We start from the raw sequence: 72089 nt of genomic DNA on the forward strand, positions 1-72089 counted from the left end.
GTTACTTATTATTCACTTACTTGCCTACATTCTAATGCACAATAAATAAATGATTAATGATCAACAGACATAGGGCTTGATCAGGTGTCTAGATCCATTGTCCTCCATGGACCTAGTGATGTGAGGGAGGGTTTCTGCATGGGGACCAATGTGTGTACAACGACAGGGAAAGAACCAGGATGAACAGATCTTTTTCTTTTGCAAATCAGAAACCGGTGGAAAATACCAGGAAAGCAAAAGCAAGAAAACGAGCAGTGAAAAACAACATGCAAATACTGTGGGACCCCTTGAAAAAATAATGCTCTTGGGTGCTTTGTGGTTTGGAGCATGGGTTTCCTCTGAAGGGCTTCATTTCAATGAAGTGTGCACTATTTATATTGTGTGTGTGTATATACATTACATCCCCAAAATAGTGAGTCCAATATGGCTTCGCTTGTTGTGATCTCATCTCAGTGGTAAAAGGCTGTGAACTCTAATTTTACATAAGAATTAAGGTAAACATTTCAAAAGCACCCAAGTGACTTAGGGGCCTAAGTTCTATTTTCAATAGCAGTAGGTACTTACGTTCAAATATCTCATGAAAAGGAATCTCAGGAATCAGACACCTACATGGAAAAACTCACTTTTGAAAATCAGATTTAAGTGCTTTAGAAAACATTGACTTTTCTTCTGAAAGGCTAGGCTGTCCCTGATTGCAGTCCAAAGGAACATTTGTGTTGTCAGTTATTTTATTCCTTCCATGAGCCACTAAGACAGGTTTGGTCTCTCAAAAGCTGTGAAATGTTCATAGCTTTTTTCCTGGTGGGTTAAATGCATGGCTTTTCTGATGACTGGGGAGCGATAGCTGCTTTATCAGGGCCTACTATAATCTGACTCGGGGTTAATGACATTTTAATGCCTAAGGTTGTGTTTGAGCTATTGCTCAGCCTTATACTGATTTGTCTAAAGAGTTAAGGCCTCATTGAAAGCTAACTGAAATGATCAAAACCCTCACTGCACTACCAGGTCCAGAGCCTGAGTTGGTGTAAAAGTAGCCATGGCTTATATCAGCCAAAGATTGCTCCCTAATATCTAACAACTTGCTGATTAAAGTGTGTTAGTATAAATATGAAAAATCTTAAGTAAAACCATATTTTATAAACTACTCAGGCACTGAGATTAGCAAAACTATCACAGAACAAGAACTAGGAGATGTGTTTCCCATATCATCTCCGTCATGTACCTGCTTACACTAAATCAAATAGGGAGGAACTAACTCATATTGTTTGAAAATATAAAGTCTGTCAATCATTACCTTTGTTTTCCTTCACCTGAGAAAAGATGGCAGAATTATTTAATGTGTACTTTCTGACATGTTGACAAGGGAGAAACATGTAAATAATTCCCTTGGAGCTGCTGCAGAGACAAATTAGCATGCCTGTCTTGTGTGATCCAAAGCCCCAAGGGAACCTCCAGATATGTCAACATCTGGCCAGAAAATGGAATTTTCAAGATCCAAATATAGGGCATATACATTGGAAATACTTAATAGAGAGGTGTATAATTCTGCAGTAAAACTGCATTATAGTAGAGAAAGCCAGCAAAGAAAGATCTCCCAGAAAATAGCACCCTTTAGCTGCTTGTCATGTTCAGCTCATTGTTATCTTGTGTTCCTCCCCTTTCCCCCCTCAGCTTTCTCTTGTATTTGCTTGTTGTCTCTGTGATAAGGTGCAGTCACAGAAGTCCCCTTGGGTTTGTTCCCTAGTGTGCTGATCATGTCGCTGACGCTTCCCTTTTTGCTCTCTGGGGCTCCTGGCCACCCTGTCCTGTTGGGCCAGATCCTCTGGTCTCTCCCAGACAAGGCACAGAGTTGGGGTTACCGCCCCCTGCAGAACAATGCAGACACTGAAGCACTTCAGTCCTGGGTGATTAGAGTTCTGTACCCAGGAAACCAATCCCAAAATGGGACCAAACCCCACAAATAAATCTATCTTTCTCTGAGCAAAAATTTTACACAGGTAAAACTTACCTGGTAAGCTTTCTTTATCAATGAAAGGGAGAGATGCACAATTGTTGTCCTCCCTCTCCCAAAGAATAATTATTTACAGTAAAGTCTCAGTTATCCGACTTTCACTATCTGACTTTCCGTTTTATCCGATGGTGCCGCCTGTCATGTGACGGCACAGGGTTCCAGGGACACTTCATACCACAATGGCATGCAGTGCGGGCTCAGCAACCCTACCTCCCCACCTCATGCCTGGGGCAGCTCATGCCCGTGCTGCGGACTCACTTGGCGCTCAGGTATGCTGACCCCGTGTCCCGCTTGGGGCCCAATCCTGGCCATCCTGCTGTGTTAGCGGCTCCGCTTTTAGGAGTGGTCCTGGACCCGGCTGGAGAAAGGGAAGGAAGGGAAGGGGGAGTGGTGAGGGGAGGCAGGAGCGCCGGGGTCTTGGGCTCATCTGGGCAGCCTGGGGGAGGAAGAGGAACGGGGAGGCTGGGGAGGAGGAGGGAGGGAGTTGCCCCCCTGTGGAGCGAGCCCGCCTCCTGGCTGGAGCAAACAGGGAGTCCGTGCGGAGGCAGGAAGAGAAGGGGAGAGGGGGTGTGGTGAGGGGAGGCAGGAGCGTCGGGGCCTTGAGCATGTCCACATGGCCTGGAGTCTGGGCCAAGGCAGGAAGGGAAGAGGTGGTGGTGGTGAGGGGAGGGGCCGCCACTGGACTGAGGAGAGGCAGGAGCGCTGGGGCCTTGGGTATGTCCGGGCGGCCTGGAGGAGGAGGGAGGAAGAGAAAGGGGGAGGACGCGGCGTCCGGAATCTGCCAGGGAGGGGGCAGCACACGCGCCAACTGCCCCTGAGACAAGAGTGGAGCCCGCTTGGGGGGGATCCCCCCTTGGGACGGTCCCCCCCCAGCTGCCGCTGCTGTCCCTATTATTACACTTGGCCTGATAGTAAACAAAAGTGTTTGGATTTAAGTGGTTGCAAGTGAAAACAGACAGATCAAATTCAGTTACTAAATTAAAATGAAAAGAGAATGTATAACTTGTTCTAATTCAGTAAGGAACTTATTGCATGTAGATTCTTATCCTAAGGAGCTGTTCTCATTTCAAGCATAATCTTCAAGTCAGAGACAAACTCTTTTATTCTGACTTGGGTCTCCAGCCCTCTTTAAAGTTCTTTGTGGCATTTTAGGGTGTGCCAGGCTGTTTCTTAGGCCAGCCAAAGACAAAAGGAGATTACTTGCCATGGCTTAAATAGTCTTTTCCCCAGGGCGGGAACTCTTTGTTTTCCATCTCCCGCTTCCATGGAAAAATACCAGGTTCAGGATGGATTCCTGCAGCAAGTGATACAATCACAAGTCTGTCCATACCAACCACCTTCCAGACTCACTGGACAAACAAGGCTGTTTACAAGTCATCGAGTTGATCATCCAGTCATCAGGATTCTAGGGCATCAGTAAAGGTTCTCATTAACACATGTAAAACCATAAACAGACTCCCACTCCATATTTCTAACTTCGCATATAAGAATGATATGGGCACCAAAATAGGATACATAGATCCAGCAGGTTGTAACCTATCAGTTTTGATGTTACAGGAGGTATTTTGTCCAAAGCATCTCTGACTTATGTATAGTTATATTCACAAGCCAATTTTCACAAAATGTGGGGGGAGAGGAATCATCATCCCCACCTGACCCCTGTTAGATTACAGCCAGGGGCTGGACAGAGACCAGTATGGAGAAAATGCATTCAGAAATTCACTTGGCCTTTGTTACAGAACCATCCAGTGTCACTGTGATAGATGGGAGAGTTTCTGTCCTCTTCTAAACATCCCATCATTCAGTAACTAAAGGGTTAAACCTAGGTAACCAGGCAGTGTTGGCAGGGAGCCAGGAGAACCAATGGGAAAAAAGTGTTGAGATTTGAACTGAAAGGGAATCTGCATCCTGCAGTTCTTTTGTGGGAGGAAGGGGCAGATGAATTGAATCAGGCAAGAATATTGATTATATGGACTGGACCGAGAAATGGACTGGACCTTGAAGATATGAATATGTAAGTGATAGGGAATGGTGTTAGTTAGATATGATCTGGTTATTTTCTTTGTTTTTGTAGTTTGGTTAAATTCCTCCTTACTGAGTCCATGTGCTCTCCTCCTTTACACTGTAACCTAAAGCTGAACCCTAGGGGAGTAATTTTCTGCATTTTAATCCAGGGTTTTTTCAGTTGCTCTCTAACACCTAGCAATCAAGTCTGCTTTACAAAGTATACCTTTTTGTTTTGTTAATAAAATCACCTTTGTAAGACTATGATCTGATTCTTGTGTTCTGGAAGGTAATAGGAGGTCTGTGTATGCATGCCTAAGCCTGGGAAGTTAACTATTTCAGATTCCGGTTTCGTTTTTGTTTTTTGTTTGTTTTTTTAAGCTCCCTGGTGGTAAAAGAGCTTAGGGTATTCTTCGGGAAGAAGTTCCCAAGTGACTCTTCTTGGGTTCAAGAAGAAAGGTGGGTTTTTTTCACCAAGTTCAGGGAATCTGAAACCTTAGGAAGTTTTTAAGCAGAAGCCTATAGAGACAAGGTGTTTTTAAAGTCTCTTGCTGGCCCTCACCTTCTATACTCAAAGTGCTAGAGTGGGGAACAGCCTTGACAGTTGCCAAACTCTGTTGTCACTCATAGGTGTTTTTCCAGTTCTGGGTTCCTGTCCCCCAATTGCCTGAAAATATAAGATGGAACAGTGTCTTCAGAATGTAATAGCAATATCTTTTAATGCGTAGGTGTCTTAACATTTACCTACCAATGCCTTGAGGTGGTATGCCTCAGTTTCCCCTTTCACACAGCGCTAGCAAGTTTGTTATGTCTTTGCTGCTACACCCAGCTCTAAGCCCCTGTACAGGTAAGAGCTTAAAAGCTGTATGCTAATGGGACTCTTTTGCTCCATAAGTGTTTCAGGAAAAGACATAAGGTTACCAGCAACCAATGACAGTCACATTTCCACGTATGGTTTCCATACCATGACCTCTGTTGTACTGCCAAATGTGGGGTGCACCCCCAGCCAGCTCCTTTCAGTTGCCTGTTTCTGTCTCTTTTCTGTATGATTTTATGAGAAGCAATCCCATTCCAGGCACGTCCCATTTTCCTGGCACAACCAAGCCCTTACATTGCTTTAAGTTATGATAAGAGGAAGCTTCATACCAAATATGGTGATCTTGCCATTTTAGGAGGAGTTTTTGAACAAACAGCAGGCAGAAAGACAGACTCACTCACAGACTGACAAGCTCTCTCAAATGTATAGTACATAGTGGTCATTGGATTATGCTCTAAGTAGCACGGTATAGATGGAGAAAGTTGAGTGGGATGTGCCAAAGTAAAGTGAGTAAGTGCAGAACTTTATCACATTTCTTTAGTTCCTTGCTTTTCATTATTCATTGTCTTTTTTTATGCTCCTCTCCTTGGGTATGTCTAGACTACATGGCTCTGTCGCCAAAGCCATGTAGATTAGTTTACTAGACATACCCAAATGAAGCAGCGATTTAAATAATCGCCACTTCATTTAAATTAAAATGGCTGCTGCGCTGTGCCAATCTGCTGTTTTACGGCACAGCACTGTAGTCTGGATGCTCCGCGGTCTACATCAAAGGCATTTGTCGACCTCCCCGGTAAACCTCATCCCACAAGGCATACCTCGGACCATTTCTCTAGTTTGTCCAGATCATTTTAAATTTTGAGTCTATCCTCCAAAGCACTTTCAACCCCTCCAAGCTTGGTAGCATCTGCAAACTTAATAATCGTACTCTCGATATCATCTTCTAAATTATTGATGAAGCTATTGAACAGGACCAGTCCCAAAACAGACTCCTGAGGGACCCCACTTGTTATGCCCTTCCAGTATGATAAAATGATAAAAAAGTTGATATCTAGTTACTCACCCCTCCAGAAACCAGGTACAGAAGAACTAATGTTTCCAATTCAAGATATGAACCAAATAATGGTCTAGAGCTTTTGCACAAGTCCAAAAAATCCCAAATTCTCCCAAACTGTATTCTCTTATTCATTCTGATTTACAGTCTTCTTTAAAATATGTATATTGCCTTGATTAGGCATAAACACCATGATTTTCAAACTTTGACATCTATTTTAAGCATATCTGAAAAAAAGCCATTGTTATACAGATGTCTAAATATGAATATAGGTGTCAAAAATTTAAAAATACATTTCAAAATATTAAGCTCCCTATAGAATTTAGAAGCTTCAGGGGGTAGCTGAGTTAGTCTGTACAGGATAAACTTAAAAAACAACCACTGGTCTGGTAGTACTTTATAGACTAACAAAACATGTCAACGGTATCATGAGCTTTCATGGGCACAGCTCACTTCCGGGCTAAGTTTATAGAATTTAGATTTATGAATGTGATATTTTTAATGTTGACACTTGGTGGCGCTGTAGTTAATGTTTATATTTCTCCAAGGTCTTTTTTTTCCCCTTGTGATTTTATTTTTTGATTGCTTTCTCCTTTTCTAGACATTATTTGCACCACAAAATACAGAGTAACACCTTTTGCTATGCCTGATCTTAGAGGGGGTTTTTAAGACTCATGGTGAACTGGAAATAGAAATTCTTGAAGAAGTGGAGCTGTGTTTCAATACATCTTAATCTTAGTTATGTATTATTACAAAAGATGGGAGCACCACTGTGGAAAATAATTTCAAATATAAGCTTGCTGTCCAGTGATAAGGAGTATAATATGGTGATATGAAACATTTAAGTAAGATTATAGCCAATCCTTTTCCTGCGGTAGTAATCAGCTACAGCTATTCCCTACAGCCATTGAAGTTAATGGGAGATTTGTCTAAGTAAACATAGAATGATCTTGGGGTTCATTAAATAACAAGTCAATGAATGAAAAAGGAATAAAACTTTAATAAAATAAACTAACAAACATCTGTAGTGTTCCCAACCTCCACCTCCAAGGCACATCTCCAAATCACAAACTTTCATAAATGTATCTCTAATGTAGGAAGATCAGGTAGTTCGTATGGCACCGAGTTCCATGCATAATATGTAATCAAATGATAGTCCCCAGTGTTGCAGATTGGGACAAATGCTGCAACCCATCTTCATGTAACTCCATGCAGTTCATCCCCAGAACCACAAATCTCAGGGAAACTATTGCAGACAAGGGTTTTCTACGGTGAGGCCTTGTACTTCTGCTCTGCTAGGTGATCTCTCTCAGGTCTCCTGAGGCTCCACTGAAGCTGTACAGCTAGGCACTTTCCACAGTAATTGCTCTCTCCCTAACCATTCAGTAGTTTTCAGGTCCTGAAGGTGGACTCACACATAATAATGGTGGCTCCTCAGTCAGCATTGACTCTTGTCTGTTTTCATTACAAGATTGGTATATGCTCTGTGTAGGAGGAGATAATGTCACAAACTAAAGCTGTGTCTTCGGCTCCATAATTGGATTGATTCCCAACTCTCTGCAAACAATATACTTTGTTTTCAGGAAGGAGATAACATATAATATTAATTATTGGGACAAAGATTTTTAAGTGTAAATTTCGTGTACTAGTGTAGTAAGGAAGTAAATAGTACATACTGTTTACCACATTATATTTAAATTGAGTCCCCAAAGATTTCCATTTAAACCTATTTTATTGTTTATTGATCTAGTTGGTTCCATCTAGTATTCAAAGCTAAAGAATAGCAGTTGACATGCCGTGAACAGGAGCTAGAGCAAGGTTGCTGTTACAGGCTTAATGGAAAATGATCAGGCTACCGCTTAAAGCAAACAAGACATTTTTATGACAGAAAATTTAGTGAACATGTGCAAATTGAAAAAGGTAGATGGAGGAGCATAACAAAGTGTGAGTAATGGTTATGTGCTACCAGCTGTTCATAGAGAAATGATGGAAAGGCTTCAGTAATATGGGAAAATTATCTTCTCCTCTATATAATAAAGTACATTCTTACTTGATGGTGCCATGTGGTGAAAACCTCAAACATATGGCAAGATCAATTTTGGTTTTAGATGTATGTTTTTAATGCCTTTTAACATTTGATCTTCACATTTCATTGGTCTCAGTGGATGGAAGTGAGCATCTTGTAATATCCTGCTGGTTTACAGTGGCTAGTTTTATAATGGTGGATGCTGGTACTAGGAATGAAAGGAGGGAAATTTTGCCTCTAACAAGGTGGATCTAACAACAGCAGAAGTGGGCATTCATAAACAAATTGTTAAGGAGAGAAATTAGAGCATATTTCATGTATGAAGGCTTCAATGTGTGACAAGTGGCCTTGCAGTCTAATCATTTTTAAACAGTTATTCGCAAGGTTGTCATTTGACACTGTGTTTCTTAATTTACTTTCTTACATTTCTTATCATTGCCTCCTTTTTTTAAACTCATGAGACTGTATTTCTTTAATGTATATGCTTGATTTTAACTTCCCCTCCCCAAAGAAAATAATTTGAGTTCTGGCTTCCACTTTACTCTGAGCTCCGGCTGTTGAGCCAAAAGATGATATCATCTGTGGGTTTTTTTTTTTCCTGGAGACTCTCAGAAGAAGAGTGATTTTTCCAAGAAGTTCAGATGGGTACAAAATTGGGGCATATTGAAAACAGGTTTTCATTATTGGCCTTGTCTACTTGAGAAAATTGCCCCAGTTTAACTTGGTGTAAAATTGATTTAGTTACATCAGTGCAAAAAACTGAGACACAACTCATATTTTGGTTTGAATGTTTTTTAAAATCACAAATTTACAGATGAAAGCAAAATGGATGCCAACATTTTTAAATTGATCTGAGTGTCCTCATATAACAATGAGAAGTCAGAAGTCAGATTCAGACTAACACAGTTACCCCTCTGATACTTCTCACATAACAGAATAGTGATAGAGATGCAGCCGTGTTAGTCTGGTTTAGCTGAAACAAAAGACAGAACTATGTAGCACTTTAAAGACTAACAAGATGGTTTATTAGGTGATGAGCTTTCGTGGGCCAGACCCACTTCCTCAGATCAATATGTGCCGATTTTCTTCCAGACTAGTCTTTACACACGCAAGTAATAGAATTAGTTTGTATAGAACATTCTTTCAAATATTTAATAAATGGAAAAACATAAGAGATTATTCATAGTTCGAGGTTTGTTTGGCTTTTTTTTTAAACTATGTCTATTTTTTTTAAAATGAAGAGAGATTTCTAAATTTCCCTAAATCCATCAGGCACTGTATCAGTGTCAGATAATACAGCATAGTGGTTGATGGCCTACAACCTTTGCTGTAATCCACAGAATATCTATGTTACATAAGGGAATCAGATTTGTCCTATTATATTGGCTAATCCCTGCATAGTTTGATACCCATGTGAGATTTCACATGCAGAGCGATTTGTGTGACTAAGAGCAAGTTTTTCTTTGTGTGATGTGTGCTCTTTTTCCATTCACAATCCTACAGCATAAGGTTAGATACTTCTGAACTGCTTATTGATACTTTAAAAGGAGACAATGCATGATTGCAACATATTGGAGAGGGTGTTCTGAGACTGAGCAAGGCACAGTAAAATTCCACCAAGTTGGGTCTGTTCTGCATATAGCGATGTCTCTATGGTGTCCCATCTAGCACAAAACATTCCACTGTGACTATTTTCTAGATAGTTTTCAGACATGGGAAAGGTCTGAAAAACTTCATTTCCATGCCTTTCATTCTGTTGTGAGTTAATCAGTAAGCGAGAGATGTAATGCACAGTTGCACTATTGAAGCAAATGTAGTCCCTCAATTAAAAGGTCTGCTCCTGGCTGGGGCTGTTCTCACTGTCACCTGCTGCTGCCTCCAGCTCCCAACCCTAACAACCTTGGCTGGGGCTGCGTCCCCCACTGTGCTAGCCCTGGACGGAGGCTGGCCCCACTGCCTCCAGCACTGGCTGGGGCTGCACCCTTCATGGCGCCAGCCTGGGCTGAGTGCCTAACTGCTGGCCACACTGACTCCAATCCTGGCCAGGGCTGCGCTCTCCGCTGCTAACCTCAGCCAGGACTGAGCTCACCATCCTCAGTGGGGCTGGACTCCTGGCCACGGCCCCGTTGCCCCTAGCACTGGCTGGGGCTGTGCTCCTTGCTGACAGACCTGGCCAGGGCTGTGCTCCCCACTGTGCCAGCCTCACTGGGGATGTGCTTCCCACCACCAGCCAAGCTCAGGGTATACTTCTGAAACTGGGCATCTGGGGCTGTCTGCTCCAGCAATATCTGTGGTCCTGCCAGACCACAGATGTTGCTGGATGAAGACTCCCAGATTTTAGAGATTCAACCTGTAGTGAATGAGAGGAAAAGGTGGTGTGTTGGGAACATCCTGTTTTGAAGGTCTCTGGTATCTACAACAGTCTGACACCTTCATACATGTTATTTTGTACAGCTCGGGTAGCTTCTGATCTTGTGTAGCCTCGGCTGCTGTGAAATTGTTATCCTTTCAGGTACAGCTAATGCTTGGTGATGAAGCATAACTGCAGATGCTTAATTTTCAGTGTTATGCATCTCTATTGGGCTTAGGCTTATGTGTACACATTACCTACTTTTAGCTCTTCCGATAAGCCCGTGATCTTAAAGGCATGACCTTTCCTCTGTCTCATGCAGCTGTGCTAAACAGAAGCTTTTCCTCCTGAGAGCTGTGGTTTTCTAAGATCCAAAAATAAATATCATGTTATGCATCATCTGTAAAACTGTTCTCATCCTCATCCAGGCCTTTCCAGAAAGTTTTTGACCCACTTAGGGCAGGGGTCGGCAACCTTTTCAAACCAAAGAGCCAAACTCCATGAAAATTCAGAACAAGTGGTCAACAAACAGCCAGCATAAGAATATCCATGTGCATGACTGAAAATACACAACTTAATATTACTAATAATTGATATGATGATTAATAATAGCATAAATGAAAGAACTTTATCTAGTACTAAAGAACTTTATCTAGTGGGACTTCTGTTGCTGCATTTTTTTTAGACATTTCTTTGTAGTTTACATCGTAACTGGTCAAATTCAGCTTCATGCACATATCCAGGCTGTCTCCGTCAATCTTGAGTGCAAATTACCTTTGATGAGATTCAAAAGAGAGAAAACCTGCCCACATGTATAGGTGGAGCCAAACATAGAAAGTAAGGCCAAGCTACCATTCTTCTTGGTGTTGTATGTGACAGAAAGTTCTCTCCAAGGTTGCAGAGTCAGATTATCATTGTGCTCCAATTTCTTCATGTCAACCCATTTGCACAAATTTGCCAACTCTGCCCCTTGTTGACAAGGCATTCTAAATCAGAATTCAGCCTGACAGATTTTTCCACCCAGGTATCTGATTCCTTGAAATGTGCTATTTCCATTTCCAGATTACTGACTGTGATGCCCGGAATGACTGTCAAACCCAGTTCTTCAAGGGACACTTTATGGGGCCAAATCAAATTTAAACAGAGTGCTGTGTTTGTAAAAGTCAGCACAACGAGACTTGAATGCCATTATGAGCTCAGAAACAAACCCGGCAAGCTGCTGTAAATCAAGGTGTTGTTTGAATTCTCTCTGTGATATAAGTAATGAAACATTTGTAATCTTTCAAAATGTGTCAGTCTGCCTATCTCAATATCTTTGATCAAGATCATTAATTTTTGCTCAAATCTAAACACTGCTTGCTGCAAAGTCAGGACTGTATTTCCTTGCCCTGGTAGCTTAGGGTATGTCTACACTACCACCGTAGTTCAAACTAGGGTGGTTAATGTAGGCAACCGGAGTTGCAAATGAAGCCCGGGATTTGAATTTCCCGGGCTTCATTTTCATATTGCCGGGCGCCGCCATTTTTAAATGTCCACTAGTTCGGACTCCATGCCCGCGGCTACACGCAGCACGAACTAGGTGGTTCGGATTAGGCTTCCTATTCCAAACTACCGGTACACCTTGTTCCACGGAGCCTAATCCAAACCACCTAGTTCAAACTAGGGTGGTAGTGTAGACATACCCTTAAGGCTCAACTCATTCAAATGACTGGTAATGTCAATGAGATAGCAAAACTTGAGCTTCCAGTCACAGTCTGAAAGCTCAGTGTATTTGACATCCTTCATATCCAAAAATGACTTAATCTCATTAATGCAGGCGGAAAAACTAGACAAAATTTTTGTCATGAGATAACCAGCGAACATTGTGCATTAGTAGAGCTGGGTATTCAGAATCTACTTCCTCAAGGAGTGACTGAAATTGACATTGATTAAGGGCTAGGGCAAAAATCCAATTGACAATGAGAATGATCAGTTCCATTACATTTCCGAGTTTGGGTCCGCAAGATTGCGCACAAAGTGCCTCCTGATGCACAATGCATTGAAAGTTCAAAAGTGGGCAGTTCTACTGTTCTGACAAGAGTAAGGAATCCCCTGCATTTTCCAGACATGCTAAATGCACCGTCCGTAAACACACACACAATGTTGTCCAACTGTATTTCTTTCTCATTTACAAAGTTCATCATAGTTTTAAGAATGTCTTCGCCCCTTGTTTGAGTTTTCATTGATAACGTCTCAATTATTTCTTTATGTACAGCATTTCCACAAATGTATTGTCCCAGAATGCACAACAGATTAACATCACATGTCGGCTGTCTTGTCCAAAGCAAAGAAAAAAGAAGTAGCTATAGTCAAATTTTGCCTTATCGATTTGATGGGCCATTTTCACAGTTCAGTTATGAACTTTTTTTTTGCCAACAATGGCATGTCATGAATTTTCTGTAAGATTTTGTCCTTGTTGTGAAGCTCATCAAATAGTTCATAACCAATTTTTAGCATGCATCTCTTCACATAATCCCCATCAGTGAAAGGCTTCTTCTCTTGAATAATGCTGTATGAGCCTGAAAAACTTGCAGAGTTTAAGCTCCCTCTTTTTTTTTGTTTTTTTGGCCATGCCAGCAGGCTATTTTGTCCAATGTTTATTTTTCGCTGCAGCTCCTCACAGGCTTTGTGTGTGTGTGTGTGTGTGTGTGTGTGTGTGTGTGTGTGTGTGTGTGTGTGTGTCACCCTCAGGGTATTTTGTCACAAATGTTGCATGTTTTGTCATGATTTTTTTTTTGAGAGAGCAGTCTCTCACTACAATGTGGAAATCCAGACTTATCCACAAATGCATACATGTCTGTTCACTCCTTTTGAAAATTTCAGTACTCGTCATCTCTCTTTCTTTTTGCCATTTTTACAGTTAGAGGCTTACAGAGTTCACCATCATGTATGATTGATGGAAAGATGTCTTGAGCTAACAAATAAAAAGAGAATATGCATGATACTGAATGAGTGGAATGGATGGTTGTTAAAGTGAACCGTTAAAGGTGAAATATACAAAAAATTGTATTGACATGAGTAATGACATGTTTTTAAAATTTTGAAATAATTTTTCATTTTAATTTAAAAAGCTGTGTATATTTTAGGAATGACAAAAGAGCCATATTTGGTTCCATACTAAGCCATATGTGGCTCCAGAGCCATAGGTTGCAGACCCCTGGCTTACGGGCTGGTTCTGGAGTTGGATATTATTAGCCAGGAAGATTTTTTTAATATACTCCAGGCTGAACCTCTTTAGTCTGGCACTCTCAAGGTCCAGCAACGTTCATGGTCCAGCATGATATTAATTAGCTGGATGTCCACTTATCATGGGTAACCCTATGTTTCCCACAGTCCCATAAAGTTTGAATACAGCCACCAGTCCTGGCTTTCAGTGTTCTGTGCTGTAATTTACCTCTAATTTACTCCTAAGTGTCTTTTAAGAGCCCAATAAACACTGAAAGCATTGGCAATGCCAACTTCTCATGGCCCAGGGAAATCTCTGGTTCGGACCAGTCAGGTCCTTACAGCACTGGACTAGAGAGGTTCAACCTGTATATCTATTGTTGATACAGTATAAAACCAATGCCATAGAGAACAGCCAGTTGCAGAACCCAATGGCCAGTCTTTCTGCAAAACCTCAAGGGCCATTCCCAGGACACTTGACTCAGAATTGCAACCCTTCCCCTATTTTCTACACATAAGGGAAAGATTTTCAGGATCAAGACCCACTGAGAGCATACAGGTAGGGCTGATCTACATCTTAGGAGGGCACAGGGTTTAATAAAAATATCTATCCCACTCCTCCTACAACTGCCTTTGGTCCCTCTTGTGTTTGCAAGGCTGAATCTTGAAAGAAACAACAGTTGAAACACTACCAGGCTTTGTCTGTTAACTGAAAAATATTTTTCAGTCAAGCAGATGGTAAAGAGAAATGTAGCATAGAAACCAGATTATGCAAACATGTTCAAAACCATCATGCCCATTAAACACAAAACTTCAGCTAAAACTAGGATAATAAAGCTAGACAAAAGACTGTGAACCATTAGGTGAAAAAAAATTGAAATACATTAGATGACTTGAAGTTCACTTACAGAGATACAGAGAACTACAAAGACAGCAATGTTATCTAAGCCTTGCTTTGAAATAATAAACTGTAAACATGTTAGCAACTTAATAAAAATCCAGCTCATGCCTGAGACAGTCAAAGATCAAGGCATCCCAGGGTTTCTTGAAGTCATGCTGGCTTGCAGTTGAGGGTCACTCAAAACAGGCAGAAGGAATTGCTGTGATGGGACAAGTTAAAAAACAAATATCTGAAATAGGAATGCAGATCAGTACTAGTCAAAGGTATTGAATTGTGCACAAGTGTTCATTCTTTACTAGTTATTTCACTAATGTTGTGGAATTCTTATATAGGTCCAGAGATGTGTCTGGCATGTCACAGAACAGGAAAAAATAGGAAAAATTAGATTCTAGAACCTCTTTCAATCCAGAGTCTCGAGCCTGCTTCTGTCAGCACAGAACCCTGATACCAAATAGAGTTACTTTGAAAAAAATGAGTGGTCTGTAGCATCTTAGGCTACATATAGACTGCATCCCTCTGTCGACAGAGGGATGCAAATCAAGCACATCGAAATTGCTAATGAAGCAGGGATTTAAATATCCAACGCATAAACATGGCCAACGCTTTTTTTCGAAATGGAGTTTTTTGAAAAAACCCCCGGCAGTCTAGACGTGGATCTGTCGAAAATAAACCCTTTTTCGACAGATCCTGTAAACTAAATTTTTGAGGAATACAGGATCTGTTGAAAAAGGCTTTATTTTTGACAGATCCACATCTAGACTGCCATCTTTTTTTTCTAAAAAACTCCGTTAAGAAAAAAGTGGCAGCCATGTTTATGCTAATAAAGCATGGGCTATCTAAATCCCTGCTTCATTAGCAATTTCAATGTGCCTAATCTACATCTCTCTGTTGACAGAGAGGTGTAATCTAAACACACCATTAGAGACTAACAAATTATTTCATGGGCAAAACCCTCCACTCATCTGAGGAAGTGGGTTTTGCCTGAGAAAGCTCATGATACTAAATATATATAGTTAGTCTCTAAGGTGCTACAAGACTTTTTTTTTTTAAGTTACAGACTAACATGGCTACTCCTCTGAGACTTTTAAGCATGCCAGGGTTACTTTGATTTCATTTTGATTCCTCCTGGACACAGAGTGTAAGTGAGACGAGGACAATAGATGGAATTAACACAGAAGAGATGAGAAAGGAACACGGGTGCCTGGTATACTAGGAGGGGGAAGGCATTACATTCCCAAACTGCCAGCATAGCCAACCCACGCTACTCCCCCAGAATGCCTACTAAAGGCATACTGGGGTTGGAGTCTTGCTGCCCCCAAGTGCCTGCCCTCCCCATGCTCTGAGACCAGGGAGGCTGGGGCCACGCACCACCTGCCCTCCCCATGCTCCAGGGTCAGGGAATCTGGGGCCATGCGCACCTGCTCTCTCTGTGCTACGCGGGGGGGGGGAGGCACAGTGTCATATACCACCCTACATCCCCATGGTATGTGTGTGGGGGGAGGCAGGGCAGGAAGGCGGCTTGGCTCCAGTGGGGGCGGGGCCTCAGCAGAAGAGGTGGGGTTGAGGCTGGGGCTGGGGTTGGGGCTGGGGCTTGCCTACCCCAGCCCTACCTTCACCCACCACCCATGGAAAGAAACATTAGAAGGCTAGCATTTTCACTCTTTTTATTTCAACATTTTAAACATTAATATTGTTTTGGTTAGAAGCTGCTATCATGCACTTTTTTAAAAGGGACATAAAGAAAAAGCACAGGTTATGGTATAATCCCCTGTGGAGTGCATTTTCAAGTCCTGTCACAGAAGATAGGGATTTTTACAGAATCCTACTACAGAACCATGACCCTTTATTTTAAGTTGTGGCAGCTCCTGATTTTAGCCGGGGAGGCGCCAATTTAAATCCTCAAGAGGCAGTTGTCATTACCGAGGATATATACAATAGGTTAACTATCTCATCTGATTCAAAAGCTTCAGAGGGGTAGCAGAGTTAGTCTGTAACAGGAAAAACTTAAAACAACAACAAATAGTCTGGTAGCACTTTAAAGACTAACAAAACATGTAGATGGTATCATGAGCTTCCATGGGCACAACCCACTTCTTCAGATGACCAGAGTGCTGGAAGTTTCCTGATTCTGGACTTCCAACACTCCCGTCATCTGGAGAAGTGGGCTGTGCCCACGAAAGCTCATGATACCATCTACATGTTTTGTTAGTCTTTAAAGTGCTACCAGACTATTTGTTGTTTTTTAAGTTTTTCATCTGATTCAGTTTGGTTCAAATCTTCCAAGCAGTTCTGAGACAATTGCATTTTAGCTGAAATGTAAATCAGTATTGCAGATTATCTCCAGGCATTAAAATCTACTCAGTGTGCAAGCTGCCTTCAAGAGGCTACAAGATATTTTTTTGCTTTGATAACAGGGATTGATGTTGCAAAGACTGATACACATGCTACATTTTTCATGCCCTGGGAGAAATCCTATTATTTCATAGCTGATCTTTTATCACTGACTTTTTTTGTATTGAAATATATTTTGAAAAAGCAGTTGAGTCTGTAAGATGAGCTGGATGTAGTGACAAAAGTTCTCTTGAATTCAGACATTTCCTTCAGAATCCTATTGCTGACTAACTTGTTCATGGAAGAATCTCCCAGAGGATTTTGCTGAGCCATATGGGTTCTATTTTCTGCCGTGATAATTATTGCCTGATAATAATGCAACAGCAGCATGTTTGGGAATCAATAGTGAAATACTAATGAATGTTAATGCATGGTTTCAATTTAGCACATTTGTTTTGTTGATGTACTTATTAACCTTGTGATCTGTGGTTAATACGCCATTCTATTATAGAGCATAACAAGAGGGATAAGAGGAATAAAACAACTGAAGGAGTTAGATAAATTCACTATTTCCTTCATTCACTTTCTGCAGTTTTTATACATGCATCCCAATAACATGTTTATATTGCAAGGACAAGATCATTACTGTATCAGCAAGGATGAGGAGGGATACTTTTATAGACAGAAACTAAAGCACTACATAGATAATTGCAAACATCCTAGCGGGCATCAGGATCCAGCAGGTATCAGGGCAGCGAGAAGAGACATTATGTGTTGGTATACAAAGGCATGTTAGATGCAGTGGCCATGATGGTTGAAGAATCCAGACATTTCACACAACACCTGGGCAGTTATTTTTTATCACTCTCTTTCATTTAAAACAAGACAACCAATTTACCCCATTCATTTGTCAGGGCTTTTTCACATCTTGCTTGTCTTCCCTCAGAGCCATCTGATTGCTGTGTATACCTTGATGATACAATTAACAAAGGTAACAAAGTCCACCCATGCTGAGTGACTAGCTCACAAACCCAGATAATTTCCAGCAACCACTAAACTAAAGGAAGAGGAACAGCCATTTGGTTATGTTATTATAATGGTGCTGTCAGTGGCTCATGAGAATAGGGGCTTGGCTCTGGTTTGGAAGGGTCCTCTAATATTATGCAGTCAAAATTAGATATGGGGCCTACATACTGTTTTTGTTAGAAATACTTCACTAGAGAGAAAGCTACTCAGAATATAGCTCTGTAGCTTTTATCAGGCAAGTGTTTTTTCTCCCATAAAGTAGTCTGAGGTACAGTGCCTTTGTTTTGGAGGGGTTCTTCTTTTAAGCTTATTGTTTACATATATTATATTGCGACACTTTATAGGTAATGTAGGATGCTCTTGGTATAATAATCACTTGACACTAGAGTTATCAGTTGATCTTGTCAGAAGTATAAATATGTTATATTTCCACTTTTTTCCAAAGGAATAATTTGATTCTTTGGATGCTTTATTCATCCAATGGGGCACGGCGATGTGGATAGCTGGCTATAATTCTGCATAGCTTTTCTATATCCCCTTACTAGTTTCTCCCCATAATTATGTAGTTCCAGTCTCCTACAATACTCTGTAAGATATTTTTTGATATAGCACATCAAAGAATATCTGACACAGCAATCCTTTATCAGTGTGTTCAAAGGATTCTGAAGGTATATGAAGATCTGTCCTCATTTGATCAGCTGTGATTGAGTAGCACCATTGATTTACTCCACTGCACACTAGGTTGGTCAGGGAAGCATTCCGAGAAGAGAGATAAAAAAGAAACTAAAATGGACTCTAACTTTTTGGAGAACAGGATATAAGGTGCAATAATATGTCTATCATCAAGCTGAAACTCAAGTAAAATCTCTTGGGAGGTGAATCCTTGAAAAATTAATGCAAAAGAAGTTGGATTATACTCAAATAAATCAAACCCCTGGGTTTTGTAAAGCTGTGATCATAATATTAGCGTGAATGATGGAATATTTGTGAAGGGAAGAAAGAAGATAAAACATTTTTCTCCTTGTTGCTTTAAGGTAAGGACAGATGATAAATGCCACATTAAATTCCATCCTCCTTATGCTCCTTAAATATAGGGGTTCTCAAACTTTGTGATACTGCGATTCCCCTCTAAATTGCTCGTGACCCCCCCCCCCCCAGGGGGGTCAGGATCCACAATTTGAGAAATGCAGATATAGAGGATGAACCAGTAGCTTCTCAAGAGGTCATGAAAATAAAGCTACCTTTCACCTTCCCTTTCTGTGAACTTCTCTCTCCAGTATGTGGTTTAAAGTTCTATGAGTTAATTTAGTTCTATTCTCCTATGGCTCATTCTCAGACAATATTTTTTATAAATATTTGTTTGATTTTTATCTTATAAATGAGAGAGGCTCATGAGGAAAATTCATCCTTGAAATAACTTTCTACATTTGAATGGAATCAAGCAGGGGGATAGATTTGATGCATGAATTGCAGGTGAATTTATCACTATGGGAAGGCAGGAAAGAGGCTATATTTCGTCTCTTGGGCATTCCGGTGATCTTGATAAATACAAAGCATGATAGCTGTCCAAAGTTTGTCAGAACAGTGCTGTTTGTGGGATAACGTGGAAGGGTTGTCCTGAAATTATCATTTTGATGTCTTTAAAACAGTCATGCCACAAATATAGCTACATTACAGGGAGTGTCCATGGGTGTTTCTGGATGTATGACTAAGTAGTTAGTCAAGCAGTGAGTGTGTGCTCCAAATAAAACAGGAGTCTGTTTTCTTGTGTCCTCCTGAGCATGTGACATTGACTGTAACTTTTTTCTCCCATTTCCTCACACATTAAACTCAAGATTACTTTGAATTATGTGAGAGTTGTAGTAGTTAGAGAAGGAGACTGATGGTAAGGACTCACGAGTCTTATATCTTATTCTGTCTCATTGTGTGATTTTAGAGAAGTCATTTTTCTATAGTTCAGTCTAGTTACCTGGAAAAAAAAATTACACATTGAACTAAATTCAGCACAAGTATAATTCTACTATTATCTCTGAAGTGAATTCTGTACAACTCCAGTGTTTAAAATGTGCCCAGTTGTACAATGTGTGAATGAACAAAAGAGTAAATGTTATAGAAATGAAGTATTCATATATTGTATTGTATGCTGGAGGGAATAAAAGAGTAAAAATCTAGTAAAACCTGCCATAACATTCTTGGAGCTATTTTAACAGCAGACTAAAACCTTTTCCCTTGGACAAACAGGATTATTACAGCATATAGCTGCAACTTGTACATTCACATCTAGAAGACAGGGGGGAACAAATCTATTTAATCCCTTTAATAGTTTTTCATCATTTTTAATATATTAAGAACAAACATTATCCTTTCCACAGATAACCCTGGAAGAGCTAAATAAACTGGATGTATTTATAGTCTGGATCAAAGACTATAAACAATGGTACTTAGAGAGAGGTTGGTTACTCATGGAAAACTTTGATAAACAGTTAGTTTAAAAATAATGTTGCCGAGTAGCCTCTATACTTGCCATTTCTTGTATCTTACTACTTAGTCATACATCCTGATACACCCATAGACATTCTCTGTAATGAAGCTATATTTGTGTTGTGTGTTTGATTTCTGTTTTTTTTTAAATTAATGTTCTCTGTCACTAAGTACTCTTACCTGAAAACATTTAAGCATGTAGCATTATAGCAACTTCACTTGCAACTGATTGTGATCCTCAGCTAGAATAAATCTATTACCCTAAATTAAAACAGATGAGAATTTGGATATATAATTTAAAATGAGGGAATTTGGAACAGCTGATCCTCTACTTTCATCATGATTTTACACTCTAAATTTCCAAAGCACTGTAAATAGCTACTAGAGCTGTGCAAATAAATTATTCTTTCAGTGCACTGGCTTTTTGTTAAGTAAATAAATAAATAAAATTAAATAACGTATGTTTAACCATTTTCCCCCAATTTTCAGTGAATTCTGGAAAGAGAGTATCCGTCAAACAAAACACTTTGCTTTTTGAGCATTTTAAAATAGAAGTGAAGGAAATGAAAGTTAGATTGGGTACCCAGCAGTTCTATGGTTGCAGAACTCACCTGGCAGGTGGGAGAACAGGTTCAAATCCTAGCCTTGAAGCAGGGACTTGAACATTGGGTTTATACATCCTCAATGAATGCTCAAATCACTGGGCTCTAGGGTATAAGGATATTGGCACCACCTTCTCTTCTGTTTTGTGAAAAGTGCCTTTGTCCTCCTGGGAATCCAACCAAGAAAATGGAACATTGTGAAAATATTAAAGTTCAATCTGACATTTTGGAATTTCCCCCTCTTTCTCAGCCTAAACTATCTACTAAAATGAACACAAATTCATAAATGTTTCCCTCCACACCTCTGCATTTTTTTTAGTAGAGAAATGTTTGCCCAGCTCTGATAGTCACTCATTTGAAGGAGATAGCATTATTACTTCTGTTTTACAGGTGACTGAAGTAAATGACAATGTTGGATGCACAGAAACTTTATTATTTCTATTGCAGTACATCCTAATGACTACACACAGGGATTGGGCAATTTTTAAAAGCACCTAAGTGATGAAATTCAGACATGGATGCCTCAGTTACTTAATTGCTTTTTGCAAATTGTACATGCTACAAAGTAGGAACACATAAACAGCATCTCTGAATTAATCTAAGTCACTTTACTCAATTTATCCCTCTCTATTTTATGAATTATGCTGGAGAAAAGTCCTGTTAACTTGTAACAGTGGGTTAGAGTAAATCAGGGCTGTATCAAGTTCTTACATTGTTAGCTATTTTGAAGTCTGTACAGTGTTGGTGCTAGCCAGTTGGATGCCCTACGTAGACATAATTTTGTGCCCTTCTACAACAATTACTAAGAAAAGGTGGCCCACTTGAGTTGCTCAGGGCCCCAAGTAACTATTTAATATTCTTATGCCTAGCACCAGTTCTGAATCCATATCAGAGAAAAAGGCAGAAACACGTTGAAATGCACCCCTCCTCCCATAGGAGCATATAGCTCCACCACCCTAACGCTGTGCATAGGCCCTAGATTATGTTTCTGGTAGAGCAGAGCAAGCTGTTGATACCAATCTCCTTTCTCCAGCCAGCCCCCCATGCAAAACAAATGGTTTCAGCTGTCGTGGAGAGGACAAGGAATGATTTTGCTGATCCTTCCCTAAAAACCTAATTGGCATTCCTATGTTTAGTTAGGCTTGGTGACTGGGGAGGACTAGGGAGCTTAAAAGGCAGTAAGCGCCCTAGGCCCCTTTGAATTGCCACCGAAGTGCCATAGCACCGCTCCGCCACTCCACATAACTCTGAGGGCTGGGGAGTGGGGGTGCAATGCGATCTGGGTAACGCAAAAGGCTGGCTGCCCTCAGTCCTGCCTCTTTCACCTGAGGCCCCACCCCTTCTGGGAACATGGAGCTGCCCTTCCGCTTTGCTCTGCAGCCCACGGTGGCTATCAGCCCTACTGTGTGTAGTGGTGTGTTTCTGTGAACAGGAGTGGGTGGTTAGCATGAGTGCTGAGGAATGGAAGCTGAGCCATTATTTCCTAGATCCACCCTAAATCAGTAATACTGGCTCTGAGAAATATCTTTGACGATGTTAATGAAGGTAGATCTATAGCAGTCCTTGGGATGCTGAGGTGGTCTTTAGCAAACTGCTTGCAATGCTCACAACATGCTCCTCTGCACAGAGAGCCAGGCCTGCTAATTCCAGCAGGCTTTCTCTCAAGTGCTGTTTCCTGCCTTTCGATGGGAAATGACAGCCACATAATTGTTTAAGTGAAAGCTAATTACACAACTGTATGTTCTCTGGTTAATAAAATGTACAGTTCATCAAAGGTAATAAGATTGGAACAATCCCTCAGATTTTTCTTATCCCTGTGTGGAATGAATTTTCTTATGTGCACCAATGTGGAGATGTGCAACACAGACATATTGCACTTCATATTGGTGCACATGACAAAATTCATGTGGTGGAAGTGGGGCCAAAGGGTTCTCAGTATTGTAGGGGGCTCAGGGCTGGAGCAGAGAGTTGGGGTACAAAAGTGTGAGGGCTCAGCTGAGGGTGCAGCTGGGGCTGAGGGGGGCTCCAGGTTGGGACAAAGGGTGGGGTGCAAGGGCTCTAGGTGGGAGCGTAGGCTCTGGAGTGGGACTGAGGATTAGGGGCTTGGGATACAGGCTGGGGATGTGGGCTTTGGGGTGGGGCTTTGTGGGGTGTCGGAGGATGCTCAGGGCTGGGGGTTCATTCAAGGTAGATCACAGGGGATGGGGCTTGGGCTTACCTGAGCAGCTCCCTGCTGGGGATGCTGAAGAGAGACCCTTTTCCTTGGGCTGTGGTAGCTCAGTGCTGGGGTCAGCCAGGAGGGGCTTCTCCTCACCATCCCTGTCAGCTTCAGGATTTTGGGGGCGATCTCTCTTCCTGCTGCAGCCCTGAACCCCTGTACAAGGCTTAATAACCCCTGCGCAGGACTTAATGGGAAGCTACATAGCTTAGGGGGAATTTAGGTTAGAAGAGACTTCCTGGATTATTAGACCAACCTGTTACATCAAATATAAATAGTGGTTTCATTTTTGCTGCATTTTGCATATAGTACAGTAAGATTATTATTCTAACTCAGGAGCAGTGGGTGCGGGGGGGAGGAGGGGAGCGAGAGAAGGGGATAAAGGAGGATGGGGGAGTTACTCAAACACACTGCACTTTGTTAGGGGGTGGGATACAGACGTGCTGCTACAGATTCTGATAGAATTGAAATCAATGGTGTTTTCATCTGACCCTTTGTGATAAAAATATATCAAAAAGTCTTTTCCTTATAAACATCTCAATTGTTTGTTAACAATAGTATGTAACAAGTGCACAATAAAGGGAAAGTAAGTTTTGAACAAATGGGAGTAGGTCTTCTATTCCTGTTCATGTTTCTTTTTTTAAGAACATGAAACCCTTGAATAGTGAGGCTGAAGAATGCTTTTCTGTTGTAAGAAATGACCTTTCACCAGTGAATTCAGAATCGAAGCCAGATGCTTGATATCAGCACAACTCTATTAACTTCCAGATGCAGCCTTAAAAGTTCCATTGAGGATGCAGCCTTAAAAGTTGCATTCTGATTTTTAGCACAAAGAATCAGACAACTCTAAACATCAGGGCTGTGTCCAGACTCAGGGGTTTTTTCGAAAAAAGTAGCCTTTTTTCGAAAAAACTTCACCTGCGTCTAGACTGCAGCCGTGTTCTTTCGAAATTAAATCGAAAGAATGCGGCTTTTCTTTCGACGGCGGTAAACCTCATTCCACGAGGAAGAACGCCTTTTTCGACGGAGATCCGTCGAAAATAAGTGAGTGTGGACGGGGGGAGGCCATTTTTTCGAAAATATTGGCCTCCAGGAAGAAGCCCTGGTGGACAATCTGGGGCATGGGTTGCATGTCTCTAGTTCCTGTCTGCAGCCATTTCTTAAAGGGACAGGCACCCTCACAGCCACTTGTTGCAGCAAAGGAGCCAGAGCACACGGCTACTTAGGTGCAGCATGTCCCAGCCCCAAGACCCTCCTAGCCCTTCCAGAGAGCCTTCTGGGGACCCAGCCAGGGGCTCCAAACGCCAGGCACCATCCTGGTCTGGGCCAGAGCTCAAGACCCTTCTGGAGCTCTGGGGAGAGGAGGAGGCCTTACAAGCCCTCAAAAGCAGGCGGCGAAATGCGGACATTTATAGCCGCATGGCAGAGGCCCTGGCCCAGAAGGGACACTACCCCCGCACCCAGGACCAGGTGCGCTCTAAAGTGAAAGAGCTGTGCCAAGGGTATGTCAAGGCCAGGGAGGAGAGCTCCCGTTCTGGTGCAGCCCCCTACTACTGCCCTTATTACAGTGAGCTGGACCAGATCCTGGGTGGCAGTGGTGAAGCACGCACACCACGGCGTTTTGTCCAGTCAGGCTTGTCAGACCCTGTGGTGGACGCGTCAGAGCAGGACCCAGACCAGTCTGGAGATGGGGACATGGTGCCAGAGGAGGAGGACAGTGAGGAGACGGCGACCCTCACCCTGGAGCCAGTCACCCAGACCCCAGAGGCCTCCCAGGTGTCATCTGGCGCAGGAGAGGAAGCAGCAGGTGAGTGCAGCGAGGTTGTGTAACACCCGGGGGGGGGGGAGGAGGTAGGTGGGTGCACAGTGGGTGATGCACAAGGGAAACCTGTCATGCTCAGGCTGATGCCCAGGTCACACACAGTGTGACCTTCAGAATGTCTGCTTCCCCTGTCTCAAGGAGAGGGCATGCCCTTTTGGACAGCTGTTGCACACATGACTGATAGTGATAGAAATGTAGCCGTGTTACTCTGATCTGAGGAAGTGGGTCTGGCCCAGGAAAGCTCATCCCCTAATAAACCATCCTGTTAGTATTTTAAGTGCTACAGAGTCCAGTTTTTTAGGACTGATTGTGTCTTCTTCTTTTCCTCCACAGCCGGACCAGCCATGGAAGAGGGCCGCAGCACCCCAGCCCCACCTCCATCTCCATCTCGGGGACATGGGAGCCGCAGACACAGGCGTGTCTATGCGGACATCCTGAGGCAGCACGTGGAGGCCGTGCAGGAGCTCAACTCCATCCTGAGAGAGAGGGCGGAGGCAGAGGATCGCTGGCGTGACCGGCTCATGGAGGAGCTGGTCCTGCAGCACACATCCCTGACTGCCACTCTCAGGGAGGTCTGTGGCTTGCCTGCTCCTGTGCCTGGTCCTGCTCCTCCAGCACCCCATGACCTCGCCCCACCAAACCCCCCTTCCACAACAGCATCCCTTTCCCCCCTTGGACCTCCCTCTCCCCCAGCCCCCCCAGTTCCCCAGCCCCTCTCTCCCCCTGGCCCTCCTCTCCCCCAGGCCTCCCCGTCCCAAGAGCACCCTATCCAGCCAACCGACAGGTGCACCACCCTATCCCGTGGCCATGGTGGACCCCGAACACGAGGCCCAGGCAGGAGAGTGAAATCAGGCAAGCACCGTGCAACCTGATCCCCTTTCCCCCTCCAGGTTTCAAGTCCCCTTCCCCCCCTCCAGGTTTCAAGTCCCCTTCCCCCCCTTCAGGTTTCAAGTCCCCTTCCCCCCTCCAGGTTTCAAGCACCCCCATCACCCCAGTTAAATCACAAACAAAGTGTTCAACAAAATGTTTATTGTACATAGTTTTTTCAACATCAAAAATGAATAAAAGCTTTTTTATGTTGCAACAGTTATACTATTTTTTGAGAGATATTTAAAAAAATAAAACAGAACTTATTATTTTGAGACAAACCCTGGTGTTAATGATTTCTCCAAACAGGGTCAGGAGATGGGTTGTGGAGGGAAGCTTCTTTTGGGCCAGGGCCCAGTCCCCAGGCAGAAGCCCCTCAGTAGAGTCAGTGGCCTCCACTGGAGAATTGCTCCCGTAGGGCCTCCCGTATGCAAACAGCAGACCGGTGAGCCTGGCGGATGGCAGCTGTCCGGGGCTGGGCAAAGTGCCTCTCCTGGCCATCAGCACCTCTACCCCACCCTGGTAGGAAGGCCTCCCCTTTCCTCTCCACCAGGTTATGGAGAACGCAACACGCAGCCACCACCTCAGGGATGTTGCTCTCCCCCATGTCTAGGCGTGTGAGCAAGCACCGGAATCTGCCTTTTAAACGTCCGAACGCACATTCCACCTGGTTGCGAGCCCGGTTAAGGTGAGCATTAAACTGCTCCTTGCTCGCATCCAGGTGGCCGGTGTAGGGCTTCATCAGCCACGGCATCAGGGGGTAGGCGGCATCAGCCACTATGCACACCGGCATGTGCACATCCCCAACCGCAAAGTTGTGATGCGGGAAAAATGTTCCTGCCTGAAGCCTCCGGTACAGGTACGAGTTCCTGAAGATGCGGGCATCATGTGCCCGCCCTGACCACCCAACACAAATGTCAGAAAACTGGCCACGATGGTCGACCAGGGCCTGGAGGACCATAGAAAAGTAGCTCTTTCTGTTAATGAATTGGGCTGCTCGATGGGGCGGTGCATGGATAGGAATGTGTGTCCCATCAAGCGCTCCTCCACAATTCGGGAAGCCAAGGGCAGCAAAGCCAGCCATGACGCTGTCCAGATCTTGTAGACAGATGAGCCTGTTGAGCAGCTCCGAATTGATGGCCCTCACCACCTGCAGAACGAGACAGACAACAAAGTGTTAGAAGGGGTGCCTTATCTCTTAGGAGGAGAACCCACCACCCACCTTCCCTCTCAAACAAACAGCCCGGGAATCCCCTCCTCAGAACCCCCCCGCCAACAATTCAGGGTGAGTGGAAGAGCTCCCTCCCACTCACACTCCACTTGGCCCTTCCTGACAGTCTCCCTTACCCCCACCCCAAACTGTGACTGTCCCCAGACAATGACTTACCTCCATCAGGATGGATCCAACAGTAGACCTGCCCACTCCAAATTGGAGTCCCATGGAGCGGTAGCTGTCGGGGGTTGCCAGCTTCCAGAGGGCAATGGCGACCCTCTTTTCCAGGGGGATAGCGGGCCGCAGGTGGGTGTCTTGACTTTGCAGAGCAGGGGCGAGCCAGGTACACAGCTCCTGGAAAGTGGTCTTTCACATCCGGAAGTTGCGTAGCCACTCTTGGTCATCCCAGAGCTCCATCACGAGCCGGTCCCACCAGTCAGAGCTGGTGTCAAGCCTCCAAACACGCCTGTCCACAAAGAAGTTTGGAGGCAAGGGCAGTGCAGCTGCTTGACGGACGAGCCCTTCGTACCTCTGGTTTGGGTCCAGATGGGGAAGGAGCCTCATGACTGTGTCATGCAGATGCAGCAACACTTGCAGTATGATGGTGTGGGGCCATCACCTGCCCAGGGGCAGCTCTGGCTCTATGCCAAAAAAATGGGTCTAAACCAGAAAAACCTCCACAGAAAAAAGCTGCTGGGGTGTCCCAGGAAGCTGAGCACTCCAAACCAGCACTGCAATGCCTTGCTTACCTCCTAGAGGGCCAGCAAAGGCAGCTGCAGGAGCAGAGCAACGGGTGTTCAGGAGTGTCCCTTTAACCACGCGTCTCTACAAAGGGCAGGCAGGCAGCAGCATCCGGAAGGAAATGCTGCCCCCATGCCCTGGCAGAAGCGGTTCCGGGTGGCTTTTAATTTCGAAAGAGCGTCCAGCAGTCAGGACGCTCTTTTTCGAAAAAGCAGATCGATTTTCCGATCCGCGTATTGTAGTCTAGACGCGCTCTTTCGAAAGAGGCTTGCAGTCTAGACATAGCCCAGAGAAACACCATGAAGTATGGGATTACTTCCAACTGTCTTAGTTGGAGCACTGCAAACGTGTTGATAGACCCTTGGAAATCATGAGTGTCCTAATTCACAAGATGTGCCTGTTTTAACTTCTGGATCCTGTGGGTTATATCCAAAAGAAGAGAGGAAGTTTCCAGTTAATACCCAAGTTATTCAGATCATCCTGTCATTGGTCTCCAGGATTATTCAGGGGATGCAAAAAAATATAAATCAAGATATATATTTAAGTAGAGCTGAGCTAATACTGAGAAAACATTGCCCATTAATGTTAACTGTTAAATGCATTTGTCTCAGCCATGTGGCTGACCCCTCTATATTCATGGGCAGACTGAAAATGTGATCGATCAAGGTTTGGTCATACAAATGGTCCCAGAATTTCAAATTTCCAGGCAAATTATTTGAAATTATGAGTGTTTGCATCTAAATACTCATTTGATAAGGGAACAGGAACCCTTTCTCCAATCATATGAGGAAGTGGGTTTGCCCATAAAAGCTCATGATACTTTATAAATATATAATTTTGTTAGTCTCAAAGGTGCTACAGGACTGCTCTTTTTTTTTTAAATTACAGACTAACATGGCTACGCCTCTGAGACTTTTCAACATGCCAATCTGATCATTCACAGCTAACCAATACAGCACAAGTAGCAAAATATGCCCCCCCCCCAAAGTGTTTCCAATTAATCATCTGTAATAATTTTGAATAACTGATCACTTCAAGGAATGCCATCTGCTCAGGAAAATTTTGATCTGATAGGGGCTAAATTTGTCAGTTAAGTGATATGCTTCACTCAGCTCTATCTACACCCATGCTAGCAACTGCCTGTGTTAGTCCCAGGTTAGGGGTAGCAAATTCATTTGATGGAGGAGTCTGGATTACATTTTCAGTTGGGATTTTGATATAAAATGAGGGTTAAATATTCCCCGCAGTACTCAGTGAAACTCCTACTGATGATGCGAGAGGTGGGTACAAAAATCAAGAGAAGAATCTGGTCTTTATATGGCATCTTAAACATTTAATTATCATTGCTTATTTACTTAGCCTCATCTTGTGTGCAGTGTCACTTAGTAGGAAAATAAGATCATACGCAGGACCACCACTTTCTGCTGTGTGTTCCACCCCACACTTTCTTTGTTTTTGTTTGTTTCCTTTCCCTGCCCTTGAGTATCTCCTTTTTTTTCTTCTATTTTTATTTCTGCAGCAATTCCCAATTTTCCCTCCTCTCTGCATTAAAAGTGTCATCACTAGGCTTTATGCAGTGTTGTTATAGCTGTGTCAGTCCCAGGAAATAAGGAAACAAAATGGGGGAGGTAATATCTTTTATTGGATTAACTTCTGTTGGAGAGAAACAACCTTTTAAAGCCTTGTCTACATTGGCAAGTTAAGGTGCAGTAAATCAGCTCCAAGAACTGTAACTTCTGTGGTGTCCACGCTGGCAAGGTACTTAGTGTGTGCTAACTCTGCAGTTGCTGCATTCTAGGTAAGCCTCCTCAACAAAAGGCGAACAGCTTGTTGCACAATGGCTACATTGCTAGGGTGCCCATATGGACACCATGATGTACTACAGCACTGTGACAGGCGTCCAGTACCTGTCCCACAATGCCCATTCTTGCCTCTTTGATCGTCGATTTGAACTCAACTACCCTGTCCTTCAGTGATCCACCCTTTATATTCCTTTAGAATTTTGAAAGTCTTCTTCCTGTTTGCTCAGTGACACATCGAGTGCTCTTACTGAATTTCTTCAGGTGACCAGGCCTGCTCAATCCACCAGAAGACCTGCTGCTTGGAGCCATGCCAAGGTGCTGGACTTCATCAGCATTTGGGAAAAAGAGAAAGTCCAGTCCCATCTCCACTCCAGCTCAGCACACAGTCCCACGATAGTGGCTTTCCTAATCTGAAAGTTCTGCAGCCACTGCTCATCGTCCCAGACTTGCATTACAATGTGATCCCTCCCCCTCCCACTCTGGTGCCTGTTTTCCGGAGGCCAAAAGCAGTGCTCCACGGTGGCCTGTGAATACCACAGAAATCTCATGTTGTAGCTACTATGCATGGCAAGATCAGTGTCAGGCTCCTCATTGTCACTTTGTAGCTTAAGGAATAATTCGACTGTCATGTGTGATGTATTAGTGAGACCTATCTGCATTTTCTTCAACAGTTTGGGATCCACTTCTGCAGACTGAGGAGACAGCACAGTGTGTAGCACAAAAGCTGTTGAAAGATGGCGCCAAATGCAGATGGATGCCCAGGGATTTGCTGGGATGCCAAGTGATGCATCATGCAGCACTGGGACAGGAGCCATGATGCCGCATGACATCCCCTCTCCCTCTCCTCCAGCCTCAGAGGCAGAAGAGATGCTTTGCGGGATAGCTGCCCAGAGTGCACCGCTCCGGATGTGGCTGGAAGTGTGATCACGCTACTGCGCTGGCAGCTGACACTGTGGACAAACAACAGTGGTTTCTGCATGCTGTGACTACCAGCACTTTACATCTGCCAGTGTAGACAAAACCCAAGCTACACAGAACTCTTCTTTAGGTCTTGGAGCATTACCAACTAAATGCAAGGTGAAACTGATTAGCATATGTTGTTGACCAATCTTTCAAGATGAAGTGGACAGCTAACAGCCCTGCAATCACGAGGGAGGAAAGGAAGTGGAGAGGAGAAGGAGGAAAGGCAACTGGAAGGGGTCGTTAGTGGCCTATGGACAGATAAGTGAGATTAAGGTTAGGTCTATGCTTGCACTTGCTCAACAAAACGTATTGTCATTCACAGTTGCTTACCCCCAGACTCCATGAATGACAAGATTTTGTCATGGCAAGTGCATGTGTGAATGCTGACTAAGTGAAACTTACTCATTGGAGGTGGAAGTATTTTGTTGGCAAAATGGTGGACAAACAGCGTTGACATATGCTGGCTTTTAGTGACAGGGCTTTGTTGACGCAGCCTTGTCACTCAAACTACATAATATAAGCATTCCCTAATTTAGGGAATGACTAGAGCCAAATCCTTGAAAGCTGCATGGAAACTTTTTAAAGACACCATAATAGAGGCCCAACTTAAATGTATACCCCAAATTAAAAAACATAGCAAGAGACCTAAAAAAGAGTCACCGTGGCTTAACCACCATGTAAAAGAAGCAGTGAGGGACAAAAAGGTATCTTTTAAGAAGTGGAAGTCCAATCCTAGTGAGATAAATAGAAAGGAACATAAACACTGTCAAATCAAGTGTAAACATGTAATAAGAAAAGCAAAAAAAGATTTTGAGGAACAGCTAGCGAAAAACTCAAAAAGAAATAAAATAATGTTTTTTAAGTACATTAGAAGCAGGAAGCCTGCTAAAAAGCCTGTGGGTCCCCTAGATGATCGAGCTATAAAAGGAGCAATCAAGGACGATAAAGCCATTGCGGAGAAACTAAATGATTTCTTTGCTTCAGTCTTCACGGCTGAGGATGTTGGGGAGATTCCTGAATCTGCACCGTCCTTTGTGGGTGATGAATCTGAGGAACTGTCCCGGATTGAAGTGTCATTAGAGGAGGTTTTGGAACAAATAGAAAAACTTAATGTTAACAAATCTCCGGGACCGGATGGCATTCATCCAAGGGTTCTAAAAGAACTTAAATGGGAAATTGCTGAGCTATTATCTGTGGTTTGTAACCTATCCTTTAAATCGGCTTCCGTACCTAATGACTGGAAGGTAGCCAACGTGACACCAATATTTAAAAAGGGCTCTAGAGGCGATCCTGGCAATTACAGACCGGTAAGTCTAACTTCAGTACCGGGCAAATTAGTCGAAACAATAGTAAAGAATAAAATTGTGAAGCATGTAGAAGAACATAATTTGTTGGACAAAAGTCAACATGGTTTCTGTAAAGGGAAATCCTGTCTTACTAATCTATTAGGGTATGTCTACACTACCCTCCTAGTTCGAACTAGGAGGGTAATGTAGGCATACCGCACTTACAAATGAAGCCCGGGATTTGAATTTCCCGGGCTTCATTTGCACAAGTGGGGAGCCGCCATTTTTAAATCCCCGCTTGTTCGAACCCTGTGTAGCGCGGTTCCACGAGGTGTACCGGTAGTTCGGAATAGGAACCTAGTCCGAACTACCTAGTTCGAGCCCCATGTAGCCGCACTACACGGGGTTCGAACAAGCGGGGATTTAAAAATGGCGGCTCCCTGCTTATGCAAATGAAGCCCGGGAAATTCAAATCCCGGGCTTCATTTGCAAGTGCGGTATGCCTACATTACCCCGCTAGTTCGAACTAGCGGGGTAGTGTAGACATACTTTTAGAGTTCTTTGAAGGGGTTAACAAACATGCGGACAAGGGGGATCCAGTAGATATAGTATACTTGGATTTTCAGAAAGCCTTTGACAAGGTCCCTCACCAAAGGCTCTTGTGTAAATTACATGGCCATGGGATAAGAGGGAAGGTCCTTTCTTGGATTGAGAACTGGCTAAAAGACAGGTAACAAAGGGTAGGAATAAATGGTAAATTTTCAGATTGGAGAGGGGTAACTAGTGGTGTACCCCAAGGGTCAGTCCTGGGACCAATCCTTTTCAACTTATTCATAAATGATCTGGAGAAAGGGGTAAGCAGTGACGTAGTAAAGTTTGCAGATGATACCAAACTGTTTAGGATAGTCAAGACAGAAGCAGACTGTGAGGGACTCCAAGAAGATCTCACCAAACTGAGTGATTGGGCAACAAAATGGCAAATGAAATTTAATGTGGATAAGTGTAAAGTAATGCACATCGGGAAAAATAACCCCAACTATACGTACAGTATGATGTGGGCTAATTTGGCTACGACAAATCAGGAAAGAGATCTTGGAGTTATCGTGGACAGTTCTCTGAAAACTTCCACACAGTGTGCAGCGGCGGTCAAAAAGGCAAATAGGATGCTAGGAATTATTAGGAAAGGGATAGAAAATAAGACCCAGAATATCTTACTGCCCCTGTATAAAACTATGGTACGCCCACATCTTGAATACTGTGTACAGATGTGGTCTCCTCACCTCAAAAAAAGATATTTTGGCCTTGGAAAGGGTTCAGAAAAGGGCAACTAAAATGATTAGGGGTTTGGAACGGGTCCCATATGAGGAGAGGCTAAAGAGACTGGGACTTTTCAGTTTAGAAAAGAGGAGACTGAGGGGGGATATGATAGAGGTCTATAAAATCATGAGTGGTGTGGAGAGGGCTGATAAAGAAAAGTTATTTATTAGTTCCCATAATAGAAGAACTAGAGGACACCAAACGAAATTAATGGGGAGCAGGTTTAAAACTAATAAAAGGAAGTTCTTCTTCACACAGCGTGTTGTCAACCTGTGGAACTCCTTGCCAGAGGAGGCGGTGAAGGTTAGGACTATAATAGAGTTTAAAGAGAAGCTGGATAAATTCATGGAGGTTAGGTCCATAAAAGGCTATTAGCCAGGGGATAAAATGGTGTCCTTGGCCTCTGTTTGTCAGAGGCTGGAGAGGGATGGCAGGAGACAAATCGCTTGATCATTGTCTTCGGTCAACCCTCTCTGGGGTACCTGGTATTGGCCACTGTCGGTAGACAGGATACTGGGCTAGATGGACCTTTGGTCTGACCCAGTACGGCCGTTCTTATGTTCTTATGTTATGTAGAGATGCAAATTCTCTCCCTCTCCAAGACATTGTATTAAATTTCATGCAGAGTCTATAAAGCAGAAGTGCATCACACTATACCCAATTGGCACGTTATTTTTGTAAATAACTGAAAACACTCTGGGGGCCCCATCAAAATACCAAGCAGGATGAGTAGTTGATCTAGGTTTTATAGGCCATTACGTAAAATAAGATATGTAAGGTCTCAGTAGATAGTTCAAATGGTATGGAATATTGACTTACCATTCTATCCATCTCACACTCCCCAAACTAGCAGAGCTTGATGCCTTTTCTTCAGATACTCTCTAGTATTACCTCTAGGGTCCTAACAAATTCACAGCCATGCAAAATGCATCACGGACTGTGAAATCTGGCCTTTTGTGTGCCTTTATCCTATACTATATACATTTCGGGGAGGGGGGCAGCCCAGCATTTCTCAGATTGGGGGGGGTCCTGATCCAAAAAGAAGCTGCAAGGCGACCAAAAAGTTATTTTAGGAGGTCACAGTACTGCCCCCCTTACCTCTGCGCTGCTGCTGCCAGAGTGCTGCCTTTAGAGCTGGGCAGCTGGAGAGTGGTGGTTGTAATGTTGGCCAGGTGGCCAGCTCTGAAGGTAGCACTCCGACAGCAGCAGTGCAGAGGTAAGGGGGGGTAGTACCATACCCATGTCACCCTTACTTCTGTACTGCTGCTTTCAGTTCTGGACACCTGGAGAGTGGCAGCTGCTAAGGTCACCTGTCCTCAGGCAGCCGTGTAGAAATAAGGGTGGCAATACTATACCAGGCAGCCTTACTTCTGTGCTGGTGGTGGTGGTAGTTCTGCCTTCACAGCTGGATTCCCCGCCAGCAGCCATCGTTCTCCAGCTGCCCTGCTCTGAAGGCAGCGCCGCCAACAGCAGTGCACAAGCAAGGATTGCTGCACCTCCAACAATCTTGTGACCCTCACACAACTCCTTTTTGGATTAGGACCCCTACAATTGCAACACCATGACACTTCAGATTTAAATAGCTGGAGTCATTACATTTACCATTTTAAAAATCCTCTGATCCTGAAATGGACCAAAATGGACCATGAATTTGGTAGGGCCCTTGTTATGTCCTTTTCCAGCCTTTGAATAGCCTCAGAAGGCATCTAAACCTTCACTGTTACATAGAAAATTAAAAATGACGATGGCGCTTTCACACTCCCAGAGACAAATTTCATAGACTGCAGTTGGTGTAAATCAGTGACTTAGGGCTGGTCTACACTGGAAACTCAAGCAGCATAATTACATCTTTCAGGGCTTGTCTATGCTTACAGCACTGTACTGCACCGCACGGTAGCACTTAGTGAAGACCCTACCTATGATGAAAGGAGGGCTGCTCCCATCGGCACAGGTACTTCACTTCCCTGATTGGTGGCTATGTCCGTGGGAGATGTAGTTTTATGATCATTAGTTCCCAGTCAGACCTAACCTTGGGGCTATGAAATAGCCACACTCCGGAGAGAGGTAGCCATCCCAATCTAATCCCTGGTGTAGACAGTGCTAGGTCAATCTAGTTAACTGCTTTTTGGGGAGGCAGATTACTTACACCAAAGGGAGAACTCCTCCTGTCTGTGTATGCAGTGACTATGCTGAAGTGCCACAGCAGTGCAGGTGCAGTACTTTCAGTGTAGCCTTGCCCACTTAATGGTATTACAGTGACTGCAGCAGCACAGGTAACTGGTCTGAAAGTGGAGTAACTCCCCAGGACATAACAGTGACATAGATTCAAATTTAGAGGTGGGGTTTTTTTTATTGTAATTAATACCGTTTCCTCCGTTAGAGCAATCCTAGCTCATGGCTGCCTGATAACAGCCATGAGACAAGTCAGCCATGAGTTGTTGTTTTCCTCCTCAGAGGCCAATAATGCTGAGGTCTGGATGTTCATTAATTAAATCACACATGAAGAAACTTATGGGAAAAGTGTACACTTCCTGGGCTGGTGAGCAGGAGAGTTGAGTGAGTTTTCAAAGGTCAGTTTAGAACATGCTGGTGAACTATTTTTTCCCCATTGGACTCTTTTTGCATGCCCTGAAATTCAGTAAGGTCGAGTTTAAATGCCTTCTGTATTTCATAGATGGAGAACCTCTTGGTGAGCATGTTATAGTCAGGGTTGCCAGTATGATTGCGTCTCGGAAAGAGTTAATATAATAGACTGCTATTTACAGAGCAGATACATGGGCTGGTCTGCTCTAATGTGAAGCACACGATGACCTTTTCCTTTCAATGCTGTTGGGAGTGGCTGCAGTCACAACATGCTCACACTGTTTATCTGGGGAAGGGGAGGAGATATGCCATCCTAATTGCAATGATAGCTAGTAGAGCGGGCGATTAGGGAAAGTCATGTGACACTCATATGAACAGGGCTCTCCCATGATATTAGCAGTCATTGCAAGCATCATGGGTTGCCTGGCACACTGAGAGGCTATGGGACTGAGCAACAAGTGCTATTGTTATATAAAAGTAGATGAGTTTTTGTCTTCATTGCCACAAAGGTGGTGGTGGTGGGGGGGGGGGGGGGGGGCAGCGCGAGAAGGCTTATGGTGAGGTAACAAACACACCAGAGTTATCTGTGATAAAAAACTGCATGCAGATGAGGTATACTGTAATTTTTACCATGAAGTAGCCAGGTGAGAGAGTTACTTTATCCCCCACCTCATTTACCTCACAGCAAAACGACAGTTGCATTGTCTCCTCTCTGATTTTACAGTGGGCTAACTAACTTCCCTCATGGTTACAACACACCTTTGTCAGCAAAGACAGAGCCTATTACTGAGTGCTGCTATCATGGCGTATATCCCTGCATGTCTGTAGGTGCTTTTAACTTGAATGTGCAGGGAGTAGTGCTGAAGTAAATTACACTCCCCACAGTGTGCACTGTGAAGCATGGAGGTATGTAAGCATGTGGCATCAGGACCTACATTAACTGTACTTGAAGGAACTGTTGCCCTGGTGATGGTGCTTGAGCCACCCTCTGAAGTAAACCTTTTGTTATAGCTTTTTAAAAAACCATTTTAGTCTTTCAAGTTTTTTAGTTCTCATTTTTATTGTCATGTTTCAGGTTCTTGGTTTTTTTTCTCCTTTTACCTGGAAATATCAATTAAAAACAAAGAAAATCTTTAAAGGATTTTTAAATGGATTCTTTAAAAAGAATGCTGTAGACTAACTTTAGGATACCATTCCCCCATATATTCTTATTCTATTCTAATGTACCTGTGCAAAAAAAAAGAATAGCGAGTTTAGAAAGGAACTTAGAGAGAGAAGTCCTGGAGGGAAAAAATAATTATAATGCTAATGAACCTGGCTTGAGCAAAGGTGTTTATCCAAACACATGCACAGGGAGGGGACGCACTTGGAAAAACAAAGAGAGTTCAAAAGAAGTCTCAAGTATTCATAATTGCAGGTGGAAATTAAAAATCTTATTGGAGTATTGAATTATTGAATTATATTACAAAGATATTGTAATATGAATAAAGTTGCAGAGGTAAGCAATGTTCCTGCTAATCTTACCATCCATGTGCAGAATACATTTTGTATTGCAGTGAGGCACGTGCAAATGTGCACCACCAGTAGAAGCAAAACACTACCTGTGGGTACTCTGCTAATCAGCTGGGAGACATCTGAATCTCTTCTGAGTGGCTGTACAGCTTATAGAGAACACTGGAGGTAGGTGACTTGTATGAATGTTTGTGATGAAAGGCTGATGTAATGTTTAAACATGCTAACAAAAACATTGATACCACTCTCTGCCAAGAAAGGAGGAAATTCTTCTTTATAAAGATAGAAGTCTAATTTTGGGAGAAGAGAGGAGGACAAGCCAAGGAACACACGTGAACTCTGAGAGTTTGATACACCAGAGATTGCATTATTAATGCCCTGATTAAAGCAAAGGTATCACAAGCTGTCAGCTAGCGGCTAAAGACAATGTCAGATATCGATCCTATAAAGATAGACTCCTAAATAAATAGAAAGGCGTGTATGTGGAAATGGTTTGATTTTTCAGAGGTGCTAAACAACTGCATTTCCTCCTCCAATTGGAGGAGCACTCACTTATACCAGGACTGGATCTCGTCCTATTTGTTTAACTGCAACAATAATTTGGATTTGGCTGCTAATGTGGGGAAGCAGACTGAACAACCCAGGAGGCGGACATCTCTCCTCTTACAAGTTGTGGAGGGAGAGGGAACAGATGGGATCAGTTAGTACTATAGAAACTGTGTCCAAGGTCATACATAGCAGCCAGTAGGGACACTGTTCTCTGTCATGGATAAAGTGCAGATGGCAGGTGGGGATATGTGCAACCACAGCGTGAACCCTTAGACCTCAGCGCAAATGTTCTGTGGAGACCCTTGCTAATCAATTATTGCCTTTTGATGCAACTGTGTACTAGATGACAGAGATTCCATTTTTTCTAAACTGTACATACGATACAAGAAACTCCTAGACCATCCTTTTTTACCCTGTTCATCTCAAAGGTAATGCCAGAACTAGAATGAGGGGTGCAAATCATTTCTCCCTCAAAGCAATGAGAAATAATTTTGCCAAAATCAACAATGCATTTCAAAGACTTCCAGGTTCCCTAGAACACAAAGGCTGACTCAGAGCAATGACTCACTATCAGGAAACAGCATGTTGTAGACTTTGCTATCTGTTTTCATATCTGGGGTGTGGGAAAGAATGCTGGGCAGGGGTAGGGTAATGTGTGGGGGAGGAGAGAGATTAGATACTGGGGCTGTTTTTTCTTCTTAGAGAATGAATTGGAACATAAAAGCTCTTTCTGTTCTTTTCTGTTGGCAATGGGACTTAGCTTTTAATATAGGGGCAGAGATGAATAGTGCAAGTCCATCAAAAGGTTGTTCAGTAAATGGGTTTGAGTTTGAACTTACTGCCTTATTTATGATTAAAGAGTTGGATAGTTTTAACAGTTTTACAAATAAAATAGTAACTCCAGGGGATGGTCAATGTTAACTTCTGCAGTCTGTCATTGCTGCTGCTATAGCTGTCTGGTTTCATTTGTGTTCCTGTATGTCTCCTTCCTCTCATGCTTTCCAAAGCAAGTGCAGCAGGAGAGATGCATTTGAGACTGTGCATGGCAAGTTAAAAAAAAAAAACCCAAACCAACCCCCCGCCCTCCACTTCTGTTCATATGAACTGAAAAGAGACCTGTCAACAGAGCTTTCAGAAAAGAGAAGGTGCTCCAGGCAGAGGAGTATTACAGGGGAATAATCAGGCACAATATAATTCTGTGACTTGAATCTTGTCAGGCAATGATCCATTCAAGTCCATCTCTGTTTTGAAGGTAAGTGGCACTTTTTTGGAGGAGGAAGGGGATGAGGCGGGGACATCAGAAGATCCTTTTGTTTCCTGTCACATGTAGTGCTTTTGGCATCATTCACTTGGTTGTTTAAGGGGGCTTTTTTGTCATCTCCTTCTTGGCTAGCCAAGCTTGGTGATTGTATAAGCCTGCTTTCAACAACAGGTCCCCTTTTTGTACCTTTGTAGTGGCTTTCAGATCTCCTTCTTACCTCAGATGTAACTGGTAGGTTTTCCTGACCTTATTGCTCTTTGGTTCTGGATCACTTACCCAAACTTTGTCTTCTGCCTGCTTTCTCCCAGCATCCGTGTGGATTATGTTAGGAGCTTGGAGATTTTCATGTGATCTGGTTTTACTGTTCCTCACCATACTAGCTGCTGTCACAGCTCCCCACTTCTTCCTTTGCCACTTCTCAGATTTTTTTGACATTTAAATCATGCCTCTAGCTTTGCTAGCCAACTCCTTACTCCTATGCAGACTGGTCCCTTTCCTGCCATCTCTGACTTTCTTTAGCCTGTTTGGAAGGTTGTGTTGTGGGTGGGGTAAATTGGAGTGATGGGAGTAAAAAATCTTACATTCTCTGGCTGGGATCCAAGAAAGAAGGTACCCTGTGACTGGCTTCTTCTTTCCAGGGTCTTTGCTCACTTGGCTTCCTCAGACCAAGTAAGCTGGGTGACCCAGCTGTGGAGAGGGGTAGGAATAGATAGGTAGAAACAGAAATAAGTCATTAAGCTCAGTTGGTTTGTTTCCCATTTCCCTGCACTTTCTGTCATCACACACACAAGTGCAAATGGGAGTAAATTGCTACTACTCCAAATTCAGAATTTTATAGTCTGTACTGGTGCAAATTATTGGACAGGTAAGAGGTAATGGTGAATCTAGCCCACAATGCAATAGATTCTTTAAAATTGCATGTTGTATCTTTGGTCTTCCTTAACAATCAGTTTTGACAGTGATATGGTTAAAACACGGAGGGTGTTTTTTCGAAAAAAGTGGCCTTTTTTTTTAAAAAACTTCCCCTGCATCTAGACTGCTGCCGCTTTCTTTCAAAAGTAAATTGAAAGAACGCGGCAGTTTTTTCAACCGTGGAAAACCTTATTTTACGAGGAATAACGCCTTTTTTCAAAAGTGCTCTTTTGAAAAAAGGTGCTATGTAATGCAAACTGTGCTTTTTTGAAAGAGAGCGTCCAGACTGCTTGGGTGCTCTCTTTTAAAAAATGGCTTGCTTTTTCGGAAGTATTGATTGTAGACTAGACGCTCTTTTTTGAAAGAGGCTTGCAATCTAGACATAGCCTGAATGGCGGGGAAACAGAAAATTCAGAAATAAGGGTTCTTAGTGGTGAACCAAAATATTTTTGTAAAATATTGTTTAAAATTCTATATCTGAAACAGAAAGTGCATAGAATAAATACTTTCTAGAACAAATATAGTTTGAAAATAATTTGTCCTTTATTTACCTGCCAAGGCCTGATTTCAAGATGTTTGGCCTGTAGTGGAGGCACTAATGGAGTGCAGACAATGCTATGCCATGACCTTTTCCAAATGTTAGCGATGCCGTCTGTTAACAGTTGCCTGAGAAATTAGACTGTGACTCTAATATGTCTCCAGCATAAATGAGGTATGAGTTTTAATTTTTTGAATGGAAGAGCCCTGTTAAAGAAGAATTCTTGCTGTAGGACTCATGTTCGGAGCAAGAAACAACACGTATATTAAAAAGCTATCTATCATATTAGTAACTGTCCATATTTTCTGCTTTTGTTGTAGGCATTTCTTTCTTGAAGTCTTATTTCTTCCTTTTCTTGATCCTTAACTGAAGGTTATAATCCTCTGTTTATATTGCAGTCTGTTGCTATAGAAATAGCCGATGTTGAAAACTAAGCAATACAACTTCTTTGTAGGCTCGAGCAAAAGGATAGCCCTTTTTTACGCAGATGAGAAACATTTATAGCAAGCCTATGGATGGACTTTTCTTCCAGGGAATACATTTTTAAACTTCTCCCAGTAATGTAAAAAGTTACATTATTTGGTTCCAATGAAAGGACTGACAACAATGTCCTTTCTCCAACAATAGGTGAGCAGGACAGCAGAGCAGAGTTTACTGAAAATGGCAATCTTTTCTGGAAGTGAGTGGCATAACAGTTTCTGTTCCATGGTGAGGAAAGTAATGTGTAGATCATTGCAAACTTATGAGAGAGTTCCAGAGACTAGTGGAAATTACATAAAGTTAGAGAGACAAATTGTGTAAGGGTATGTCTACACTACAAAGTTAGTTCGAACTAACAGACGTTAGTTCGAACTAACTTTCCTAGGCGCTACACTAGCGCTCCGTTAGTTCAAACTTAATTCGAACTAACGGAGCGCTTAGTTCGAACTAGGTAAACCTCATTTTATGAGGATTAAGCCTAGTTCGAACTAGCTAGTTCGAATTAAGGGCTGTGTAGACCCTTAATTCGAACTAGTGGGAGGCTAAGGCTTCCCAGGTTTCCCTGGTGGCCACTCTGGCCAACACCAGGGAAACTCTATTGCCCCCCTCCCGGCCCCGGAGCCCTTAAAGGGCCACGGGCTGGCTCCACAGTTTGTGCCAGTTGCAAGGCTGCCAGCACCCGTGCCAGCAGACCCTGCACCTGGCACGGCACGAGCCAGCCACCCGCTGTCACCCAGCCCTCCTCCTCTTCCCGGGACCAGGCTGGCAGCTCCCAGGAGCCTGCCCGGGGCTGCAAGAGGCAGGTGCCTGCTTGGTCAAGTGCGGAGATCGTGGACCTCATCGAGGTTTGGGGGGAAGCCTCCAATGTCCACGATCTCCGCACTAGCCACAGGAACGCGGCCGTCTACGGCCGCATGGCTGCCAGCCTGGCCGCCAGGGGCCACCAGCGCAGCCGGGAGCAGGTGCGCTGCAAGATTAAAGACCTGCGGCAGTCCTACTCCCGGGCTTGCCAGCCAGGGGCCGACCCGGAGGCCTGCCCCCACTTCCATGCCCTGGACCGCCTCCTGGGGGCTCATGCCGTCCCTGCCCTCCGGGATGTGATAGACCCCGGGGCCGAGGGCCCGCTCCAGGAGACGGAGGAGGAGAAGGAGGGCTCTGAGAGCCAGGATCCTGCCGCCAGCCTGCCCAGGACCCGGGACCCCCGAGGCACCCCACAGAGCCGCTCGCCTGTGTCATCCGAGGCCGGGAAGGCGTCCACATGTGAGTACTATCGTGTTCCCCTTATGTGTACGGGGGGCTAGGGCGAGAGGGAGCCCCGGGACTGTGCGCCTGGGCCTTGCCCACCAAGGAGCAGCAGCTGGGGATCCTGCAGGGGCCCTGGCCTTGCAGAGGGGAGCTGGGTTTCACACACCTGGGCCCCTGAGGTAATTGACCGCTGGTCTTGTTGCACCACAGCTGCAGCACCTGGGCCTGCAGGGCGCACCACACCACCTGCAGCAGCTGCCCGTGCCCGGGCAAGCAGGAGAGCCAGGAATGAGGAGGAGTACCAAAGGCGGCACCTCCGGTTCATGGACCACCAGCTCTGCACCCAGGACCACTGGGTCCAGGAGGACCTGAGGCTGTGCCGGAGGAGTTTGGAGACCCTGGAGGAGCAGGGCCGTGCCCTGCGAGGCCACCTCCAGAGCCTGCTCAACCACTTCCCATTTCCTCCTCCCACTGCTCCCCCTGCTCCCCCTCCTGCTTCTGCTCCTGCTTCCTCCACACCCCCTGTCCCTCCTGCCCCCCCCCCACAACCATTTCCCACCGACGCCCCCAGACCCACAGTGTGGCGAGACGGGAGAGGCAGCCGGACTCCCACCACTGAGCTTTCCTTTCCCTTCCTTCCTTCCCTCCCCTTCCAGCTCCCTCATCCCAGGTTTCCCCCTCCCGTCTCCCACCCTCCCCCCACCCCACTTATGTTAAATAAACATACGGTTTTGTTTGAAAAACAGGTGTCTTTATTTTACAGTAGGTAGGGAGGGGAAAGGGGAATGGGGGTAGCGTGGAAGAAAGCCCCAGTGGGGCATGCAGGGAGAGGTCAGTCCTCCTCCTCCACCAGGAAGCTCTCCCGCAGGGCTTCCCAGATCTGGACGGCCCCCCGCTGGGCTTCCCGGATGGCGGCGGTGCAGGGCTGACCATAGTGTCCAGCCATGCAGTCAGCCTCAGCCATCCAGGCTGGCAGGAAAGCCTCCCCCTTTCGCTCACACAAATTGTGGAGCACACAACATGCTGCCACCACGGGAGGGATGTTGTGCTCGGCCAGGTCCAGACGGGTGAGGAGGCATCGAAAGTGGACTTTCAGTCGCCCGAAGGCCCCCTCCACCACGATGCAGGCCCTGGTCAGCCTGGCATTGAAGGCCTGGCGGGAGGGATTGAGGTGCCCCGTGTAGGGCTTCATCAGCCACGGCTGCAGTGGGTAGGCGGCATCCCCCACCAGGCACACGGGCATGTCCACGTCCCTGACCCTGATGTGGCGGTCGGGGAAGAAGGTCCTGGCCTGCAGCCGCTGGCACACGGAGGAGTTGCGGTACACCCGGGCGTCGTGTGCTTTGCTGGACCAGCCCACATTAATGTCCGTGAACTGGCCCCAGTGGTCACACACGGCCTGCAGGATCACGGAGAAGTACCCCTTGCGGTTCACGTACCAGGACGCCTGGTGTTCCGGGGCACGGATGGGGATGTGCGTCCCGTCGATGGCCCCCCCCCCGCAGTTGGGGAAGCCGAGGGCGCCGAATCCCCGGATGACGGCGACCGGGTCGGCGAGGCGGACACCCTGCGGAGCAGCACCCGGTTGATGGCCTTGACCACCTGCGGAGAGAGACACAGCAAAGCACCAATTAGTGGGGCGCCCGGGTGGCTGGGAGCATTCGTGCCCTGGCAGTGCCCCGCGCCCCACTCCCGGTAGCAACCCCCCTGGCGGCGTGTAGTACGGCCGGGACAGACTGACCCCTCCGGTGCGGGGCGCTTTTGCCTTCTCCCGCCCCCCCCTTTGTCCCTGGGGCGGCCCATCCCCTCCTCGCAGCCCTCCTCCCCTCCCGGCACAGTGGCTGACGAGTGCCATACCTGCATGAGCACCGTCGGTGGATCTCCCCATGCCGAACTGGTTCCCGACGGATCGGTAGCTGTCCGGCGTGGAGAGCTTCCAGAGGGCGATGGCCACCCGCTTCTGGAGGGGGATGGCGGGCCTCATGCGAGTGTCCCTTCTGCGCAGGGCAGGGGCGAGCCACTCGCAGAGCTCCAGGAAGGTGTCCCTCCTCATCCTGAAGTTCTGGGTCCACTGTCGGTCCTCCCAGCGCTCCAGGACGATGCGGTCCCACCAGTCGGTGCTGGTGTTCAGACGCCAGATGCGGTGGGGCACGCTGGTGCCGGGGCACCGCCGCGGCTCCTCCACGGCCCCCAGGGCAGCCAGGTGGAGAGGCAGGGGGCTGACGTGCACCAGGTGGTGCCAGGCAGCCTCGAGCCATTGCTGGCAGGCTTGCAGCAGCAAGTCCAGAAAGTGCACCAGAAGGTGCAGGGCGAGCTGTGGCTCCATGTTGCCACCTGCGGCGGCCCCCCCGAAGGGAAGCACCGACACAGACGGGCACAGAGACCAACGCTTTGCTGTCCCTCGGCGAGGTTGGCAAGGAAGCAGGAAAAGCTGAGAACCGACTGTCCAGGGGGGGTCCCTTTAAGCTCGAGCCTCAGATAGCCTCAGACAGCAGCCACACAAAGCAACTACTGACCTGATGCCCTGCCAGAACCGGTTTCAGCTGCCCTTAAATGCCCCCCTGCATCCAATCAGTGTGGACGCGCTAGTTCGAATTAGCAAAACGCTAATTCGAACTAGTTTTTAGTTCTAGATGCGCTAGTTCGAATTAGCTTAGTTCGAATTAACTAATTCGAACTAAGTTAGTTCGAATTAGCGCTGTAGTGTAGACATACCCTAAGATATTATCTTTTATCAGACCAATTTCTGTTGAGAGAGACAAGCTTGTATAGAAGAGCTCTATGTAAGCTCAAAAGCTTGTCTCTCTTACCAACAGAAGCTAGTCAAATAACAGATATTACCTCACACACCTTGTCTCTCTAATATCCTGGGATTGACATGGATACAACAATTTGACATATAGTTGATCTACATGCAACATAGGAAGAGCCTTCTACCCAAATCTAAACAATTTTCAATTTCTGTGATTAGTTTTAAAGAAATTGGCCAGTTCTAAACAAATTCTCAGCACCTTAGCTTCTACAAGTTTTGGATACTCTGGGTTTTAAATGGTTAAAATCAGCCCCTTCCTAATGGTGAGTGTACAGATATAAAAAGCTCACTCATCTGCTCTGACATATCATTCCACAGAATTTTATTTTGCCCCTCCCCTCCTATTTCCTGAGTTCTGTTTTCTGTCCTTTCCCTTAAGAATGTCAACTGCAGCCTTTCCAATTTTTATTACAGTTCACCTGTTTCCCTCTCTCTTTTCCCCGTGCTGTTTGATACGTTTTGTCAGACTTGGGGTTTTTTCTTATTAAACTGCTATATTTTACTATATAAACTGTATTTTGTACTCAAACCTCCAAATATTTAATTTATGGTTATCAATGCCCTTTGTGCTAACATTTATTGATTAAGTTTCACAAACCTTTTGAGAGGTAAGTAAATATGAGCCCCATTTTATTGAGAAAATGGAGGCAAAGAAGATAAGCTACAAGTAACTTAACAGCAAAGCAGGAAATAGCTCTGATTTCTAGCTCCCTGTTCTAAACAGAGCTTCTCCTAATTTTTAATTCTACTGTTACCCTTCATTTTTTTAAAGATTTCCCTTCCTGAAGAAACATGATAATCAACAGCTGAACTGAGACTGTGATGAGAAAAGCCATTGCATTAGCAACAATAACAAAATTAAGAGTGAAATACAGGACTATGTAGCACTTTAAAGACTAACAAGATGGTTTATTAGATGATGAGCTTTCGTGGGCCAGACCCACTTCCTGAGATCAAATAGTGGAAGAAAATTGTCACAACCATATATACCAAAGGATACAATTAAAAAAATGAACACATATGAAAAGGACAAATCAAATTTCAGAACAGAAGGGGGATTGGGGGGGCGGGGAAGGTAAATGTCTGTGAGCTAATGATATTAGAGGTGATAATTGGGGAAGCTATCTTTGTAATGGGTAAGATAACTAGATCCTTTGTTGAGACTCAGGTGTAAAGTGTCGAATTTTAGCATGAATAACAGTTCAGAGGATTCTCTTTTAAGTGCAGTCTTAAAAGGCTTTTGAAGCAGGATGCAGGTAATTAAGTCATTGAGACAATGTCCTTTCTGGTTGAAATGGCAAGAAACTGTTTTTTCTTTGTGATCCTGTCTAATATCTGTTTTGTGGACATTGATCCTTTGGCAAAGTGTCTGAGACGTTTGTCCAATGTACATAGCAGACGGACACTTTCGGCACACACGTGTTAGTCTTTAAAGTACTACATAATCCTGTATTTTGTTTCATCTACACTAGACTAACACGGCTACATTTCTATCAAAATTAAGAGTGATGCCCTCATTCTCCAGACTGTGTTGCTAAAATATCAAATACACATGCGGTATTACTACACTAGAAGACCACATGGGGATTATAGTTGGAGTAAAATGCTGTCCTCCACACTTGGAAAACCACAGGAAATATCTTACATAATATATCCAAAGACTGCACTGGTATCCTATTTATTTCCAGGTATAATTCCTGGTGTTGACATCTATAGATGTATTTTAGAGATCTGTAAGTCCATTTATTCAAGAATTCCTCCTAAATGGTAAGAGCTAGGACCACCAACTTTGATTTGCAGCTTCCTCTCACCCTAACTTAAAGCAAGGCCAGGGTTTTGTTATGCCAAGACAACTGGAAGCACTGGGAAAAGGATTGTTTTCCATAACGTGGAAAGGGAGGGGCTAGGGCATTAGGAGGGATGCAATACTAAGGTACGTCTAGACTACATGGCTCCGTTGACGGAGTCATGTAAAGTAGTTTACTTGACATAGTCAATGAAGCAGGGATTTAAATAATCCCTGCTTCATTAAAATAAAAATGGCCACCGTGCTGCGGTCTTCCCTTGTTGACCACACCTCATCTAGACTGCCATGCTGTGCCAGATCAGCTGATTGTCAGCACAGCACGGTGGCCATTTTTATTTTAATGAAGTGGGGATTATTTAAATCCCCGCTTCATCGACTATGTCGAGTAAACTTCTTTACATGGCTCTGTCGACAGAGCCATGTAGTCTAGATACACCCTAAGAGTGGCAACTGAGGCAACAAAGGGGTCTCCATTGGGGGTAGCCATACCACCAAGGGAGTGGCCAGCAGGGCTGGAACTCTACTATCTTGCCTGCCTACATATAAAGTAAGTAGCTTTCCCGCTCCAATCCCTCCCCCCCCCCCTTCTGTCTGCAGCACCAGAGAGAGGGGAGGGAAAAGGCCCTTGGTGGCTGGGGGAGGGAGTTGCAGGGAGAGAAGAGGTACCTAGGGTCGGGGGGGGAGGGGAGAGAGAAAAGGGCCCAGGTGGTGGGGGGGGGGGAGAGGCTGGGGAGAGAAAAGGCCGGTGCCAGTTGGGACCCCCATCCTGAGTCCCTCATCTCCCAAGCCTCACTCTTGCATCAGCCCCTGCCCCCAGCCTCCTGCACTGCTCCCCATATCCTCAAGGCACTGCCTTGACTCCTGCATCCCCCACACCACTAGCTCCCTGCCCTGAAGGACCTGGGCAATGCTGGATAAGTCTACTAGTCTACTATAAAGCAGTAAATGGATTGGTTTCTGCCTGTAACCATCTCTCTACTTGGGCCCATGGGTTGCTACCACTACAACTGATATAATCTAAGGCACTGTTTTAACAGTCAGTACTTCTGATTATCTGAAAGCTAGAAAAAGACTGGCCATTTTGAAACTGGGTCACCACAGCCAGAGCTTGATCCATTAAGAGCACAGAAGGCCCATTTCTACTCTCAGGCTTGGCCTGGTATATGCATGCAGGAGAGGAGGCATGTAATCTATAATTTATCAACAGTGTGAGAATTTTTAGAGTTTCTGTTCAAGCTGGTTTTGTATCTTTAACACTGCCCTGCACACTGGCATGGGACTTCTTCTAAAGATGACCGATACTAGCCATAATTTCTGAAATGTGTTTTACGCTAGTCCAATAATCCCTTGAAAATTCAAAGCTCTGACCTAGTTCCTCCTCCCATTTATTACCATATTAAAATAAAAAAGAGTGGCCAGGAATTTGTTTTGATTTGTCTAGCACCTAGATTTTAAAATCTAAAAAAAAATGGAGGGTTCGAACTCCAGATGTAATCTCCTGATAGAGATAGTGTTGACTGAAATTACGGTAAGCTCATCATTGCGATTCTGATCCTCCTCTGTATGGACATCTGAAGGGCTTGTCTGAATTCAGGGACTCTGGAGCCATTTTTAGTTTTATCACTTAAAAAGAAAACGAGAGAATTACCTGAACTTTGCAAAGTTTCACAGTCTCATATTTTGTGCCCATAAAACTGCATCTGATTAACTATCTTGTCTGTGTGCTTTTCAAATGAAATTGGATTTTTTCAGTCTCTTCCAGCTCAACGTAATCTATAAACTTTCTTACCACCCTGCTGCCTCCTTGTGACTGAATGAGGATGATTTTTGTTTTTGTTTTTTGGGTTTTTTGGGGGGGGAAGGTGGCGGAGAGAAGAAAGAAGAGAAGGAAGTGATGTGAAGTTGGAGGTAACGGAGTACACTGCTGAGTTTAACCTATGGAGCAGTTAGCTGTACTGCACAGGAGTTAAGGATCTGATTGATTTACATGGTCTCTCCTGTTAAGGTCTTTGCAAGACCAAGCTAGGGAGTTGCATTTTGATTTTGCTGTTGACTCTTTAGCCATATCTGGGAGATCTGAGCTTTTTCTTGTGGATGGATAGACCTGCCGAAAGGCCAGTATCTACAGCCACATAGGGCTTGCACCATCCCGACACTCACATGTATCTTACCCATTGTCCTCTTAGGAGATAGAACTAGAGTACTGAAAAATATTAATTGTGGCTATTTTCTCCTCTAGAGAGCAACAGTGGCTCTTCATAATTTAAATAATTGCATGGCTCTGGGTGCTGTGTGTTTTTTAAAGCACTCGTTTCTTCAGAAGCAGTAGATATGTTAAGAGCCAAAGTAATTCCTAATTTGACTATCAGCCAACATTTCTTTTTTGGAAAGTCACTATGAGTAAAGTCACAGAGAGGAATTTGCTCTTACTTGATAAAAACTAGCCCCAAAACCGCAGAGTAAAAATAACAAGAAACAGAACCATCTCCATTTCAATATCTACTTCCTGTTTTCCTGGTTAATACTGAATTTTATGTAATGTCGGAATTCAAAGCAACTTTAAAGGCTCTCTGTATTGAATGACAAAAACAGGGTCAAACTTGTTCTTGCTTCTTGTGAGGGAGAAGCCCACTCTTTCTTAGCTTGAGGTAAATGAAGAAGGTACCATGACTTACCTTTTTATGATTTTTTTTTCCTAAAGAAAGCAGATGTTGAATAAGGAATTTTTGGAAGCGTAATGTGCCATGCACTAAACTGAATGAAGGTTTGGTTAGAACATACTGGCCTTTTTGCTGTCTCAGATTTTTGGACTATTTAGTAACTTGAAGGAAAACTTGTGAATCTCTAAAGCTAATAAAAGAATAAAAAACTAAGGGAGAGCACATATTAGAAGTTTTTGTACTTATCCTTTCTGGTTGGATTTTTAAAGTCCTATTTTCCCATAAATACAAATAATGAGCATACTAAGCCAGGCTAACATTTAAATAGGTATGGGCAACAATCACATGTAAACATGGAACATGTAAAGAAAATCTAAGGAGTAAAATACTTACATTATAGAGCCTAAACTGAAATAACTGAAGCAGGAAAGCGATGGTTAAAGAATGTATTTGTGGCACTTTACACCCCAGGGGAGTGCCCTCTAAATCCCATATTCATCATATATAAATGTGATATTGCATATAAAGCAAGCCATGTAAGGTATCATGGGAAAGAATATGATCTTCTGCGAGCCATTATTCTAACTAAATGTGTATATCATTAGTGCATGTGAAGTTATGAGATTGTGTTGCATGGTTGTCATCGAAACATGTAAGTCAGGGAATTGGATAGATATTAGCTCCCTAGAGACATCAGCAAGGAAGGTAACCAACGCCCAGGCAGATGTCAAACAGCCATTGTCCAGCATGGGAGCTTCAATGCAATGACTCACTTACACAAGGCCACACCAGGGGAGTTGTTCAACCTTGCCTAGTGACTCAGCAATGCCCACCAGACATTCCTGGATTTATGTTCTCAAAGCACATGGACTACGGGTATAAAACAGAATGAAGTGGCCTCATGGTTGGCCTGTTCTCCTTCCCCCACCTATGCTACAAGCAACAAAAACACTGAGAAGACTGAAGAAGAGGGTGAAACCTGTGTATTGTGAACTGTACCATCTAGTGGGGTGAGAAAGCTGCTTGCTCTAAATATTACCTAGTGTCTTACAAGGTTAGGATTTAGACTATGTGCTTATTTTGTTTGCTTTGGTAACTCTCTTTGAGTTTTTGCTTATCACTTATAATCATTTAACATCTATCTTTCATAATCAATACATTTGTTTTACTGTTTATCTTTGCTAGTGAGTTTGCCTGAAGTGCTTGGTAAATCTGTTCAGGTTTACAAGGGCTGGAGTATATCTACTTTCTATTGATGAAGTGGCGAACCATTTAATGAACTTGCATTGCTCAGAAAGGGTCTTTAGCAGTGCAAGATGGTATATTCCTGAGGTACAAGGCTGAGAGCTGGGGGGATAGGGACATTGCCTTTGTTTGTGTGATTCATAACTGGCTCTAGAAGCATTCATGCAATTTGGCTGGATGCAGGGCTCCATGTGTGATTGTGCAAAGTGTGTTAGAGGAGTTTGTTGCTTGTCACTAGCAAAGAATTGTGAGACACAGTCCAGGCTGGAGAGTTAGGGATCCCACTGTCCCAGGTTGCACCCCAGAAATCCCATGACAATATTTATAGGAAAAGATGTTTTTCAGTGTATATTTAGGCAAGCACCGAGTTATGACTTCTGCTTCTCTGCTAACTTTGTTTCTGTTAATATTATCTCATCACCTGTGTGTTGTTCTTATTATTTCTTTATCTGGATCACTTTTTACCCTGTTTGGCTATTTCATCTGACGTGTACATTGTTGCAAGGACTTTCCTCTTTCTTATTTCTTAGTACAATACCTGGAACAATGAGGCCCCTGACCCTTGATTGGGAACTTCAGAAATATAATAATGGAAGAAAAACCCTCTCCGTTTAGAAAACTGTGGAATGCAGCTTCTTCATATGAACAGAGATAATACAGAAGTGCTCTTTGCATTTCCACAGCTATGGGTGAGCTGATTGTTGTGCTTAAGGAAGGGTTCCAATCACTTTATTTGAAGAAAATTGTGTATCCTCCCCAAAATTACAGTTTGTATTCTTTATGTACGGAATGGATTTTTGAGACCTTGCAACTTCTCAGAACTCTAAAGCTAAAAATAATTTACAAAGGGGTCTTTTAAGAAACATAGCAACTTTTTTCTTTCTCCTAAATTATATTAACAAAATAGCACAGATCCTCCAAATGTCCCTTTTGCTTAAAACTCGTTGAAATCTTATGCATAGGCGACACTTGAAGACATATTTCTTGGGAATTATAGTTGTTTTACCCCATTATTCTTCATAACTGAAAGTGTCTACTTTCAGAAGAGGTTGGTCAATAATTTTCTTCATTAGAGAATGCCATATAAAATTAACCTCTTTCAGAATGGCTGCCATCTTGCATTGTTCTCAAGGGTCTGAGGTATTAGATTATCTGCAGTTAGTTAGCCATTTTGTTCTTAATAGGATTGAGGGTATAGATTTTAATCTTTTTGGATACCAAGAGAGGTGGTGAATATTTTAAGAGTGTGCTTTAACTGACAGTCTATATGTCTCTCTGAGAAAAATGGAAGATTGAAGCCAGTTTGAAAGAGGGCAGTTTTTTCAGAGTATTTCTGAAGGATATTTTTATTTATGAGCCTCTGACAGACATTCTATTAAGAAAAATGATGGCAAAATTACTACTTAATCTAAATATTTCTGTTCAAAAACTGACCTTTGCACCATATCTACTGAACAGGGAGGGAACATGGAGGAAACATGGTGCTGGTGGAGGAAAGAGATAAGAAAGAGGGTACAACTCTCTCTCTCTCTCTCTCTCTCTCTCTCTCTGTGTGTGTGTGTGTGTGTGTGTGAGAGAGAGAGAGAGAGAGAGAGAGAGATCACAAAGTGTGAGAGGAAAGGAGAAACTGGGCTGTTGTACTGGAGAATGCAGTGAAGTACAATAAGCAGAAATTAGGAAAGGGGGAAACTTTGATGTACATCCTGGCTACTTTATATTGTTCTCAAAATGTAAATTAGCTGTAAATTCAGCTAAACAGGCTGGTGTGATCCATCTCCCCCCCCCTCCAAAGTGGCATAAAGTAGCCACAGACTGCATAGCTATATTTGCCCATAAAAGTTAAGATATAAAAAGCTGACATTTGCATCCTCAAATCATTCAAATATTACCTTTTTAACACCTTTTGATTCTTGTTTGGTGTGCATTTATGAAACTATAAATAAAAAATAACAGAGATTCACAAACAAGAACTACATTAAATTGAAGTTAAGGTTAAGTCTAAACATAAGTAGACGAGAGGAAAATCCTTTATAGGGATGTGGCAAAATTACATGGATAAGGAAGAAAACCTCTGATAAGTCAAGAAGCAATGGGCTTAACTTGCAGCCATGGAGGTTTAGGTTGGACATTAGGAAAAAAATCTTTCTATCTGTCAGTATGGTTAAACACTGGGATACATTGCCTAGGGAGATGGTAGAATCTCCATCTTTGGAAATTTTCAAGGGAAAACACCTGCCAGGGATGGTCTAGAGACTGCTTGCACATGTCATGAGTGTAGGGGACTGGACATGATGATCTCTCAAGGACCCTTCCAATTCTGTGATTCTATGAATTATCCCACAACTCAAAATATGATATACCTAGGAAATTCAGAGTTATGGTTAAAGAATTTCAAACATGGTAAAATGTGGAAATGCAGAGTTAAGGCACGCAATCAACTGAACTCTTTATTGTAGTGACTCCATTGGGATGGAGGGAATGAACAAACAAAAACCTAACATATCTAAAAATCAGAAATCTGGTCACTCTCGTAGTGTACCCAAAGAGGAAGGGTCTCCAGCCAGCAAGGTGGATTTTTTAAACCATGTTCTTTCACCACACCTTGCCACCAAGTTGTAGCTGATATAGACTGTTGCTTGCCCTGAGACAGAGGGGCTAGTCTTGGAGGCCAATGTTGGCCATGATGGCAGTGGAGACACAAGATTGCTGATAAACCTGTGGAAGGGGGTGAGAGACCATCTGAGTGGGCACTGCTGGAGGGCAGTGTCTTGAAGAGTATACTGTGGTCGGGAAGTGACAAGGGTCTGTAGTAGGAGCATGGAGTGAGGACAGGAGAGACATCAGCCAGGTGGAGGCGCCCTACTGATGGAAGAACTAATTAACTAATTCCCCAGAGCTACCAGCAGGAGGCACTGCAGCAATGAGCCCCACCCCATGACAGCACACAAATACTAAAATGCCTTAGTCATATGATTATTGCACAGTGTCACTACTGGGGAGTTACAGTTGTCCGGATGCCCTATCTGTGCATTGTTATATCTGTACTTATTTGGATTTCTTTAAGTTTAACATTTTCTCTGGCTTTTGGTGGGATTCATGGTCCTAAATAATTGACGTGCTTTTGAGTATATGCATGCATGAATCCCTCTGCAGCTCATTCAGAACACTGTTCTGTGCACGCCTCAAAATCTCCCAGCATTCTTCACATGTTCCCCTTGTTATCCTCCTCTTGCAATCCATTCTCACAGATTCGGGGTCATTAAGGCAGACAGTAAACTTTACCTAAACAAATGTATCACATAAAGACATGTTACTGGTGTTGTTTGTCAACATATTCCCTTGGAGCCTCCCCAGTGACCCCCTCTAATTACCCTGGTATCTGGCATTCAGCAGCCAGATGATCCAACATAGCACTCCAGCCTAGGGAAACTTTCCCCTTCATTTCACAAATGTTATGCAGAGCACAGTAGGCTGCTGTGACCATCAGAATAATTTCCTCACTGAGGTCTAACTTGCCAAAAAGGCAGTGCTTGTGACCTTTTAATCTGCCAAAGGCATATTAAACTGTCAGCACCTGCTGAGCCTGTTATTGCTCTTGTCAAGGTTCCTGTTGTAAGGTGCTACAGGAACAGACGGAGGCAGGGTTTCCCAGGATCTCCATGGGCCTATAAACACCTCCCATTGGAACCTTCTGGTCTGGAAAGTCCCAGCATGTGGCATTCTAAACAGTTCCTCATGCATGCATCATGAACTTTCCCTGACCAATTCACTTTGAAGTCAGTGAAACAGCCACAGTGATCCACCAGGGCCTGCAAGACCTTGGAGAAATAGTCCTTTCAGCTGATGTATTCTGTCAGGGGCAGAATTTGGATATGCATGTCATCTATTGCCCTGCTGCGATTAGACCCTTTGCTACAAAGCTATCAATTTATTTCCTGTACATTACCCGGAGTCATAGTCCTTCATAGCAGGAAATGATTAATGGACATGCACACTTGCATCACAGAAACCCCCATGGTGGACTTTCCAATTCCAAACTGATTTATGACTGACTGGTAGCAGGCTGGAGTTACCACCTTACACACAGCGATCACCAGTCAATTTTCCCCTGTGAGGGGAGCTTTCATTCTGGAGTCCCCGTGCTGCAGGGAAGAGGGGAGCTCTGCCTACAGTTCTAGGAAGGGGGTCTTGCATATCCAAAAGTTCTACAGCCATTGCTTGCCATCACATAACTGTATCACAATGTCATCCCACCATTCAGTGCTTGTTTCCTGAACCTGGTATCAATGATCCGGAACATGTGCACCTGTTCCGTGAATGCTAGTAGCAATTGTGAATTGTTCTTTCCTTTGCACACACAGCTGGGTAGGTGCCACAAATTCACTTTCTCTCTCCCAGCTCATGTAATACTGCAGAACCAGCTGCATTGTGTTCATAATGCTCATCCAAAGACTGGTCAGCAGCTCGAGACCCATGCTTTCAAACAGAGATGGTGTGTGCACAGTATACAGGGGCAGTTAAAAATGGCATGAAATGAAGGTGAACACCCATGGAATGATGGGACATCAAGAACTGCATCATTGGCCACTAAGCACACTCCCAAGATGCACTGTAATCCATTCCCAGATCTCCCAGGAGCAGAGAATGGTGACTTGCACAGTGCAATAGCTACCCATGATTCAATCCTCTCTTTATTAATGCAAAAGCACCAACTGTGGACGTGTTATGCCAACACAAAGATCATTGTGTGTGGTCATGCACAATTAATGTAATTAAAGTGGCATATGTTGGATCAACATAATTTAAGTTGACTTAACTGTATTGTGTAGACAAGACCTTAGTCTCTGCTCGCTATTTGTAATGCTAGCTTAATATGTTTATGGTCTTACTCGGGGCTCTCTTACTGCTGGGTCACAAATGGGGTTGCTTTTTCTGCAAGATGGTGCCACTGGTGATACACTCAGAAATGGCTATGTATGCTGTTGCTGAGGGCACAATCACTGTTGTAAATCACTATTTCTATATTCCTTTGCTGTCTTGGCTAGAAAGGGTGCTACAGAAAACACTTACTGAATTCTGTTAGGCTCTTGACTATGCTCCAGGTTTGGCTGAGGTTAATTTAATCACAAAAGCAGCTTTAGGTGACAGAAGACTGAACAAGGTGGCTTTTAGCTTCCTTGGGCTTCCAGTAAAGTGATGTTTATTTGCAATTTAAAAAATAAAAAGGCAAAGAATGGGAGGAATGTGCTCAGTAGTGATTGAGCAAAACACACCTACATTAATTAAGCTGCTGAGTAACACTTGGAGCACTTTGCTTCAAGCCTGACTGAATTAGAGACCACCAGGAGTGTTGATATTGAATAGTCTCACTGGACACCAACCAGTGTACATACCACACTCTATTACTAGACACTTAAATCTATTCCATGAAGAAGGTGATGCAAATAAAACACTATATCCATTATTATTTCAATATGGACAGATTAACTGTGGTGCTTTGCAGTCACATTTCTGTTTGGGGCTGAAATTTCCTTTCAAGTACATGCAGTTGTGAAGTGTGTTGCTAGCAATAAGGTTGTAAGAGTAAAGCACATTACAGGACCTATGTGAATGGGAACTATTGATGTAAGTGTCTCCTCTCTGAAACTATACATGTCAGTGACCATCGGAGGAAGAGGCGCTTGAAAGAGCAAGTTCAAGAGAGGAGCTCACTACCAGCAAGATAATGAAGGAGATGCCTACATCAAGAACTTCCACCATCAGAGGCACTCTACTTGGTTGAAAAATATCATCTGAGTGCACAGTTGTCTTGCATCTCTTCTGGGGTTGCACACACTATCCTCCTGTACCTGGTCATGTAGCATGAGAGAAGCCCCAGAACAGTAAACAGGGGCTCTTATTTGGGGCACTCATTAATCCTATTGAGCAGAAAGATCTGGCAGACAGTGTTCCCTCCAATTTTTTCCATTTGTGTGTGGAATACATTTTGTTATGTGCACCAAGGCACGTGCAAATGTGGACCACCAATAGAAACACTTGCTGCCAGCTGTGGGTGAGTGTGGGTGCCTGCTAATCAGCAGGGCAGCATTTGAATCTCTCCTTGATGGCTGCTCAAATGCTCAGCTTATAGGGAAAACTGCTGGCAGGCCCTGTTTTGTTTCAGCACTTCCTCTCCACCTGCACACTGACTGGACTTCAAATTGTGGAATCTTATGGGTGCACCCCTCAGTTTCAATCCACCTACTCTGTCTAAAGATGAGGCCTAAAGGCTTCCTAAGTTGGGGTATGTCTTCACTAGCCCCCTAGTTCGATCTAGGGAGGCTAATGAGGACAACCAAAATTGCAAATGAAGCGCAGGATTTAAATATCCCGCACTTCATTAGCATGTTCCCGGGAGGTCACCATTTTTAGAAATTGACTAGCCCGAAGTAACTGCCAGCGTCTACATGCGGCAGTGAAACGGGATTCCAAATTAAAGCCCTAAATCAAATTAGCTGGTAAACCTCATTGCAGGAGGAATAACAGCTAATTCGAGTTAGGGCTTTAATTCGGAATCCCATTTCACTGCCGCATGTAGATGTGTGCAATTACTTCGGGCTAGTCAATTTCTAAAATGGCAACTGGCCGGGAACATGCTAATGAAGCATGGGATATTTAAATCCCGCGCTTCATTTGCAATTTTGGTAGCCCTCATTAGACTTTCCTAGATCGAACTAGGGGGCTAGCGTAGACATACCCTTGGTGTCATGGCTTGCAGTGGGCACTGTTTAAAAATTAAATTTGCCACACACTTTATGGTACATCCCATTCATAACATAGAGATTTTGACAATCTTTCTTTTCGTTATTGTGCAGGTTCCATATAATATCAATATCTGTCTCTCAGTCTTGGATATTTCTCTCCCTCTTCCATTATTTTTTCTCCATAAATAAAAATAAATTGTAACACTTTCTGGGAAAAATTTGAAAAGTGTCAAATTTTGAAATGTCTACATTATAAACTACACATGGATTTCACAAGCCACTCTCAGAAAGGGGTTTAGGCCCATTAAATATTGTAGATATGAAAACTGTGCAATTTAAGTCATTGAGCATTTTTGCTACAAACTTGTCACCAGTTTCACCCTGAGCAATAAACTACAGATGATGAATTGAACCTGTTTGAAGTACTGAAAAATGGCCCTGGCAGTATTGAGATTTATTGTGTATACATCATACCAGACAGCAGAAGGTGTGCATAGTGCTTTACAAATGTATTAAGACAAGTCACTGATGCCAAGAGCTCAGAGTGTGAATAACAGTTCATCTGACCCTCAAGGCTTTTACTTCAAACTTAGCAACTTGAGTTTTTTAATTCATTAACTTCCTATTTCTGAAACAGATGTCAGTACCTTTGCTTTCTTCTTGGGGTACAAAATAGTAGGCATCTATATGGCTTAAAATTAATAAATTGCTTTCTTCTTGGGAGCCTAGTATGGAGCATGTGATAAAAGACTTCCCATAATAACAAGAAAGTTTGTTTAGTTAAGAACTGTTAACCACTTCATCTTTGTATTTCAGCTCTTAGCAAAAAATGTAAGAACATGCAAAAAACAAACACTTAAGTAGCTTAAGTGTAATTGATTTGCTGTTGAAAACATCCAGTAGAGAAGGGGAGGCATCTCCCAGGTGCAGCTTAACCAGTGTTGCCATCTTGGGGAATCTTTGCAAAACTTTCCTAGAGCAGACACGCTTAGCTCGAAGCTTATTTTAAAAAAATCTGTAAGGAGGCTCCACACCTACTGATATCAGTGGGACTTCTACCTTCGTATTTTGTTCATTGAAAATACTTTATGGGAATTAACAGAGCATTAGATGTGTGTCAGGAGCATGGAGTTTTATTCTGAAAAGCTTAATAATAGCCAACTATATTAAGGAAATCGGTGTGACCTGAGATACAAGTACAAAACTTAATAGCTGTAGCTTTCTAGATCCACAACTTGGAGATGTTACTGGGCTTTATTTGGTCATTGCTTGAACTCAGCTGTATCATCATTCCAAACTGAAACAGGTCTGCTTTTGTGTTGAAATAAGCCAGAGACGCAAAGTTTGAATTTAAATCCTCGTCTGCAGTTGGGAGCTGAGATCAGACAGTTTGTTTCAAGCTCTTCTCCAATTCCCATCGCTTCATGTTTGCACACATAGACCAAATTCTGATGCCAGGAAAAGGACTCATAGAAGTGCATTGGATTTGCCTTGTTTCAACAAATAAACCAGGCCAGCAGTGGTGACTCTGATGTATTTTTGTTTGAGCTTGGGGGTTTATATTGTAAGCCCACAATAACTGACTCAGAACACTTGTATGAAATCAAAACCAACTTTCCCCCTCCTCTTACTGTTTGGCCAAGAGTTCCAGAAGGCACTGTTTGTTGTGTGTGTATATGGCTGACATGGTAGCAGGACAGTGGGCTGACCTCAGAGTTGGGCTGATTGTGACACTGGAATTTTGATTTTTTTCGTACATTGGAAATAGATTTCTGAACTGAGGACCTGTGAATCAGCATAAAAATGCAGTTAAGGAGGTACTGGGATCACGAGAAAATGCTTCTTTGATCATCTTCTTCCCTTGTAAATAACAAAAGGGAAGAAAAACTTAAGTCAAATGAAGGGAGCTTGTAGAAGTAGAAGACAACTGTTTTATTATGACGATTCTCTTCTGATTGACATTTTAACTCCACTATTTTGTTACTGAGGCCTCTTGAGTACTAGGATTGAAAAAATGCATTTGATTGGAGTCCCAGTAGGTGGTTCAGGTTGTTCCAGCTCTTGGCACAGAGAAGGGCATCAGAAAATTCCATACCATATGTAGTGTTAATTTCAAACCCAGAAGGTGGTTCTTTTTTTTCAATACGATTTAGGAGCCATGTGAGGCCCCTCCCTTTCCCTAAACCTGTGTTGCATTTGTTCATAGTCTGCTGAGAAAATGCTAAAAATGATGACTTAGGAAACGTATAGATAAGGAAAGAGATAAAAAGGCAAGATGGTAGGTTATTTATTCTTTAGGAAGATATTTGTCCAGATAACTGAAATACAAATAATTAACATGGAGCCCTTGACTTGGACCTAGAACTCATCCCACCAGACCAAAAAGTCTCTGCCCCTATGAACTTTCCACCTATGTTAAAGACTAAAGACAACAAATAGATACAGACAAACTGATGACGCCCAGGAAAATAGGGTGACCACTCCCATGTTACCAGGGCTCCAGGCATTCTGGCACTTCTGGGAGTGGTGCAGGTCTGCCTGAGTAACTTTGCCCACACTGGCATGATTTTGAATGCATGGTGTGTGTGTGAGGTCACACTGCTTCAGGGTTGCCATTTTCAAGAGTGTGCAGTCCTTTCCATACCAGGATGACCTCATTTGCAGCATGTGTTTTATCCTTATAAAAGTCAATTGATGCATTGAGTGAAATGATATCCATATGGACTACTGTGTAAAACAGGGGTGGGTAATAATTTTTGACAGGGGGAGGCTACTCTTCAAGATTTGGATAAGCTGCACTTGTCTATGGAGAGTGTGTGGGATCTGGGATGGAGGTTGAGGGTAGAAGGGAGCTCAGGGCAGGAATCTTGTGCAGGAGAGGGATGTTTAGCACACTAGCTTGATGAAAGCGAGTATGCTCATGTCTATGCAAGCTGGGAATTACACCTCCAGCTCACAATGTTGATACTGATTCCATTTCCATCAAGTCAGTTGAAAGAGTCCCACTGATTTCCATGGGCATTGGATCAGGCCTTATTGCCTTTGAGCTGTATACATTTATGTGTCTAACAGCTAGGAGGTTAGGATTGAGAATGAGAGAAAGAGTGGTATTTTGTTAATCCTAGATCTTTATTGGTGTAGAATAGAAACCCATATTGAATCCAAATATTATGGTTGGCTATAGCTGTCACAGTTATTGCTGCTTGGCAGAATAATCTTCCATCACCATAGTTTTCATAGCAATGTGTCAGTTTAACTTTAATAAATACCAACTATTGCTGCAGTACAGGCAGTCCCCGAGTTACGCGGATTTGACTTATGTCGGATCTGCAGTTACGAACGAGGCTTTTCTCGCCCCAGAGGACTCGAGCGGCGGGACGCCCAGATGCGCCGTGGTCCCGCCGCCCGCGTCCTCCGGGGCGAGAAAAGCTGCTCCGCGTCTCCCTGGTCTGCTGGGTGGGGGAGCCCCCACGTGGAGCAAAGCCGTGGAGCCGTAGAGCCGCGGCGTCCTCCGAGGCTTTGCTCCGCGTCTCCCTGGTCTGCTGGGGGGAACCCAGCAGACCAGGTTGACGCGGAGCAAAGCTGTGGAGGATGCCGGCAGCGGGACCGCGGTGCGTCTCGGTGGTCCCGCCACCCGCGTCTCCCTGGTCTGCTGGGGGGGGGGGGGAGGCGCAGCTAGTGTGCCCCTCCCCCCAGCAGACCAGGCTTTTCTCGCGACGCCTGGGGTAGAGCAGCTGGGGCACTGCCAGGTTGGTCCCGCAGCACCGCTCCTCGGCGCTACTGAACCAACCCGGCAGCACCTCAGCTGCTCTGCCCCAGGCGTCCCCAAGTCAGCCACTGCTGAAACTGACCAGCGTCTGACCACAGGAAGCCCAAGGCAGAGTTGCTCTGCCCCGGGCTTCCTGGAATCAGCCACTGATCAGTTTCAGCAGCGGCTGACTTGGGGACACCTAGGGTAGAGCAGCTGGGGTGCTGCCGGGTTGGTCCCCGCAGCGCTGAGATGCGGCGCTGCGGGGACCTACCCGGCAGTGCCTCAGCTGCTCTGTCCCAGGCGTCCAAATTCAGCCGCTGTTGAAACCGATCAGCGGCTGATTCCAGGAAGCCCAGGGCAGAACAACTCTGCCTCGGGCTTCCTGTAGTCAGCCGCTGGTCAGTTTCAGCAGTGGCTGAATCTGGACGCCAGTTCCGACTTACATACAAATTCAACTTAAGAACAAACCTACAGTCCCTATCTTGTACGTAACTCGGGGAATGCCTGTATTACGAATCCCCAAGTATTTACCAGATATGTGATTGCAAAACTTGTTTAGTGTGAGCTGTGTGCTATGTCTATATAGTTCATTTGTTTGGGGATTTGACAGCAGTGTTTTAATGTCGGTCTTTGTGGAATAAGTAGTTATTTGAAATGACATATGGAATAGTGCCTGTCATTCAGTAACCAATTACGTTTCCAGGTCACACAAACACAGATTTTTGTTTTCCAAACCCCCAAAAGTAGTATGCTGAAAATAAAGTAACATGTCTTTACTATCTTATTTAGAAATTAAAATACTTTCTGCAACATGTATACCCACCAAATGTACAAGCAAAACTATCTTTGTTACCAATGCACTTTCTTAGTTCAGATCTGTTGGTTCCCGAGGTAACCCTATCCTACTGGGAAACAAGCCCAGCAACTCCCTGCAGGCATTAGTAGTATGGCTTTGGTCTGAATCTAAACTCCCTCTTGTGTTACTGCTTATCAAAAAATCCTGAACAGGTTCTTAACAGTTATATTTTAACCTTAAGGAATTTTTTAGCTAGTACAATAAAACAAACATACGTTAAAATCTTTCACAATACTGGTGAGCAAAAGGGTGTGATCAGCTCCATTTTCCTGACCAACACATAGTCCTACCTATCATTTGACTTACAGATATATTTCTTGCATATACACACATTAGCTACTTGGAATTAGGACTGGAGCAATGAGGTGTACACCAGCAACACTTCTTCAAAGGTGAAGTAAACTCAAGTAATTCTGTTTTAAGAATTTTATCCTTAAAAATCAATTTGATGTTTGACTGAATTTATAACTTGTTGGACTTTTTTTGGATGCTGTAAGGCTGAAATAAACAAAAAGTTCTGTACTGTAGATACTCCGCTGAACAGTCTTATAAACTTATATTTCAGGCATGTAAAGGCTTAATGTGATATTAACCAGAATATTTTCTGTTTGGGTTACAGGACTTTCTTACATAATACATTTTGTCATAACTTTCAAAGTTCAGTAGGCTTTTAAACAAATATTATCCACATAGTTTCTGCAGATTTCAGAAGTTCAATTTCTCTAGTATTATTATCTGTCATTTGACAAAATCTGATTACAGGAAATTGATCAACAAAAAAGGAGAGCAGTTTTGTTAGGGTACTCATTAGTGTTACATTATTACATCTTTACCCATCTGTTAATTACATCTACAGCGCCAAAACAGATAAGGTAGACATCATAGTTATGTTAAAAGTACTAATGAATGTTTGTATCTTATATGATCTAGTGTAAGCACAGGGCAGCCCAGTAGTAAAGTTCTATCCTGCTGTGCAAGACATGGATGCTTGGTAGTGTGAAAGTAGTGATGTTTTGCTCCTTAGGATTGCAGAGTTTGGGAGCTCCACAGGCAGTAAAGTGCATTACTCAGTATTACTTTCCAATTAATCAAGAAGTGTAGTTGTGGTCCAAGACATGAATTTTATTCCTTTCTTCTCAAATTAATAGTGAATGTCATGTGCAGCAGACACACAGAAGGAGAGTTAAAATTCAGGAAAATAATGGAGATTTTCTCCCCTCATTGCCAAGAGAAAGAGTGGAAATTGAATGCTTCAAAGGTGGGGAACAAGGAAAGTGGCTGAAAAGCTGCTCTCATTATTAGGAGAGAACTCCCTGAGTGTTCTGTGGTACCCCATGATTTCACTAATAATCCAGATACCTACATTGTATTTTAGCATTAAGAGAAGTGGATCTAGGAAGCCTGGATTAATAGGAGAATGTGGGCTAATGGTTGGAGTGGGCTAATGGTGGGCACTAGAATTCTGATTCTGTTTCTAGCTCTTCTGTTGACTGCTCTTAAAATGAAAACATCTTGTGCCTCTGTTTTTCCACCTGCAAAATGTATAAGATGTTTACCTTCTTTACAAAGGAACTGAAGGTTAAGTTTGTATTCATGAAGCATTTTGAGATCTTGTAGAAATGAAAAATATTTAGTTTATTACAAGAGGACTATGAACATAAGAATGGCCAAACTGGGTCAGACCAAAGGTCCATTTAGCCCAGTATCCTGTCTTCTGACAGTGGCCAATGCCAGATGCCCCAAAGGGAGTGAACAGAAACAGGTAACTATCAAGCAATCCCTCTCTTGTCATCCATTTCCAGCCCCTGACAAACAGAGGCTAAGGACACCATTCCTACTTACTTTGGTTAACCTTCATGAATTTATACAATTCTTTTTTAAACCCTCTTAAAGTCCTGGTGTTCACGACATCCTCTGTCAAGGAGTTCCAGATGTTAACTGTTCGCTGCATGAAGAAAAGCTTCCTTTTGTTTGTTTTAAACCTGCTACTTATTAATTTCGTTTGGTGATCTCTAGTTCTTATGGGAACAAGTAAATAACTTTTCCTTATTCACTTTCTCTACACCAGTCATGATTTTATAGACCTCTGTCATATCCCCCCTTAGTCTCCTCTTTTCTAAGCTGAAAAGTCCCTTTGTTTTTAATCATTTTATTGCCCTTTTCTGCCCCCTTTCCAATGCCAATATATCTTTTTTGAGATGAGGCGACCGCATCTGTAAGCAGTATTCAAGATGTGGTTGTACTATGGATTTATATAGAGGCAATAAGATATTCTCTGTCCCTTTTTAAATGATTCCTAACATTCTGTGTGCTTTTTTAACTACCGTTGCACACTGAGTGGATGTTTTCAGAGAGCTATCCACAATGACTTCAAGATCTCTCTCTTGGGTGGTTATAGCTAAATTAGTTCCCATAATTTTATATGTCTAGTTGGGATTATTTTTTCCAATGTTCATTAGGTTGCATTTATCAACATTAAATTTCATTTTCCACTTTGTTGCCCAATCAACTAGTTTTGTTAGAATAAAGGATCCCAAGAAAGACTATTGTCAAAGGTTAAGTATCACGTGTACATGGACTTAGAGACTTATATTTTATGGTGGTCAGTTTCTTTAGTGCATGGAACTTACATTAAACTTAGATTACAATAAGTAAACAAAGCGTGCCTGCAAAGTGTTTTGCTATTTTTGATAAATAGTAATATAATATGTCCTTTGCAAAAATACATTTATGAATGATATTTGCAGAAGGTTGTTTATGAAGTTGTTAGGAACATTGGGCCAGCTTTTGAGAAAAGTTTTAGAGAATTTATTGAAAAATTTTATGTGTAAATTCAGTGTTTGCATGTGCAGTTCATGTTTGGTAACTGATAGATTTGTCCTTTTATGTGCACACTACTGCAGCCATAAATAGCATCTAGCTCTTTAAGATTCGGAATCTGCTAGAAAGAAGTATGGAAGACAGGAATGACTGAGACTCTGCAAACTCTTCTTGCTGATGCCTCAAATAAATAGATGTTGCTAAAAGAGTTTAATGTGACTTCAGTATATCAATCTATATCTGAAAGCACACATTAAATGTTCACGTTCTGAGTTAAGAGGCAGGCTGCAAACTTGGCTCTCTATGGTCAGGCTTTGTTATTAGCAATCAGTGGGGCCAACAGCCTCGCAGGATCCCTGAACAAGGTTGACAGGGAGGCCGGCTCAGTGCTCCCAGAAGGGAAAGGGCCTCAGGTGAAAGGGGCGGGGCTCACTTTCCTCAGGCAGCCTCTGATCTGTCCAGAGCAGGCCATGAAGGGGCTTTGGTGGTGATTTAAAGGGCCCAGGGCTCCGGCCACCACTGCTCTCACAATAGTGGTGGTGACGGTGGGGAGGACTGGGCCCTTTTGAATCACCAGGCCTTGGGGCAGATGCCCCCTTTTCCTATCCTGTCTGCAGGCCTGTTAGCAATTTAAATTCTTGTTCTATGTCAATAATAATGCACTGAGGATGTACGTAGACACGATAGGTGACTGAAAGAGGATACCTCTTACGTGTCGAAGTCCCTTCTTCAACTAGTTCCTTTTTCCTCCAGCTACCCATTCTCTCTCCTCCCTCTCCACAACACCTGGCCTTGGAAGGCATAGTGGGAGGATGAAGAATCCCAAGAGCTGCCCCCTAACCAATAAAGGCAGGGAGAGGATGCTGCTTGATGAGGTTAACTGAGGAGGAATGGCGTTGAATTGCTGGTGACAGGCTGGGTGGGGATTGAAATGATGGGGGGAGACAGTATTAATAGTTGGGCCAAGATGGCTAACCTCCATGAATTTATACACATAAATAAATTGGGGTGAAAGTGACAAGCTGTGCAGCAGGGGGCTCCAAATCACTTCACCCAATGAGAGAGTGGGCGATGCTAATGGTCACACACATATGATGGGCAGGGAGAATTCAAGCATGAAAACACAGACCAAGCCCAAAATAAAATCTTTAAAAAAACCCATGATTTTTGAGCTTTACTCACAAGTTTTGATTTTTCAGGCTGACAATTCTGAGTGGGCCATTGGGGTTCTCTTAGTTGTGGAGATGTCTTGGGCATTTTCATTCTGTCTTACAGTTTACTTAACCTGCAATAAATCAGGTGGGCAGAAAATACATGCTTTGGACGGTGTCTATGAAAACACAAAGCTTGTGCTTCATCCCAATAAACGCTTGATCCTGCTCCAGAAAGCAAAGCTCCCAGTGAAAGCAGTATCTGGTCTTAAACTGATATTCAAATAGAAAAGATCACTTTTTTTTACTCATCCTTAGGTTGCAGCCACCTCTGAAATGGAACATATTAGACAGTTTTTCAGCTGCATAAAAGTTGAGAAAAGAAATACAAAGAATGCAGTCGCCATTGGCAACTGCAAGGGCAGTCTTGCAGCCCTGACTCATAACCCTTACTCACATGACTAATCCTTATTCATGCAAAGAAAACCATTGACAATGAGACAAACTATATTTAGCAAAGTCAGAATTCATCTAAAATATCAAGTTCTTAAGGGCAAGTCTACACAGTGCTGCCATCTGAATCATGGAGGGTATGATCTAATTGATCTCTGTAGATCCTGCATGAACTAAAAAAGCAACTTGTGCATGGTAATGTAGTTTGACAGGTTAATGTGCACTAGGTACCTTTTAGTTCATTCCAGCAGGATCTACATGGGGCTGTTGGATTGTAGGACCATGCAGGCACAAGTCATAGGTAACACCTATTGCTATCTAGGGTTTATATTGCACCAAGTATCTTTAATGAGAATTTTACATTGTTTTCATTGAAGAATTCTACTTATGTATGTAACCCCTTTTTTCTTCCCCGGGTTACTCAGGAGCAGGTCACACTCTCAGGTGTGCCTGGGCGCCTGATGGTCTTGAGATAAAAGGAGATCCTGAGTACACCAGTGGTGATGTTGTTTGTTTGGGGAAAACCTATCCACCCCCTTGCTGCAGTCCCTTACTCATAAACAATGTACAATGGTGGTGCCTCCACCTGGCAGGCCCTGTACACACTTATTGGTGTGCCTTGGTAACCCCCAGGAATAAACTTGTTCCAGCAATAAACTGGATCTAACTCCACAACAATTACAAATCATAAATAATATACATCTAATAGATTGCATTAGAATGAACAACCTTTACTTAACTTAAAGAAACAGGATTTAACAAATTAACAGTGAATAACATCAATTAACAAAGTACACAGAAGTAAAAGGAACGTATCTAGCTGCCATTTGCACTGCCAATATTTATCCCAGCCAGAGTGTTCACACCTCTGGACTCAGAGTCCCAGACTCTTGCTTGCGTGGGCGTGCTTGAAGAACTGCAGCTGTAATGGAGATTCTCTGTAGGTAGTGTGTATGTTGGTCCAAGCTATGCAGCAGCTCTGGTTCACCGGACTGGCCTCTCTTTGACTCCAGAGTTAGTCTGAATCTCTGAGGTCTGTCCCAGGCAGCATTTTCCCAAAGATGCCCAGTTACTCACAGTCTCCTTCTGTGTGTTGGGTGCAGAATAGCTTCTAGCCACATGTATAGCCAAAGGGCCTCCCCTCTAGTGCAATCAGAAGCAGCCTGCTAGATCCTAGTTCCAAAGGCTCTCTATCCCAGTCTGTAACTGCAACATAACAGCTCCTGAACTGGATAAAAACTCTTTCACATCAGCCTGGCTCCCTTTTGTTCCAAAAAACAAAGGGAAGAGTCCAAAGGCTGCTGAATCTTCCTCCACACACGTGGAGAGACTCAGCTCTCCAAAACAAAAGTTACTTCCTTCCTGTTTTCCTCCAGGGCTCATGGGAATTGTAGTCTGTGGGGCTAGATTGAAGTACATAGGGTCTTCCCAGAAAATAAGCAGAGGCACCTTTAGTAATGGGGCTACATGTATAATTATTTTTACATTGTTATTCTGCAGTAAGAGATACTACTATAGTGCAAGTAAATATGATGCAACAAGGATATGAGATTGGAATACAGTGGATAGGAAGTGAAACTACTGAATCAAAGATTTTAGAAATGGTTAAAAATGGATAGCACAATCTATTAATTAAATTCTTTTCCAAACAACCTACTGTGTGCTTTGTGCAATATCATTATTAGTAGTTCAAAGTACTCAAATATTTTTTCTAGTGTTTTCACAGCTGATGTGGACTAGTTGGAGTCATTTAATTGAAATAAATTGTTTTCTTAGTTGCCAAGAAACATATTTTTCTTACAGCATGTAGCACATTATGCTTAGAGCTTTAGTTTCTTCATTTTTCTTGGATTTAAGAATTATATGCTGTAGCAGCTTAACTACCCTGTGGAAACAGCAGCACAAATCAAGAAGCAATAATAGTCAGAGAACCTTGTTAGGTAAGAACCAATGTTCAAACTTGTTGCATATTTTTAAAAATATTAACCTATTTGCTAGTCCACTGTTTGGTTATGTCTTGGGGAAATTTATGAACTAAAAATAGACTTTCTTAACAAAGATTAGGCATGTTGTGCTTACAAAACAAAACACAACCACCACTACTGCCAAACGATGGTCTGACAAAGAAGTGGTTATAGTTTCAAGCAGAATCACAAATTATTTACTTATGTACATGCATCAGTTGCGAGCCGTGATATACAACATAGGTTTGCTCTTTGGCACCAGTGATTATGGTGTGTCATCTCATTGCTGGCTTTGGAACATGTTCCAGGAAATCCTGACTCTCTGCATCAGAGATTTACCTATGGAGCTAATTGTGCTTTTATGGGATGAGTGTTTGGTAATGCATTTTTTGGCAATGCAACTTCTGTTCACACCTCTTAGAATATTCTAGTTTGAGACTGCTGTTTGTATTTATTAAAATAGCAGGCACCACTGATTTCAATCACTCATCACTCTTTTTACTGTTACCTCTCTCTCTCTAATCTGTTCCTGCTCCCCATCTTTCTTCCTGTATGACCAAACCTCTCCATCTTATTCAGGCCTCCACCCCATCACCACACTGCCTATGGAAGCTCTGCTATTGTGACTCTCCTCCAAATTCTCTCTTCGAGATGGAAAGCATCAAGTAAGTACTAACTGGAGACACTACCGGAGTAGACAACAGACACAGCCTTTGTTTGGTGCTCCTACATCTCTGCTAGGTATACATACCTCTCTAGTCACACAAGGTTTGATGTCAATCACCTGTAGGTAAGACTGTGTCTGTTCAGATGGACAGTCAGCCTCTTTTGCGGGGGGGAGGGAGGGAGGAGGAGCCAGGGGTCCATTTCCTTTTTTCCTTGTGGGTGAAGGGACAGTGATCCTCTTGCCTTCCTGTTTACACTGTATATTTAGGGGGGAAAGATGAATTTGAATTTCTATATGTCACCTTTTTTCTATGGGGAACACCATGCAGTCATACATCCTGGTGTTCTTTTGTGCAATCTTTCAAGATAAACAACGCTGGTTTGAGTCAGTAGTCAGAGGGTAGACCTAAGTGGAACAATCATTATAGGAAGTGATATCACTAAAATAGCTAGTGCCCTACTTTCCTTTGAGTCAGTACTAAAGAAACACCACAACACCGTGCTGGGGGACATTGCACAGTGATCTTTAGGATGACATGCACATTTGAGGCCCTGACCATCTGTAACAGTGACTAATCATATAGCAAGTCTCTTCTGAGTAGGGATGTAAATCCTGGTAGCCTGGCCTAATTCCATTCTTCCAACCTACATTAGATCTTCCCTGCTCTTTCATGTAGGAAGCTGCTCTTCAGTCCTTGTGCTGTAATGTGGCTGGACATAATGAGTTGTGGGGTGGACTCTGTATCAAACTCTTATGATCACAGAACTTTTTTCTGATCAGCTGCAAGGGCTACATTTTAATAGTCAGACTATCAAATAGACTTTTCCTTTCCCCCTTTGCTATTTCCAGAAGAATACCGGTTAGTCACAAGCAGACTGTTGTTTGAATGGTCACATGAATTCCTCCTTGCTGGCTATACAGTGCCATCTACAGCAATTACTCTTCAAACATGCCGAGTTTGCTTAAACTAAAATTATTCCCTAGTTACCTGGAGTATTAACTGAGTCAAATTTGAATAAAATAACTTGGTTAGTGAAGGCAATTGGCAATGTTTTTTGCATGATCCCGGTACTATTAATAGCTCCTATATAGCTTAAAAATGGAGCAGATACTGTGTAGGCTGCTTTAGGTTGTCATCTTATTAGTTAAGTGTGCCCTACGTTGCTGCAAGTTTGGAAACTGTAGAAAGATAATGGAGAAGAAGTGATTTCTGCACTGTTAGAAATTAAACCGGAAGAAAACCTCTGAAGTTATCCTATATAGACATGTCACAATCTGTCTCTGTTGGTAGTGAGTTTGAGCTTTTGAGCATGTGCTGTGTATGTCACTTCACCTACTTGTTATGAATATCTTACTGCACTTTTTTTGTGGGGTCTCTTCCCCTGAACTAGATGCTATCAAATAATATATTTGTAATTCCATTCCCTTCCTCTTGTCATTAGAACACTTACTGGCTCGTATCAGTAAATCCTGATAGTATCTCTTAATCAAAGCAGGTCAAAAGGGAAATATCCCCTTTTGTTTTCAAATGGAAACTTACATTTTCAGGAGGAGTTTTTCATCTACTTTGGACATTTCTTTAAGCTGCCTGTCACTGTGGAATCTAAACATTGTTTGAAAGTATCAGAAATATCTCTAGCTCTAATCTACACTAGTTAAATATTAAAAGAGCAATGCTCTATGCTCTTCCACAACTCTGGGAAGAACTCCAGAGGACTGACTGGAGAGACAAAGTAATGATGCCAGTACATGGGGGGAAACATGGAGTGCAAGAGAGAGACTGAAAAAATGACTCCAACCTAGAACCATTTAAAGGGAAACAGAAGGTTGCCCATAGTGCTCTGTTAACATGTTTTGCGCTTACACCTGTGCTCACTACCACCAAACTTACACTATTCTCTCAGCCAAGAAGAACATGTTTGAGGGATTTCCCCCTCCTTTTTCTCCTCCTCCTTCTACTCTCTTCCCTTGTTTGCAAGACACTTCAGATTTCTTCACAAAGAGCTATGCTTATTTCATCACCACCTGCTCCATCCCCTCTCTGTCTCTTTCTCTTTTCCATTGTCAGTTTGAGCTAGATGTCAAGGCATCATTTTTTTTCTCTAGTGAAGTTCCGATTTCACTTGTTCCGGTCCCTTTTCACTTTTGCTTTCTGCTCTTCAGTCCCATTGAAAGATTGAAGTGGGAGAGCAACAGGACACCAGTTTTCTCCCCTTCATTGTTTTTCCACTTCATTTTTCTGTGATCCTTGTTTCTCCTGCCTCCTTCCTGGTGCCAATCTCTTTGCCAATGTTTGTTTTAGACTTTGATCATTGAACTTGCATTTCCTTTTTTTGAGATCTATTACACTACTGGATGGTGAAAATAACACAGATTACAAAAATATGAAGGGTACTTTCAGCTGTTCATTTGCTTTTGAAAGTCCCCATGGTTAAATTATTACTCTTGTTGCACTCATTCCTTCTCTTGTATCTGGCTGTGTCTACATTAGCACCCCTTTCCGGAAAAGGCAAATCCACGGGGGATTTAAATATCCCCTCCGGCATTTGCATTAACATGGCTGCCACTTTTTGGGGAAAAGCCGGAAAAAAGCGCCAGCCTAGACGTTATTCTCCGGAAAATAAAGCCTTTTCCGGAGGATTTCTTATTCCTACTTTCAAAGTCTACATTAGCATCCCTTTTCCGGAAAGGGGTGCCAATGTAGACACAGCCCAGGTGTTTGAGATGCAGCAATATACTGATAGGAAAGTGTACCTGGTACAAGTTTCAGAGGAGTAGCCATGTTCATCTGTTTTAGCACAAATAATGAGTAGTCCTATGGCACCTTAAAGGCTAACAAATTGATTTGGGCATAAGCTTTCGTGGGCTGGAACTCACTTTGTTAGTGAGACCGAAGTAAATTGGTTCATCTTCGAGGTGCCACAGGACTCCTCCTTGTATGTGGTACCCTTTAGAAGGGTTTTCTAATGTTGCTAAAATACAAAAAACATTTTTTAAATGGCTCAGGGTACGTCTACACTACAGCGCTAGTTCGAACTAACTTA

At 43.4% G+C, this 72089-nt stretch overlaps 1 long non-coding RNA gene across 2 annotated transcripts; it reads left to right on the plus strand.

Moving 5' to 3' along the window:
- The first annotated feature begins 5224 nt into the window (after positions 1–5224).
- On the plus strand, positions 5225–42714 carry LOC142830202 (uncharacterized). 2 transcript variants are annotated; one of them, XR_012905241.1, is made up of 4 exons: positions 5225–5342; positions 30142–30706; positions 37176–37299; positions 38688–42714. It is a non-coding gene; the product is annotated as an uncharacterized LOC142830202 (long non-coding RNA). The 2 variants fall into 2 exon arrangements; XR_012905240.1 differs by having other exon boundaries at positions 37176–42714.
- The last annotated feature ends 29375 nt before the right edge of the window (positions 42715–72089 follow it).

The sequence above is a fragment of the Pelodiscus sinensis genome, chromosome 7, assembly GCF_049634645.1.
Source record: "Pelodiscus sinensis isolate JC-2024 chromosome 7, ASM4963464v1, whole genome shotgun sequence".
Lineage (NCBI taxonomy): Eukaryota > Metazoa > Chordata > Testudines > Trionychidae > Pelodiscus > Pelodiscus sinensis.